The sequence below is a fragment of the Taudactylus pleione genome, unplaced genomic scaffold (assembly GCF_031769625.1).
Source record: "Taudactylus pleione unplaced genomic scaffold, aTauple2 ptg000250l, whole genome shotgun sequence".
Taxonomy (NCBI): domain Eukaryota; kingdom Metazoa; phylum Chordata; class Amphibia; order Anura; family Myobatrachidae; genus Taudactylus; species Taudactylus pleione.
In genome coordinates this window covers 8912966-8985054 of record NW_028284652.1, presented here as the reverse complement: position 1 = coordinate 8985054, position 72089 = coordinate 8912966, and the positions used below count along the sequence as shown (strand labels likewise).

At 43.1% G+C, this 72089-nt stretch overlaps 3 protein-coding genes across 5 annotated transcripts; 1 reads left to right on the top strand and 2 right to left on the bottom strand.

The window, feature by feature from the left end:
* Window positions 1–14138: 14138 nt before the first annotated feature.
* On the top strand, window positions 14139–24972 carry PPP1R14B (protein phosphatase 1 regulatory inhibitor subunit 14B). The gene is made up of 5 exons (XM_088480152.1): window positions 14139–14401; window positions 14648–14875; window positions 24255–24338; window positions 24432–24464; window positions 24682–24972. The coding sequence occupies exons 2-5, from the start codon at window positions 14672–14674 to the stop codon at window positions 24748–24750; spliced, it is 390 nt and encodes a 129-aa protein (XP_088336278.1). The 5' UTR covers window positions 14139–14401; window positions 14648–14671; the 3' UTR covers window positions 24751–24972.
* Window positions 24973–32265: 7293 nt separating this feature from the next.
* On the bottom strand, window positions 32266–67131 carry FKBP2 (FKBP prolyl isomerase 2). Of its 3 annotated transcripts, none has more exons than XM_088480080.1 (6): window positions 67091–67131; window positions 62662–62883; window positions 52262–52374; window positions 36864–36910; window positions 35775–35810; window positions 32266–33612 (listed from the first exon to the last, which is right to left on the bottom strand). In XM_088480080.1, exons 2-6 carry the CDS (start codon window positions 62827–62829, stop codon window positions 33551–33553), a joined length of 426 nt encoding a protein of 141 aa, XP_088336206.1. In that variant the 5' UTR covers window positions 62830–62883; window positions 67091–67131; the 3' UTR covers window positions 32266–33550. The 3 variants fall into 3 exon arrangements, with proteins under 3 accessions (XP_088336206.1, XP_088336204.1, XP_088336205.1); XM_088480078.1 differs by lacking the exon at window positions 67091–67131 and adding an exon at window positions 65956–66063; XM_088480079.1 differs by lacking the exon at window positions 67091–67131 and adding an exon at window positions 63446–63531.
* On the bottom strand, window positions 63667–65871 carry LOC148515386 (uncharacterized). The gene has a single exon (XM_088480077.1). It carries the CDS (start codon window positions 65812–65814, stop codon window positions 63916–63918), a length of 1899 nt encoding a protein of 632 aa, XP_088336203.1. The 5' UTR covers window positions 65815–65871; the 3' UTR covers window positions 63667–63915.
* Window positions 67132–72089: the final 4958 nt, after the last annotated feature.

Here is a 72089-nt window from a genome sequence, read left to right as displayed (position 1 = left end):
GGGGCTCCTTTTTCAACTTTGCCTTAGGCTCCAAATACCCTAGTTCCGCCACTGCCCAGGGTGCCAAATTTTTCAAATAGGGACATAAGATGCACACCCAAAAAAGGAGCGTGGCCTTATGGGTAAGGGCCATGACAAATCTGATTTGTCCCATACAATGATGAAGGGGTACCGATCCCGTTGTACCACAGTTAACCAGGTGTCACTGCCGAATACAGTGTAAATCCAATGGCTGCAGTGATGATACAAAGTAATTATGCTGTATAACTCACCAGCTGTAGATGTAGGAGAGCACTGGTGAAGCTGCACCTGCAGCAGGACTTGTCCATCAGAACAGCTGTGCACAAGCCTGGAGCTGGCAGTGTAGATCACTGACTGAAGGTATAGAAAGAGTGCTCTTTTTAGTGTATATGTAGCAAATAGCAGCAGGGAGATCCGTGTGTGTACCCTGCGCTGGCAGATGGACTAACCAGCAAGGGTACTCAAGATGTGCTGGTAACACCTGGGTCGGGAATCGGAGACCGTGTTCAGGGCTGCCATCAGAAATTGTGGGGCAGATAGCGCCATGTGTACAGTGTCTGACTGCCATTTGAGAGGTGATAGGTTCGACATTATTTTTAAATGTGTGTGTTAAATAAAATAGGATGTAACTGAACGGTGCTTGGGGTGGCAAGATGGAGGGGGAATTGGCCAGGGCAGTGGAGTAACTAGGGCAGGGCCGCCAGGGCTCATGCCCTGGGCACCGTGGGACCAACGCCGCAGGGGGGCCACCATACATACGGTACCAGCCCGCCCTAGCTATCCAGTGTAGTGCCGACCGCAGTGAATGCGGTCAGCACTACACTACACATTTACTCAGGACCAGCGCTAGGCTTCCCTGCGCCCAGTGCGTCCTGTGCTGCACAGCCGAGCCCCTTCCCTCCCCCTGAGCGCTTACCCAAATGCGCCAGGCGGCGGGTGGGAGGCAGGCTCAGGCTCAGGCTAGTGCATTTACACACACATTGCCACCAGCGCAGCTGTGATGTGTGTGTTAATCGGCAGCCAATGAGAGTCAGACAGACTCTCATTGGCTGCTGCTGCTGCGCCCACTGCAAGAGCCGGGCTGGAGCTCACTCATGAGCTCCGCCTTCCAGCACCTGCAGTGGGTAATGGGAGAGATGTCATGACGTCTCTACCATAATGCAGAGCACGCGAGGACTGATGTGGGGAGCAGTGGCCAAAGCCGGAGCATGGATTCAGGTAAGTGTATTTTTTTTTCTTTTATTTACTTGTGTGTATTTGTTGGGGGGGAGGTGGACTACTACTGGGGGGACCTCTACTGGGGGCACCACTGGGGGGACTACTACTAGGGGCATTGCATGGGGGGTGGACTACTACTGGGGGCTCTACAGGGGGGACCTCTACTGGGGGCACCACTAGGGGGGACCTCTACTGGAGGCACTGCATCGGGGGGGAGCCTCTATTGGGGGGACCTCTACTGGGAGCACTACTGGGGGGACTACTACTGGGGGCACTGCATAGGGGGGCTACTGTATAAAGGGCACTGCATAGGGGGCGACTACTACTGGGGGCACTATATAAAGGGCACTGCATAGGGGGCGACTACTACTGGGGGCACTATATAAAGGGCACTTCATAGGGGGGACCACTACTGGGGCACTGCATAGGGGGGTCTACTACTGGGGGTACTATATAAGGGGATCACTACTGGGGGCACAAGGGACACTGCACTGGGGGACCACTACTGGGGGCACTGTATAAGGGGCACTGGGTAGGGGGGATCACTACTGGGGGCCTGCATAAGGGGGACCACTACTGGTGGCACTGTATAAGGGGCCCTACTGGGGGCACTGCATAGGGGGAACCACTACATGGGGCACTGCATAAAGGGGATCACTACTGGGGGCATGCATAAGGGGGACCACTACTGGGGGCACAGTATAAGGGACACTGGATAGGGGGGATCACTACTTGGGCCCTGCATAAGGGGGACTACTACTGGGGGCACTGCATAGAAGGGACCACTACATGGGGCACTGCATAAGGGGGATCACCACTGGGGACATGCATAAGGGGGACCACTACTGGGGACACTGTATAAGGGGAACTAATGGGGGGCTGCATAAGGGGGACCATTACTGGGGGTACTGTATAAGGGGCACTACTGGGGGCCTGCATAAAAAGGACCACTACTGGGGACATTGCATACTGGGGGTACAGTATAAGGGGCACTGCATTAAGGTGCATATGGAATGGAAAGGAATGTTCAGAGTAATGAGAAAGTGGTGTGTGTCATGTTGACACGCCCCATTTTTAAGTTACCACACCCCTTGTGACCATGCCCATTTTTCGGTACGCGCACATAGGGGGGAGGGCTTCATTTTTTAATTTTCCCTTGTCTCCAAATACCCTAGCTATGCCACTGGGCCAGGAAAGACATAGGTGCGGCCAGGAGATGCCAGGGATAAAAGAAGAGGAAGCTACAAGTGAGAATGATTATAAACAGAAAATTTACAGGCCCGAACAGCGTCCCCTGTCCTACGATGCTCGGTACCATGGCACATGTCACACCATCCTAGTTACAGCCATGCTGCCACAGTTAAACTATGTGATGAGGGTGCCAAGATCCAAGAGGGACTCACCACACTCAGGGTGTCTCGTGTCTGTAGGGATAGTGAGGGCTGTGGGAGGCTGCTGCTGTTTGTAAACCATTTGCAGAAAGCCATCGATGGTTGAGCAATGTGCTGTGCATGTGCAGACATAAGACACCGGTGAGCCAATGTTCTTCAACATGGGGCACCGCCAATGATGCTGCATCATTGGTGGGTCGCCATCGTTGGCAAAAAACACTTACCATTAGCCATAGACCATCAATGGTTGTAAATAATAATTTCACACTACAATGGTCAGCAATAAAATTGTTACACAAACAGAGCAAAAGTATTTCATGGTTTAAATAATACCAGCTGTTTCTTATTGCAGATGCTGGTAACTGGGGGTCTGACTTAGAGATTTACCCTAACCCAATGATTAGCACACATATCTGATGGTGAGTGGTCTGCGCTTTTCTGGGAGTGCTTAGGCCAGGGTCTGCAGCCATCTATGCAGGGCAATTATTGCGATTGTTCCGGAGGTGATACAGTAGGAAGGTGCCTGTTTCCTATAGACATCTCCTACTGCATTTGCATTTGCACAGCCACTTGTGTGCAGCTCTGCACTTCCATCCATCTATGAATCAGGCCATGGGAACATTTGTATTAGATAATTACCATAAATTAATAAAAAAAATAGAACTTTCTTATTTTCCATATTCTCCTTTATTTTACCTCTGCAATGTTGTTCTAGCTAGCGCTAAGTTCCGCTCGCGCTGTGACCGCATGTCACTCCCTGATGACGCAGAGGTCCGCCTGCACTGCACATTGCATCCAGCTGGCTAGGAGGTCTGTCCACATGGTTACTGCTCTGAGCTCTCAGTGTGTTTACTCAGCATGCTATCACTCATACTGCACACATGACTTCCCTCCAAACTCAGTATGGGTGCAGCCATGTTGGATTCAGTGACCTAACTCTTCTTTAGCTCTCAGAGTGCTGCTCCCAGATCAGCTGATCGCAGCATCCAATCCCTGGGGATCCACCCCTATAAATTCCATTTCCTGACTGTCCTCCACTGCCAGTACAGCATTGCTTCTGCTCAGGGGCACAACTATGGGAGACAATGGAGGTGCCTGCCGCCGGGCGCCAGCACTGAAGGGGTACCTCCATTGCCCACAATATATTCACCCCACGTAGGGATGTAACTATGTACCCGGAGTGTACCATCATGGCCGCCCAATACATGGCATCTCTTCCCGGCACCATACACTAGTGGAGAGCTCTGTGTCAGACCATCAGCTGCATACTCTATCTATCTATAGCCTGTCCCTGCTCATTGGTGTCGCTGCTCCTCAGCAGATTCTTATGTCAGTGTGACTTGTCCCGTGCCCCCCTGACCCACAACTCTCCGTTGCACTCCTCCCTGGCGGCAGCCCTAGCTTCAGACTTATACAGCAGTCCGGGCGCACCTCCTCACCTACAACTCCCCATCCCACTCCATACATCTATCCTCCATTTGCTACAAGTCACGTTACACATAATGTGTGAACGCAGAGTGACTCAGTAGTGCCGAGTATCTTTTCGTGCAAATATTTCCCTTCAAATGCATCTTATTTGCACAGCAATGTGAACAGGACACACAAGCAGCTTTTGCTAATTAAAATGATATGTGGCATGCCTATATTCTGTGTGCGACTGCGGCTGTATCTGCATGTGAAATGCTACATTACAATGTCAGTGGCTGTGACGGGGGGGCACCAAATTATAACTTGCCTCCGGGCATCTGGGATGAACTTACACCACTGCTTCTGCTTAAGATATAGCTCTGTGCTGAGCTTCCAGGTACTTTGGACCTCATTCAGAGTCGGTCGTTGCGGCCGCACGGTCGTACGCCACCGATGTTTGCTAAACTGCGCATGCATAAAATTCGCAATGCGCGGACGCAAACTAGCTATTACGATCAGAAATTGCTCTCTCCTTCAACTTGGCCAGATCATTAGTTTGAGTGACAGGATGAGGCGTTTGTGGGTGGTAATAGGGGAAGGTGCTTGTGAACGGGAGAGTGGAGATCCGAACGCAGGTGTGCCTGACTATGCAAACGGCATTTTATGGGAGTGCATAATTAACTTAATAGTGTCATGGCACATGTGACATGGGAGGTTTTTACACTGACTTGATCGTAGTGCTTAAGAGAGAGTATGGTCAACCTTAAGGTCTACGACCAACTCCGATGGTTCCCGATGGTCTCGATTAATCCTTATATGCCCGGAGATGACGTGTAATGGGAATGAGAAGGGGGCGTTTTTTTAGTCTTACGGCTGCATCCTCCCCTCGCTCGTCCATCGCTAACGATCCCATCTTAACGACGCAACTTGCGAGTGCTTCATTTGCATATCCGGCCCCTTTTACCTTACGACCGTGCGGCCGCAACGACCGACTCTGAATGAGGTCCTTTGTATCTGAATGATTCCAGTCCGTATCATTCCAGTTCCAAGTCTGGTTTTACCACAGAGACTTGTTCCTAACTCTAACCGTAGGTCCCAGCTGATATCTCCAATCATCGGTCCCAGCCGATATATCCAATCATCGGTCCCAGCCAATATCTCCAATCATCGGCCCCAGACGATATCTCCAATCATTGGTCCCAGCCGATATCTCCAATCATCGGTCCCTACCGATCAAGAGCATCAACTCTTCAACATCGGTCCGTACCGATTAAGTGCATCAACTCTTGAACATCTGATTCACATCCATCAAGTTCTTCAAATCAGCATCATCGGTTCCAATCCGTTTCAGCTCATTCATTCAGTATTATCTCCAGTTCTAATTCCAACTTGCTGTCTAATAAAGTTCTAATTCCAACTTGCTGTCTAATAAAGTTGATCCCTACTGTCCTCACCTTTGGGCTCATCACCGCCAGCAGTTCTACTTCCTCCTATCGTCCATCATCGCAAGAGGATGTCCTGGCGCAAGCCTTCCAGATTTAATCACGCCTCCTTAAGCTCCACTTTAGCCTCCCACGCCTGTTCCAACAAACAACCACCCTCAGGCGTGACAGACGTAGGTTGAGAAAGCTTAGGCTTACTCAGATGGGCGATGCTGCAAACATGATCTGATCTTCAGACACAGGCATCGGATCTGAGATGCTGGCTGGAGGCATATTTTTGTTCAGATGCCTCCTTCAGCATTCGTATATATATGCACTCAGCAGCTGCGTCCAAATACACAGCTCTGTCCATTTCTGTACACTCTGCACAGTTTTATGGATGAAAAAGGAGGCTGTAATGACTTGGCTACAAACAGTGGATTTCTTTGTTAAAATATGTCTTAAATGTTACCAGACTGAAATGTCTAACATCCATGACATTGAGAATCGCACGTGTAGCCAGCAGCATAGACTGTCTATTGTCAGCCACTCTGTGCAGCACTTCTGTTACAATGTTGCCTAAACTCAATCCTCAAAGCCCCCTTAAAGTGATATCCGTACTTGAGCACAGATGTTAAATCAAAATGACTGAGACACTGTCACCTATGCTCAATCACGGATATCCTTAAAACAAGGAATGTCAGGAGCCTTTGAGGACAGAGCTCGGAAAAAAAAAACGCATTTCCAATGCGATCTGGGCGCAATGTTATCACCCAAGATTGCATTGCAGGATTTGATTTTACAGGTGGCATGTATTAATAGGCATCCACAGGGACAGGGGCTCCAAAGGAGCATGCCCATGCGATGTGCTCTGAGTGCTGCCCGGGCAATTGTGCAGTCCCGCTGACCGCACATGCACAGCTGCCATTGCCAGGGAGGTCCGCTGGCCAAAACTGCCATCTTCAGATGGTAGCCAAGCTACATAATGCATCGCATTCCGGAAGTTGGTAAATATGGCAGCATTGCATCCCCCATAGAAACCTATGGGAGTTACAGCTTCTGGCTGGAATGGAGGGATCAAACAGGTATTGGAGATATCTGCTGCGGTCACTCTGTCACACATTCGGGGGACACTAAATATTTGCAGTTACCCCCCAAAAACTGGTGTTTTGGGGGAATAAGCCGCAAATATTTATTGATTAATTGGCTTAAATATCTTCCAGTAGACATGGACAATGTAAAAGAACAGTGTGTGGGAGACCAGTAGAGGGTGAGGCAGTGTTATCTGTACTCACAAAAAGGTTGTTTTGGGAACACAAAATATGACATCATGGCAGGAGTAGTAAAAGGACTAAAAGTACAAACAAGAAACTGCCATAGAGGGAAGTAAACAAGGTTTGTGATACAAAGAGTATGGGCCTGAGGTGTGGTACAGCTAACACATAACAGGAAAGGGCAGATAGCTCGTGAGGATACAGTGACAGTGTCCTGCCCCATGTGTTCTTGTGGTCAGACACGAAGAGAAGATGGAGGATTGAACTTGTGTCAGACAGGAGAATGATATATCTATTGGGTAGGATTAAAAAAATATTATAAAAATACTGGAGAGTAAAAAGAGAAGATCAGACATGCAAGTGGTAAATGTACATGCTTTATATGTATTTTTTGTACTATATTAAACAAATAGTTGAATATGAAGCCAAATATTTTCACTGTAAGGATTTGCACAAGCTACTTCTGCATTGCGAGCTTTGTACCACAACAATATGCTTCATTTTATTAAAAGATCCTAACCTGCTGTAAAAGAATAAAAAGTGGATGTAAAACACATGAAATATTGTAACATACATTACTATACTTTCTATAAATGTACCATTACTACATTGTGAATGTGGATAGGTGATAAAAAGACCACATGGACGGGAAGTGAAGACACACAAGCTAGCATGAAAAGCTACAAAATACACCAATACTTCCTGTATACGTTAAATGCTGACTATAAAAGGGCAAAATGTAAACAAATTAGTGCATGAGACAAACCTGTCTGACGTAAAGGAGATTATCATATCAGTGCAGTTTTCAAGATCCTAACCATTAAAATGGTCAGCACAAAATAAATCTATAAATAAATAAATCGTTTTCGCTTGGGCTCACACACACACAATGACCTACTAATGCTGGGTACACACTAGACGATATGTCCGATCTGGCGGGTCGAACTGACATATCGAGCACAACGTCTAGTGTGTACCCGCTATGTCGCTGGCTATGCGTGCTCCCGCGGATCATCAGCAACATCCTCCGTCAGCCTTACATACAGGGCCAATGGGGGGGCCATTATTATTATTATCATTTATTTATATGGCGCAACAAGTGTTCCGCAGCGCCTTACAAAGTACATAAACAAATTGTTGACAAGCGACTTACAAAACAATACACTACAGGGCATGGATAATATATATTGCTACATTAGTGACCATATCACCCAGATAAGCAACAGAGCATAAGCAACCAAGTGTTAGGTGCCCTAGTGGTGGGTAAGAAGTAGATGAAACTAAAGTAGGGAGAAGCACAAGAGGGTAGCGAGGGTCATGCTGCCGAAGGCAGCATGGGCCCAGCCGTTGCTGCCCGCATCGGCAAATGTGTATGCACTGCCGATGCCGGATCCCCTGCCAGGTCCCGTCGCTGCAGATGTCAGGCTGGGTAAACCTTACTTACATGATCTGCTTTCCAAGAGATCATGGTTGTGGTCCAAATAGGAGGGCCAGGAGGGCATGGTGCAATGAATTGCATCATTGCGGACCCACAACCCATGACACTTTGGCGCTAATCATGGCATCATGTTGCAGAAGGATGTGATTATGTAAATCATACCCAATCACATCATTGTCGCTCTCCCCTTTACTGGAGAACTCTCAAATAATTTCAGCCTCCTGGAACTTCCAGGGGAGTGTGCAAGTATGCACAATGGTGGTCTGGTTGACTTAAATGACTCTAAGGGCTCTTAAATACAGCCATTGAATAACAAATAAAGACAAAGGGGTCCATTTACTAAGCAGTTTTAGGAGACAAAGTGAAAAGTGATAAGGTGCCAGCCAATCAGTTCCCAACTGTCATATCACAGGCTGTGTTTGAAAAATGACAGTTGGGAGCTGATTGGCTGGCACCTTATCAGTTTTCACTCTGTCTCCTAACACTGTTTAGTAAATAGACCCAAAAATCTTGTACTTTGTCCCACCATTGACAAAGCATTAGAAATACATTAACTATCTTCCCTATAGCATAGTGTACTATGTATTGTAAGATTGTCCTTACAAAGAACACACTTCATACTGTAGCAGTTGTCCTTGTCAGATGGCTTTTTTCTAATGAAAATGTTACATCTTCACATTTTTCACACTGCAAGTGGCTCCCTGACACTAATACCCCTTTCACACTACCAGCAAATAACCCGGGTTATTGTACATGAACGCGCAGCAACCCGGGTTTCTGTGCAGTGTGAAAAGGTCCAGCTGAAATAATCCGGCATTTCAACTCGGGTAAAAAAACAGGGTTGAACCCGAGTTCAAAACGGCTCATAGTGCAGTGTGAACAAGTAACCCAGGTCGATGATCTCATCTCCAAGCGCCGAATCAGCAGTGACCAGGTCAGACCGCCAGTCTGAAAGGGGTCTTAGCCAGGTCGCACCCAGGATGGACGTGTGTACAAATCCTGGGTGCAACCCGACATTTGCGGCGTGAAAGAGGTATAACCTAAACATTAGCAGCTCTCTATCACCTGGCCGACTAATTCAGCATCAGGAGCACCTTCACCTTGAATCTCAGAACCTTTATTCATCACATAGACACACACCAATCAGACCCATTTGATGCAGCAGTGTTTTAAAGGTACCCAGCAGGTTTGTTCCAGGGAATGAGTCGTTCTTTATAACAGAACATGGCAAAGAACCCTCTTTGCCACATACCCTTCCCCTTGGCTTCACCATGCTTGGTGAAGCAGACCCTTTAACTGAAAAGCCCCATTTTTGATGTTCCCGTCACCTTCTTCTGTAATCTGTTGAGATGGGGGTTGAGGACGTAAGGGCCTACGGAACCCTATAACTTCACAAGGGCCTGGCAAATGTACAAACCATTTGCCCTTTGGGTGGGCACTTGGTCAAACCCCCTGTCACCTGCATTATAGGAGTGTATGGAGGTTTGGTGTCATAACCCCTCTTTTGTTGCCCCTGTGCCCCCTTTAAGTGCTGCTTCATTTTTAAACCTTGAGTTATAGGAAGAGGTACATAGATCTACTATAGGTACAGTCTGTTGACAGACTGTGCAAGCTTGGCAGTATCTCCTAACCGCCACGCAGATGCCTGGCCAGTAAAACCTCTGGCGTATCCATTAAGTTTTCTCCACTTCCAAATGCCCTAACTTGGGGTGTACAGTACATGGGCCACTGCCAATATCAAAGGACCATGTACCCGTGGCACCATGAACTGTTTAACTCATTTTCCTTGAACCACCGCTACTCTACATTTCTATTCTAAAGTATGGTTCTCTTTTAGCCAGTCCCTCGGCCTTCCACACTTCATATATCTCCACAACATTTTTATAGGCATTCGTCAATGCACAATCCTTTAATTGGTCTCTAGTAAAGTTTTGGAGTGTTACAGTTCTGGACACAGGAGACCAGTCTTCTCCACCAGCTGACCAGGTTTCTTCTTCCTCCTGAGCAGGCCTCCTTCTTCACATCTTCTGGTAGGGGACACTGGTCTGATTGCAGCCAAAGCCTGGTACTTTCTGATTTCTTCACCTGGTTTAGGCTTTTGTAGAAGAACATGGCAAAGAACCCCATTTGCCACAGTATGTAATCAATATTCAAAGTTACTGAACACTAAGGGCTTTATTTAACAATATGTGCCACAGCTGGTGGTACCTTTCATTTTGTATTGGTACTTCTTTTTATGACTTCAATAGTTTTTATTAATTATTGTACACATTAATAGAAAGAAAACATTAACATTCAACACAATAAATATTGGTGGTCTCTCATTTTTATCAATTAAAGCAAGACATGAGCCCATGATAATATTACAATTTGTAAAGAGTTAACTAGCCAGATACACCAGGAGGATGAAGAAACGGGGAAAGAGGAATAACACAATTATATATGGTCAAGACAGATTCTGGTACCACAGAAGCAAATTCTACAGAAACAGCAACCTATAGGTGTAAGAGGAAATAAAACAAACCCACATATTGCAGACACAATCTTGTTTTTTGGGTTCTCAAGACTGTAAAGCTATACGTCTACCAACAGAATGCAGCCCCGCAGACCCTGGTTCCACATTGCTCTTTGCCTATGCTGAGTGCATCCATTTTGTTTCAGTACTTGCAGTGTTACACATGCCACAAATTGTCCACAACACCATACATATTTGGTGACCAGGGAACACATTCAACAGTATTAAATAATGCACATATAATTACACAATACAAAAGTATACAATGACTAGTCAACAACAACATAGAATTGCCGATTGTGCTAATTAAAAGACAGTAAGCATCATTGATAAGTCGCACCTGCGTGAGGCAGGCCAATGCTCAGGATCATGGTTTCAAGAAACAGCGAGATGGGGTGTAGTGGTAGGAATAAAAGAAAAGCGCCCCGGTTCATGAAAGCTTTCATCCTTAAGGGAGAATCAGACACAACACAAATAGGGTGGCACTAAATGGGGGATTAGAGATGGTAGCAGAGGAGTTAGGAAGGTTGATGGGCCTGAATGTAGAGGTAAGATTTTCGGGCATGCTTGAAGTCTTGGAGACTAGTAGGATTGTGCTCCACAGGTTGAGAGCAACAAGGCAAAATCTTGGAGGTTGTGTGCAAAGTGGTAATCGGTATCGTAGTGAAGCAGTGGTCATTGGCAGAGTGGTGGGGGTGGGACGCTGGTTGTGTATAGATCCCCTTCAGTTACTGTACCTGGTCGTAATGTTAAGTGAGGGCGGAAGTGCAGTTCCATGCCCTTAAAGCATTTACAGTAGAAACTTTTAACCTTGCAGGCTTGCTTTCACTCTCCACGCTTTGGACTATTCCCAATCGGTGTCCACGTGGATAGTAAATTATGACATCAGGGTACATTTAATGAAGGGAATCTATCCAGAACTGTGGGACACCGTGCACCTGGAAGTGAGGTTAGTGATGGCGGGGTAAGAGGAATGGCTTAGGGCTTTGTTGGTCAGGGTGAGGAGTTTGAACTTGATTCTATATGAATCAAGGAGCCAATGCAGCGATTGGCAGGGAGAGTCAGCTGAGGTAGAGCAACAAGAGAGAAATATAAGGAAGACAGGAGGAATGAATAAGAGTTCTGGATGCTTCCCAGGTGAGAAAGGGCTGAATCCTGGAGATGTTCCTGAGGTGGAAGTGGCATCAATGTGAAAGGAACCCAACATGGGAAGTGAAGTAGAGGGAATCGATGGTGATTCGGAGACTTGAGAGACAGGGAAGAGAATACTGCCTTCAATGGATAGGGAGAGGAAATGAGATGAGAGGGACTCTGGAAAGAGTGGGGGAGACCATTCTTATCTGTCCAGCGGTATCTCCCTCCTTTATTGGTTGCCATGAGGCCAACACTGGCGATGAAGGGTTTACGTGAAATGGCTATTCATGACATCTGTCTTCTGTTGTTTAGCCAAGTGAAGATCCTGTAAAAACCCTCTAGCTCAGAGGTTCCCAAACTTGGTCCTCAAGTCACCATAACAGCCCAGGTTTTAAGGATATTCATGCTTGACCACAGGTGACTTAATTAGTACCTCAGTCAATTTAATTTACCCACATTTGCTCAACCATAAATATCTCTAAAACACTGAACTGTTGTGATGCCTTGAGGACGGTGTTTAGGAGCCTCTGCTCTAGCTTTATTGTGCCCAATTGCTGTGTATACTGCAGTAGGTAAAACCTCGGTGAACTAAGCTTTTTGCTGCTGATGATTTGAGTCAAGTTGCAATCTCCATAGATGTGTATGGGGATAACCATAAAGTGTGAATCATAGGATAAAGCTTGAGAAATCTATATAACCCTTTGTTAAATAGGGAGAAGTGGCGAAAGAGCCTTTTGCAGGCATTTGCGCCACCCAAATGGCTCTTCACCACGTAGAACCTTACAAGTGTCAGAAAGCTACAGGAAACAGTAGAATTGACACAAGGCAATGTAAATCGAAGCAAACGCTTGTAAGACGAGGTTTATTAAGCAATGAAAAACTTACTGAAGAGGACCAGTGGAGAAGTTACCCACGGCTACCAATCAGCTTTGAAGTAACATTTTTTAAGTACAGTCTATAAAATAATAGGTAGGAGCTGATTGGTTGCCATGTGCAACTTCACTAAGTTTTTCACTGCTTGATAAACCTGTGTGTACAGGTATATACACTAATAGCATCGACATTCAAAATGTGAAAGGGCCAGGTTGAAATAACCCGGTCGAGCGACCTGGCATTTCAACCCTGGTAATGAGCAGGGTTGAACATGGGGTTCAATCCGGCTCGCGATGCAGTGTAAACAGGTAACCCAGGTCGATGCGACCCACGGCCCGTTCACCATACCTCCCAACTGTCCTGCATTCAGCGGGACAGTCCCGTTTTTTTGGGACTGTCCCACCCACGGACCGCTGTGTCCAGCGGTGTGGGGGGGAAGTTGGGGGAAGCATACACTGCTGCTCTGCATAGCAGAGCAGCGGGTATGCAAAGCGAGAATAGATGCTGTGCGCATGCGCACAGAATCTATTCACAGTACGGGGGGAAGCCCGGGGGCAGCCCAGCATCTCGGAGATGCTGGGCACGCCTCTTACTGATGTAAATGGGGGCGTGCTGCTAGGCCACACCCCTTTCATATAGGCCACACCCCTTTTCAGGAACACGCGCACGTGGATGTCCCGATTGGAGATCTTCAATCGTTGGGAGGTATGCGTTCACAAGCATAGGAAGAGACGGCACTTGGAGAAGATCTCATCTCCAAGCGACAGCTCAGCAGTGATCAATGATCCGGCAAAAAGCCGGGTAGAGCTGCCAGTCTGAAGGGGGTCTCAGCCGGGTCGCACCCAGGATGGACCTATGAACAAAATCCCAGGTGCGATACGGCATAGCAATGTGAAAGGGGTATTACCTAACTAACGATATAACATATCATATAAGGGCTAAAACATCAGCAACAGAACAGTCATCAATTGATCAAAAAAACAATTGCTGATCCTTACGACAAAGAGATTCTACTAAAGCCTGATTACCATGGATGCAACAAGCTAGATGCAAAGATGGAACGATGCAATTAGGAGTCAAACACACAGTTTTGGGAACCAATCAATAATTGTATCAATACAGATCCCTGCATCAGACCAACAAAGAGAGAGGCACAGTGTTGGGAGAATGAGTGCAGGGAAAAAGCGGTAGAGGAGAGGTTTGGGTCCATAATACGGGCAATGGGTAGCAATAGTCTGGATAAGTAGAGGACAAAAGAGATGTACACTAATCTAATTGTATGTACACCGACACACGGAGCTGAAAGACAGATCCTTTGTTATAGAGAAGTGTGCACACTGACAGGAGGGAAGAGACGGAAAATACCCAGCAGATCGCAGAAAGAGACAGCTGCACTGGGGAATGACACCAGGAATACACGGGACAGCTGCACCACAAGATACCCGGCCGGAGAGGGAGAGACAGCCCAGAAGGGGGAGCGTCTGTTTAAGAGGCAGGGAGAGGGAGGAACTAGGAGAGACGGACAGAAACAAAGGATATAGAGACAGACAGGAAGAGAAAGAGACGGCAGCTGCTCAGAGAATATTCCACGTGGGGGACAGACAGCGGCTGCAGTGAAAACTATGGAAGAGACAGATGTCTGATAAATAGAGCGTCTCGCTGCGAGAGACCCCGGGAGAGTGCCTCTGACACCTGGAACAGGACTTCTAGTAAGGAGAACTATAGACTGATATTGCCAGAGACGGTTGCAGACACCTTCTGCTGCTCAGGGCAGTCTCGCTATCCCCGGCACCCACGTGTCTCTCCCTCCTAGTTTACACTCTCTTTATCTCAGCGACTGTCACTTATTCATTCTCAAAAGACGGTTCTTAAAAAAGAAATAAAAAAAAATGAGGGCCTGTCTCTTTGTTCTCCCAGCTGTCATTTGACCTCTCTTTCTCTCTCTCTCGCCCTAGCTGTCTCTCAGTAACTGCTGCCCCATGGCCGCACTCAGTAGCCCCGGCTCCAGTCCCCACCCCACCTCCCCGCGTGTGTACTTCCAGTCCCCAGGGGAGACAGCGGGGGAGCCAGAGAGACGACACCCGGGCAAAGTGACAGTCAAGTATGACCGCAAGGAGCTGAGGAAGAGGCTGCGGCTGGAGGAGTGGATCCTGGAGCAGCTGGTGGGGTTATATGACTGCCAGGTGAGGGCAATAAACCGACCCTTGATGGGGCAATAACTTGTGTGTCTCAGTGTAACCCCCCCCTGCTGGGCATAATCTAGACAATTAATATCTTAATTAGCATAATGGCTAATCCTCATTGTACAGTAAATTAGATTATAACTGCCCGTTTCTGTGCCAGTAGATTAACCAAATTGGGTGGGTACTGGGCAGAATTAATATCCCTCATTCCTTCTGGGTGATTTATTCACTTTAATGAAAGAAAGACGCTTAGTGCCTAGTGAGCAGATCCTGTATGATGGCAGAACAGGGCGTGTGAGCTGGCAGTCTCTCTGCTGGTGCCACACTGAGTCCCAGGAACAGCTGGGGGGCACCTGTCATGGACACATCACACAGGAAGAGATTTGGGTGGTGGTGACTGCACACTGCTAATGTTTATATGAAAACATCTACAATTAAAAAAAGTGAAGATTCTCTAATCAATACTTCCAAATTATAAAAACAGAGCATTTATTGGGAATATCATTTAAAAATGTCATGTCTTGCCACTTAAATATTTGATTTCTCAAACACAAGTCTGTCCTAATGTGCTAATTAATGTATTATGTTTTACAATGGTTAATTTGACCATACTGCTTGCAATCTAATTAGTTTCTGTGTCACTGGGCAATAGTAACTTCTTAGTAATAATAATACATTAGTTATGTAAAATATACATTCTATTCTAACTGGTAGAGAGAAGTATGTGTATAGTGAGTGTTTCCAGTAGGTGAAAACAGAAGTGTGATGTACATTTAGTAAGTGTACGGCATTGTGCCATGGTCTACCTGGCATCTGGCGGCTAACTTGAGTGGTATTTACCATAGATGTGTACAGAACTGTCACATTTCTAGCTAAGAATTGTATTTCTTCTAAGTTGTGTATAAACGTTTCCACCACTAGTGTTCATTCGTGTCTGTCTCCAGAGTGTACAGAATTCTTGTTTATGTTATGTAATAATCACTTTGGCTTTTAATATATACTATATTTCTGGTGTACATGGTTACAGGATTAGGATAGGCAATTCAGAGAATAAAGGTTCTCTGTTGGTACTACTGAAGATTTATCTATACTACCATTTTTTAAATAGTAGTAAGTAAACATGCAAGCAAAAAGGAATTGGAACCAAACAGGAGATAAGGTCAGACAGGAAATGACACCGTGCAGCACAGACCCCATAAGCTGTGGTTAGTAGGAAGAGTTCAGCTGGTAAGTGTAATTACAATAGCTGCTGCAGCGTCTACAATCACACCTGGAAGTCACAGCAAATATGTAATAATTTACTATTGGTGTTCGGGACTGAATGTTTGTGTGTGTGATGTTTAGTGCACATGGTGTTCACTGCATGCATAATACAGTGGGAACTAATGCAAGTGTCTGAATGTATACTATTATGGTATCTGAATGAACCTAAGTCAACCACCATGAAATTCCTCATGTGCGATGTAGGTGCAGCACCAGCCTCGTGGCATATTTCTGCTGCTGAGCTTTCTGTAGCAGTCACAGATGAGTAGATATGTTAGTGTATGTATATGGTGGTGACCATGTTTGTGTGTCATCAGGGCAATGCATTTAGGTGTTTCTGGATGTATAACTTCATGGAACAGCACATACGGTATTTTAATGAACAAACCGTTACACACCTTGCGTTTTCTCACCCTCAGAATGTACGTCACCCACATCACTTTGAGCCTCTTTACATTTCATACAGACAAACATCTGCAACTTCCCAAAATGTCATCAATTGTTGTAGAGGTTGAATTCCACTGTATTGTCTTTGCTTGAGCATCACAAAAGCTGTTCAGATGTAGCTTAATTCACACTGCCATATATTGTTACAGTGAATGTATGATGCAGCAGCTTTCTTATAATGGGGTTTATGCCCATAGGTGCATTGTCTTGTGATGTGCTCATCTGACTACCTGACATTGAATGGAACATAGGTGTGGAGGAAACTATACAATCTGGATTCATATTGTCTTTATATAGTGTGCTGCTGCCTTCCCCCATAGAGATCAGATATACTATCATCAATCCCTGTCTGAGGTGTATATCTTATCTCTTCTATGTCATGTGTATGGAGCATAGCTTAGATGGAGGTGCAGTATGGATGGGAGTGGGTTCATCTCTGTGCATGAGTCCTTTGTACTCACCATGTTCATTAAGATACAGGAAAGTCAGAGCACCTGTTCCATTCACTCCTCAAAACTGGGTACACACAGACCAGATGAAGAGTTAGAACCACTTGTAACAGAAGAGTATAATGTTTATGATTGTACCGATTATTTCAGTCTTGTGTGTTTGTGTGAGCAAGATTAAAATAGGTAGGTAGCCCAACATGTAGCAAGTTCAAGCATTCACAGTACAAAGTTGTGATGTAAAGTTCCTGTCAATCTGGAGCAGGCAGACTGGTGTTCTCTGCATGTTATGACACAAAATTCCTGCATCCAACTTAATCTTCAGTTCCTGCTCCGACTTTTGTGTCATCAGATATGAACAAGGTAGGGATAGTCAACTTGCAGCCAATAAGGCCATTGTCATGCTCACAGCAGTACAAATTGTTTCAGAAAACTTTGCAGATCTTGTCAGAAGCAGTGACCTGTCTACTCGTGCAATTGTCACCACCATCCTTGTATACTTCTCCAATTGCATATCCTGAGTGAGAACAGAGGCAGCGTCTTCAGAGCCTGTTGTGTTGTGACTGAGAACCCCGTGCTTCAAACCATCTCCACAAAAAACATTACGCTCTTACGAATGAGACTTTTTTTTTTTTTTTTTTTTTGTAGCTGAAAAAGGGTGACATTTAAGCTCTTCAGTATGACACAACACTAAGGAGACTGGTCAAATGAGAAGACCTACAGGGGGTGATTCAGATGTTTTGTGGGCGGCGTTAATTAATGGGCACCCAGTGTTGCCAATCGATTGTTCTGGGCGCCCATTAATTATTGCGGTCATCGCGCACAATTAGACCGGGTTTTAGTCATGTAGTACTGCTAAACCAGTCTAAAGTCCTGGTTGGGGCCCTAACCATGGATTTATCACACATTGTTGCTCGCACCCTTCTATTGTGCCCAAAAGGAGCAACAATTGGATTGCTTCATCGGGCACCCAAAACAAATAGCCGCCCCAAAACACAATTGAAACTCCCCCAGTTAAAAAGTGGTGGCAGGATGGTGCCTAACTAATATTAGACTCCAGTCAAATGAATACACAAGACAGTGGTGTCAATTGCACCTTTATGTAAAACCATAGTTCCACATCACACACTACAACGTTTGCATGTCAGTCAGATAATCACTCCAAGGCAGTTTTCTTTCGGCACGACTTCTAGTACAAAACAGATTTAAGCCTTTTTTTTTTTTTTATTCGGGTGCCACAAGGGTTCAGTAACACAATGGAGGCATCTATTTTGGCTGCAATAATATTATTGAGAATCATTTGTATGGGGATAATTAAAATTTTTTGGGGGCAATTAATGGGCAGCCTACTGAGCAATTCAATTGTTTTGGGAGCCAATTGTTGCACCCAAAAGTACCGGTTTTAACCACTTAAGGGCCGTATTCAATTAGTTTCGCACCCGCAATACTTTTTCGCATGCCGTACTTTTCGCCGACTTCGCTTGTTTTAACCGCGGAAACTTATTGTGCGCGCCCTCGCTATTCGCTGTATTCTATTCCAAAGGACGCGAAAACGCATCCTGGTGAAACTCTTAACAAGCGAAAAGTGTTGGCAGAATTGCGGAAATAAGCCTGACACTCCCCAAAAGATGAACTAACATTGGGGATCAATGTAGATGTACTGAAGCTATTTGGGGTACATAAGTGCTGTCAATTTCTCCCAAATAGCGGCTTAGCACAAGTGGTGAAGAATAGCATTAAGCAGGTTTTTTTGGGTGAAAATAAGTATTCCTGGCAAATTTGGGGTACTTGAAAATGGGTGCTAGCATAGTTAAAAATCGCTCAAGTCAAGTTTTAAGTGCTGCAAAAAACGCACCTTAAACACCTGCAATAAAAAAAAACACCTCACCCATACTATCAGACCCCCCAAAAGCCTATTTCGTTAGATTTTGCGTTTGTACCCCCACTTTGCACTTTTTTGCCCCCATTTTAAAAGTGCTTTTTTTGGGTGTTCCCCCTTTTCTTTTCTTTTTTTTTTTTTTTATTTAAATGCAGTTATCCTTTTGCAGGTCTGTCCAAAGGGTGCAGAGTAGTTTCCGCACCTTTGCACCCCAAAACCACAATTCAGCACTTTTTTCCACCGGCTATTCAGAGGCAAAACTTTTTCGCTGGGTACATTGTATTGACTTTCCGCACCGGCTAAAAGACGTAAGCATTGAATACGGTGGCAACTTTCCGCCTGCCAAAATGACGTCACTCGCGATACTTTACGGCGGATTCAGACTTTTCGCCTGGAATTGAATACAGGCCTAAAGCGGCTAAACCCATGTAAAGTCCTGGCTAGGGCACCCAAAGCACGGGCTTTTCGCACATGTATGCTCACCACCTCAGGAGGGTGCAAGCAGAATTGTCAGTGCCAGTAGCTCTTGTGCCCGTATGGAGCAATTATTGATTACTCTGTCAGGTGCCCATTAGTTAAGCCGTTCTAATAAACAATTGATTTTCCCCCTATTAATTCACATGGAACCAGTGTCTCATGAATGTCAGGCCTCATGAATATTAATCAGTGTCAAATTATGTCAGTATTTCCTAATGAGTTGAAAACATGCAGAATGGAAGCTACCATGTGTGTGAAGGTGACTGGATGTAACTTATCTACCTGAAGTAAAGCAATCTCTTCACACGTCACCTGTTACATTTACATGTGTAACAAGTTATAACCACATTTTGTTCTGCATTCACTTTTTCACAAGTCTGTATGTGGTCTGTCATCTACTGCACATCTATAAATATACATTCTAATTAACGAGATTGTTAACATCTCATGTACTGGCAGGAACATGTTCATCGTGTTTCTCAGAAACATTGGTATCCTGTAAGGCTTCGCTGGGTCTTCATTGCTGGCAATAGGGACCATACTGCTAACACCATCTATAAATTGAGTAAATGGAACAGTGACAAACAGCGAGTACTAAAAGGGCTGTCTCGTTCCTAAATGGAGCCCATTGACTGTGAATGATCACAGAAGATTAGTTTCACGACAGCTTCAGCCCACAGAAATAATTTGTTTATATTCAGCTTAAGGCGTCATACCAAGAAGAACATGACCGATTTTAGTAGCACTACAACTAATTTTCTCAAGAATAGCCTGTGTACCTGATTGTACATTGCAATTAGACTCTTATTTAAACTGTTCAAAGAAGAGTATTCAAAACTGCATAGAGTACTGCACAGGTACACTATAAAGGTGTGTGTGTGTGTGTGTGTGTGTGTATATATATATATATATATATATATATATATATATATATATATATATATATATATATATATATATATATATATATATATTAGTCTATTTTATCAATAAATATTTGCGGCTTATTCCCCGAAGACACCAGTTTTCTGGTGGGGTAACCGCAAATATTTAGTATCTTAACGTATGACAGGGACCGCTGCTGATATTTTCGATACTTACTGTGATCCCTCCATACCTGCTGGCACCGAAACCCACGTAGGTTTCTATGGGTATGCAATGCTGCTATATTTACCAACTTCCAGATTGCGATGCACTCTGGAGACTGGCTACCACCATCTGAAGATGGCGGTAGCCTATGGGCTGCACATTGCAAAAACTACCGGAAGAGGGTTCCATAGGAACTCTCCCCTCAGCAATGGCCTTGTCGCATGCGTGGTTAGTAGACCACGCAAGTGCTGGAGTCCTGGCAGAGGTGGGAAGAGACCACTAACTCAGTCACTTCGCTCCCTGCACATCACAGGGACGGGCTTCTTTCGGAGCCCCTGTCCCTGCGGGTGCATTTTGTTAAATACCAGCACTATGAACGCATCCTGCAATGCAATGATGGGCGCTAATATCACGCCCAGGTCATATTGCAAATTTGATCAATAATAAATGGGCGCCAGTGCTGTAGGTGCCCATTATTTTTGCTCTTGCCCTTCTGAGGTGGCAAGCAGAAATCTGCAAAAAGCCAGGCTTTTGGGTGCCCAAACTACTGTTGGGCAGCGTGCCCATTACTTTGCCTCCCCCTATTTACAACATTGGATTAACCCTTTTCTTCATTATCCAGGAAGAATTGACAGGAAAATTCCCACCATACCTTTTCTATCACACACATTAGGTTTTTCCCTAGTAGCTGTCAGTGGCTTGTGTCCTGATTCAGAGTTCTACACTTGTGCACACAGACCCAGCTGCTGTGTGTGTATATTTGCTAATGCTGCAGGAGGCGTTCAAAGGAAAAAGATGGCTCCAGCCAGCATCTCTGATATGATGCATCAACATCGCAACTATCGGTCACAGAGTTTGCTGCATCAGCCATCTGAGTAAGCTTACTCAGAATGGCCGGCTCTTGCCCCCAATCTGCAGACACTGGGCTTGGCCCTGTTTTCTGGGTACATTGGCAGTGCCAAACGGCTGTAGCATGTCAATCGTGCTGCGGCTTAGGAGGAACAGTGACTGCTGCCGTAGTCAGTGATCGGCACATGCGCAGTACAGATCATGCACAAGCGGAAATCATTAAACATAGGCGTCTTATGCAAACCATCCGAATCGGGCCCTTAGTTCATTCCTCTACTGGCTTAGTGTCCAATTATACCAATGTGTTCTGGTGCAGTACTGTGAGCCTTATAGGTAGAGCCCTAATTTGGGATATTAAACCTTGAGAACTGGGTTCCACTTTTAGATGCTGTGGGTGTCCATACAAACCATTTTGACCAACACATTAGTTACCTGGTATTTCCCCTTTAATCGGTGTCCTAACACCACAAATGTTGGCTACACAGTATAAAACAAGATAAAGATGTGTCCTCATACATCTAGCCTCAATACGCCTTGCAGCGTGTCTTGCTTGGCGTGAGTGAGCTGCTAGGTCGGGCATGGTGTTTTTTTTTTTTTTTTTTGCCAAAAATGAGTCGGTCGCAATGCTATGCTACTAGGACGCACCAGCAGACTGTGCTGATTAATTTAATATGTGACACTTGTATATCTGTGTGTACCTGAATCTGTATATGAATCACAACGGAACTTGGAATGAGAAAAGCTGCCACCGCTACATTGTAGCATTTCATATACAGAATCAGAGACCGTCACACACAGATATACAAGTGTCACATATCATATTAATCAGCACAGTCTGCTGGTGCGTCCTAATCGCATCACATTGTGACTTGGATGTATTTTTGGCAAAAAGGACGCCCGCACCAGCAAGGTCTCACGGGACCTGGCGTGCTGAGAGGAGCGGACACATCTATATAATGCCAATTTGTTCAAATGGGACAGATCTGTGTTTTGGCCCAATGACCACAAACCAGGGGCCATTTGCACTGCTTATCAGTGCTTTGTAAATAAACCCCTAATTGTATGTAGCAAAAGTCCTCAGCCAGTCAGTTGCATAATTTTGCCAGATAGTCTGATCTGACAGGACTGTGGTTTTCTAGGGAAGAACCATGATCTGGACACACAACTGTAATGTCCGCAAAGCTCTACTGCAATGAGTGGCCAGCATTAGGCTATGTTCTTGCTGCAGTTTACATAGGTTTGTAGTTTGGTTCCTTTTCTATGATGTGCAAGCTGTACAATGATCTTATACATTCCAATTTATAGATGGACCAAGAATAAACTGCAGGTTGGAGTCATGTCTGCACAATGGTCTGGTTAGACTTACAGTATGTATATATCAATAGGATGAATAATCCGTAGGCTAAACTTTTCACCGTGGATTATTATAATACACCATTTTATAGGGGATGCGGTCAATATCCCGGCACATGGAATACCGGCGCCGTCAGAATCCCGAAGCTAAGTAGCAGGGTTAGGGGGAGGGTTAGGCACGAAGGGGGGAGGGTTAGGTTTAGGGTGCGGGAACAGGGAGGTTAAGTTTAGGCACTAGGGGGGAGCTTAGGTCCTAACCTTGTCAGGATACCGAGCACCGGCATCTCATAACCAACCCCATTTATAGGTGTGTGTGTGGTGTAAAAGTGCATATATTTATTGTACTACAGCTATTATACTATAATTTTGGGGATTTTGTTGAAAGTACATTTATTATGTATAAATGTTGGGAGGTATGCCATGACTTTTTTGAAATTGTGTATATTTATGCCCAGATGGACATTAATTTCCTATTTTTAAAAATTCTTTAGGCTTTTTAATCCACAAACCACATCTAAGAGGCTGGTAATGAGGCTGTCCTCACTTTAACCTGGTTGTGTTTGGATCCTGTTGGAGTAAATAGAGGGGTTTGAGGAACGTTACAGAAACATATATGTGAAGCATAATTGCACTTCAAATTCAGTAAAGGTGCCCACACTCTAGGCTATATTTTCACAGGATCAGCCCGATTCCGACACATTGGGACGACAGATTGTGAAAAAATATGTCCTAACCGTGAGTTTCCACTCATGATTACGATACGGATGCGCGCTCCCGCTGGTCGTACATCGCATCTTCAGATCTTACCTGCTGCAGGCAAGACCTGAATATCTCAGTCACAATGCATTGGAATAGTATAGGATGCACGATAGATCGTGAGTCAATTTGGATAGTTTTTACACCAAATCGTGCCCACGACTGCCAGCGGAGAAATCGGACACGATATCGCATCGTCACCAGATCGCCTAGTGTATGGGCACCTTAAAACAAAAGTCTCTAGATGCAGACATAAGTAGCAATAGTAGTCGTAAACATCTGACAAATCTGACCGTGTGTATGCTCCATTAGTGCTACAATTGTGCCCCACCCTAAATACTGATCTGTGCTGGAGCCGTGGCCTCTTCGACAGACGTCCAACCATGTGCTGCTGTCACCACACACCTGCCATTACCAACCTTTACTCTTCAGTACTCCACAGTTCTCAGGGCTAAAACAAGTGCAGCTGTTCCAGTGCTATTAGTGAGGAATAGGTGGAGGGCCCCATAGCACTACATTGTTATCTATTGGGAAGACTTCCTTTGGGGAAGACTGTTTGCATAATATTCTCTTTATGTCCTGACAATCATCACTGTGAAATGAAAGTTCCTCCTAGATCTAATCATTTTTATATTACTATTTGCTTTACCAGTAACCTAGTTACAACTGCGATGTACACATCACGCCAGGCGTTTATAGTGTGCCCTAACAAGACCATTGTAGTCTTGCAGGAAAGGCTTTATTGTCTCTTGAAGTGGAGACACATTGGATGTCTGTGGGTGTTGCTGATTTTATACCCCCAATATATCTGTCTGTGCAGGAAGAAGAAATCCCAGAACTGGAAATTGATGTGGATGAGTTATTAGACATGGAGACTGATCAGCAGAGAGGAGAGCGAATGAAAGTGAGTATGGAAGCGGTATTTATGTGGTTCCTAGTTTATGTGAATTCTCAGCTGTCTGACATCCTTGTGCCTCTTGTCACTTCTATTTTACAGGAACTTCTTAATGACTGTTACAAACCAACAGAGGCGAGTGTCCTTCTTCCTTATTTAACAAACATATTGGTTTAATAAGTTATTGACTGTAACTGATGAATATATATTAGAGAATGATAGTAGAATATTGAATAATAGAATAAATAACAAAGTTTGTCTTCATATATATGTACCGGATTAGTAGAAACTTAGACATAATGTATAATGAGTAATAGAAAATAATTGCTAATTGCAATTCTTAATTAAACAGGCCTTTATAGCTGGGTTACTTGAGAAGATTCAGGGAATGCAGAAGCTGAGTACCCCTCAGAAAAAGTGATCCACTTGCAAGTGGGAGATGGAAGACAGCGCCTCCACATCATCCTGGTAGAAGTGCAGTATTGCAGGCTGTCAGGGTCACAGGCACCCCCTGTTCAGATGGAACATGAGTGGCTGCTAGCAGTCCACTTGGAGATGTAATGCAGGGGAACCTTTTTGTTTTTTTATATGATGTTTTTGTAGAAATCTTTTATTAATTAAATAAAAATGTAATTAAGTGTTATGTGAATATGCATCTGTATTTACTGTTTTCAGTCAGTCTTACATGATTACTATTCTATACGAAACTGGTTTACCCGTGGCTGATTTTCTTCCCCAGGACAAATCCAATCTTTTCTATGGCAGTGAACCTTTTGCTGTCTCTTGGGGCAACTGCCTGGTGATAGCACCCTAGAGAGCAGACGACACTATGGATAGTAAACATGACAAGTTTGGTACATGACACAATTGCTTAAATGCGGCGCTGGGTGTAATCACCAGGGTGGAGCCCTAGTGATTATAAGATTGAGTGAGATAACAAATATAACTGTTCTAAATCCTTAAATGGTCTATGTCACCTATATCTTTCCAAGCCTTATTTGGGGTAAAATTCATCAGTCCAGGTTGATCAGAGTTTGTTTAATTAAAAAAAGCTGGGCCAGGAAAAATAGTGTAGTCCTTTTTAACATTGGAGTGTGCAGGACACAACACAATGGGTGCTGCAATGGTCCCTCCAAGTCGTGGACTACTCACTTAGGCACCCTGGGCGGCGAGTATTGTATGTCCTGGAGAGGGTAATCCATGACCCAGCGGGAGGTGAAGACCTCTTTGAGGTGCTGGCTTGTGCACATGCCTATGCCTCTTAGGCAAATTTCAACAAGTGCCAGTTGTGAAATATGTAGTAACTCTTCCTAGGTACTTAATTCTGATGGTGGCTAGAGAAGCCCTCAAAACATTGCACATACAGAACATCTCCAGAATCAGTATTTCATGTAGAGAAGACACTTTCCCGTTTCTCAGTAGCCCCTTACTAGAAAAATTTGGAGGTCTACCATTACTTGGGGTTAACCCACACGTGGCTTTCTCAAATCACAAGTGCCAGCTGGTGGTTTATCCATTGCTAGGCTGGCCACTTCAGCATTGGCGAGCAAATGAGTGCACAATTTCTTCCCACTCTTTCCTGGTGGTGAACTGGGTCTCCTGTTACGTACCGTCTATGCTGATCGTCTGCTCCTTTTAGGGCTGAATGACATTGTACACAGCATGGAAACTTGCAAGAGAGTCCTTTTTACATTTGTGGGTGTGTATTTCAAAAACAGTAATAAAAACTTAAATATTTGTTGTACTACGCCCCATAGTAATGAAACGAGGCATCTGCTAGAGTTGGGTACGGGATGCCGGCATCCCGACAGGGGTAGGATACTGACACCTGTCAGTAGGTATCCTAACCCTTCCCTTAACACTCCCTATCCCTCCACTACTTACATTTGCGATGCTGGCTTCGTGATTCTAATGGGTTTTGGGATTCCAGCACCAGGACTGTGACTACATCCCGTCTGCTAGGTAAAGTATATTTTAAATAGTCCTCAACCAGAGACCCATTAAAAAAAAAAGTTAAATTCTATCAAGGACCATGTGTCAAATTTTCAGCATCATCCACTGATAGAACCTTCTAAATGTCAGACTGTATTACTACACATAACCACAGTGGGCCTGATTTAGTTATGTACGCAAACCAGATGGTTTGCGTACATCTCAGATTGCTGGGTGTCTGAGCATGTGCAGTATGGGTGATCTCACTGTCTCCCCCCATCAGCATGACTGACATGCTGCAGCGTGAGGGGGGGGGCGGACACAAGTACTATTCTCTAAAACGGAGGGGCGTGCCAGCCTGGGTCTGCGTCATCAGACTTCCTGGACCCGGCTGTCCAGTTCCAATGGCCAGGCTGCGCAGCCCGGCCTTAGCTGGTCTTGGATCACAGATGTCTGCAGGAGGTGTTTGAATTTAGTTGGATGGTACTGCACAGCTGCTTCCCTGTGGCTGTGCAATACCATCCATCCCTGTGTAGTTACCTAACCATGTGTTACCCCTACACTGTAGACATCGATCTGCAATAGTACAGTACAGCTCAAAGAAGGTACAATATGGAGTTTTAAAACTAATTCCTGTATGACTAATTTAGAAATTAGCATGTAATCCTTTCATTATGCGTGACATGAATAATATGATCTATCAGCTGGTGACTATTGGGTCATTCACATGACTATTATTCAGTATTACACGGGGAGCTGGTGATATCTTTTGCTATAAGATTACATCTACAAATCATGTGACTTGGTCCTAGAACTGGAGATTTGTATAGTCCTATATGTATTGAATTTGTGCTGCGTCTTTTTCACATGAACGTGTTTTTCTGTGTTACTGCTCTCAAATTAAGGAAAAACATTTTATTTTTTTAAATCAAGTTTATTACATGCAGCCTATACAAAGATCGTGTAAGTGGTCTGAATACAGCAGAGAAAGGAATTACTACTGCAGGCAAGTGGCTGATGTACGTGGGGTATAACAAACCATGCTCCTGTGCTCTGTTTTCACTCAGGTACCTGATCACATCGGAACCATTAACCGACTACATGGTGACAGATTTGCAGTAATAGCTGATGGTAGGCAGCCCAATCATAAGGCATACCTAGGAATCTGGTATAATTATCCCTTTATAATATGGCTTTGGTTTTCCTGCATTACTATATAATGGTGGTTGTCAACAGCCCAACATGGATGAACTCATGTCTGCAGCGGTATGAACATGTGACAAAGGTGCTCTTGTAAATTAATGTGGAGAATGATGTGTCCGCCTTATTTGGGCAGAAATTACCCCCACTTGTGATTACACAAGTCCCACCCCTCAGGAAAATCTTCCTGCACAATATGAACAGAAATGTTTTAGATGCTTATTTTTGTTACCAAAGAAACAAACCGGGGCCCAAGGTATGGACATTACTACTTGTGCTGATTGTGGACTTCAGTTGTTGCAGAACTGGCGATTCTCATATTCCTCCTACCTTGCAGCCTTCTCTCCAGACAACAAGTGCTACTGTTTATCTAAACTAAGGAAAGAACTATTCAGGGTGATGATTCCTTGTTGAAAAAATAACTTCTCCCTTTATGGGAGCTGGAGGCTCAAATATTAGTTTCCATTTATTAGACCTAAAGGCTCATATTCACAAGTGCCTGATAGTAAACATTTAATAAGAAAACCTCCCAAATAGTGACAAACATGCTGTCTGTACTGAATATACTTCCAAATGGCACATGTAACCTGAACATGGCCTGCTCAAATGTTTCTTTTCTGAGAATATTTGGCAACTTGGCCACATGTAAACTGGGCTTGACATTCTTTTATAGTATATACTAAGCAGGACCAGGCCGCCTTAGTGCCAGGAGTCCTCATTACAGTAGCTGCCATAACATTTAATAGTAGGTTTTCAATTCTTTTATGGTACATTACATTTTTATTATTTGTGAATATCATAAGTAATCTGATTTTGCTACATATTCAGAACCATGGTTCTAATAGAACTACTCACTAGCATATCATTAGTAACCTAATGTTGGAGGAGGTTATTTACAGCCAATTTGTGCTTTCAACATTTCTATGAGTATATGAACATGTTTTAGGGATTGTTCTTTATATGTTAACTGGTAAGACATACTATAAATCCTTTATTATTGATTGCAATACATCCAATTAATGACATGTATGGTGGAGTGTAGCTGGTCAGCATTTGGCTTCATTACTGGTATTAAAGATTTTTCTGTCCTAATTCTGGGATATATTTATCAGGTAATAAGAACCTGGACCTTTACCAGAATTATAGATAAATTAATGGCTTTCTTTACTGGATAAAAAAAAAACATGTTCCTTATATCTGAGGTTAACTTGTTTGTGGGGATTGTAGAACTGTGGAAATCCTACAGCTTTACTAGGTGCAACCACAGAGGCAGCTCAATAATCAGCACATCCTCAACATCAGGATGATTAATAAGCCATTACTGAGACCCATATCTGGTACATTATTGATTCTCTGGTCTTAATTCACCAGAAGCATCTCCTTTTTATTTCCAATCACCACTGAGTATAGTATAAACATACCTCGTAATGCTTTAATAGATCAGTAATTTAATAATAAGCTGCGTTCACCATGCTGTGAAAATAGCACTGACACAGAAAAAGCACCTTTCTATAAATAGACTTATGGTATTGGGAATGGAGTTTAACACTAAAGCTGCATACACACAAAGATTTTCTGTCCACCCAGCCAACTAGTTGATTGGTTGGAATGAAAATCAGGTAATGTAATAGTGTAACTGATGATCAGCAATTTGCTCCTAAATGTCCGAAACAGATGAAAATGATCGTCAGACAAGTTTGAACAAATTGTTTAGATCAAACATTTAACAAACAACAGTTTTGTCCATTTTCCAGCGTTTGGGAGCAAATTTCTGATTGTCATTTGCTTTCATACGTTACCAGGATTTCACTCCAACCAATCAACAAGATTGGACAGAAAATCTTTACCAGTGTATGCAGCTTAAGTGATTACTTCAAGACATAGGGATATATTTACTACAGTGCACTTTGTGAAAGCTGCTGATCATTGTTGGCTTTAAAATGGCAATAGGGATTGAAACAAGCCTGGTTTAGCAATTAATCCTATCGCCATTTTAACACCCATCAATCAAAGCAGCGGATGATCGGTGACTAAGCCGCATACACACTAGACAATAAGTTAGACGATTTTAACAATATCGTTCACGTCCAGTGTGTACGTGGTGAACGACCACTGACACGCGCTCCCGCGGGTCACTGAAGATGTCGTTCATCGCCTGAACATGCAAATCAACCTGATGACATCGTCAGGTTGTGCATGTTCAGGAATGAGGGTGGGTGCCGTCCCTGAACGATATCGTTAAAGATATCGTTCATTGTGTGCGCACAATGTCGTTAACGACATTGAGCCCGGCCCTGCAGTGGAAACACTAGACTACACTGATCATGTAGCATATCGTCTAGTGTATGCAGCATTAGAAAAAACACCAGAAAATGAATCCTTGAGATCAAAATAATTGAATTATAGTGCTAACTCTGCATAGTACAGTACCAGTGGTACTACGACGAGGGTGCACACATTGTATTTTACTCATAGGTAGATTTACTAAGGAGTGGATTGTCAAATCCACCAATCACACACAGCTTTAATCAATAGTTTTAAAATAGGCCTGGTTTACTATTTATTCCTATTACCATTTTAAAACTATCGATTAAAGCTGTGGGTGATTGGCAGCTTTAACAAACCACCTTAGTAAATATACAGTGCCTTACAAAAGCATTCACCCCCCTTGGCTTTTTACCTTTTTTGTTACATTACAACCTGTAATTTTTTTTTTTTTTAATCTGAATTTTATGTGATGGATCTGCACAACTTAAGCTGGCCACACACTAATACCCCTTTTACACCAGAGCAAAAACCTGGGTTTTTGCTGGGTCTACCCGGGTCGCAGCTCAGTGTAAAAGGGTCCCTGAAAAATAACCTGGGTCAAGTGACCCTGCAATCCAACCCAGGTAGCTACCAGGGTTGGACCCAGGATGGACCCAGGTAATGGTGCAGTGTAAACGGTGCAGCCCAGGTTATCTGACCTGGATCATGCCTAAAATGAGCGGACTGGTGGTTGTCGAGCATTCACCTCCCACTTTTTATGACCTCACAGGTTTAGCAGGGCTGACCTGGGAGTAACCCAGATCAAAGGTGCAGTGTAAATGGGTCTGACCAGGGTTGAAACCATGTCCAAAAACCCAGGTCGGACCTGGGTTTTTGGTGGAAAAGAGGTATAAACCAACTTACATCCAACTAGTTGATTGGTTGGAATGAAAATCTGGTAAGGGATAAAAGCAAATGACAATCAGCAATTTGCTCCCAAACACCAGAAAATGGACTAAAAACTTGTTTGAACAAATTGCTTTGATCAAACATTTAACAAACTTGTCTGACGACCATTTTATCTGTTTTCTGGCATTTAGGAGCAAATTGCTGATCATCAGTTACTCCCATACGTTATCAGATTTTCATTCCAACCAATGAACTAGTTGGCTGGTTGGATGAAAGTTGGTCTACTGTGTGGCCAGCTTTAGTCTAATTTGGTGAAGTGAAATGAGAAAAATATATATGACAAAATCTTTACATATGCACATGCCAATTTTATTTATAATCACCCCCTTTGCAACCAATTACCTTCAGAAGTCACATAATTGGTGAAATGAAGTCCACCTGTGTGAAATCTAAGTGTCACATGATCTGTCAGTATAAACACACCTTTTCTGAAAGGCCCCAGAGGCTGCAACACCACTAAGCAAGAGGCATCACACCATGAAGACCAAGGAGCTCTCCAAACAAGTCAGGGACAAAGTTGTTAAGAAGTACAATTCTGGGTGGGTTATAAAAAAAAACAAAAAAACATAAATCTTTGATAATCCCACAGAGCACCATCAAATGGCAAGAACATGGTACCACAACAAACCTGCCAAGAGAGGGCCGCCCACCAAAACTCACAGACCGGGCAAGGAGGGCATTAATCAGAGAGGCAGCACAGAGACCAAAGGTAACCCTGAAGGAGCTGCAGAATTCCACAGCAGAGACTGGTCTATCTGTGCATGTGACCACAATAAGCCGTACACTCCATAGAGCTGAGCTTTATGGAAGAGTGGGCAGAAAAAAGCCATTACTTATTTTTATCACTAAGACGACACGATTTGAGTTTGCCCAAAGGCATGTGGGCGACTCACCAAATGTATAGAGGAAGGTGCTCTGGTCAGATGAGACTAAAATTGAACTTATCGGCCACCAAGGAAAACGCTATGTCTGGTGCAAACCCAACATATCCCATCACCCCAAGACCACCATCCCCACAGTGAAACATGGTGGTGGCAGCATCATGCTGTGGGGATGTTTTTCATCAGCATAGACTGAGAAACTGATTTGAGTCAAGGGAAAGATGGATGGTGCTAAATACAGGGTTATTATTGAGCAAAACCTGTTTCAGTCTGCCTGTGATTTGAGACTGGGACAGAGAATCACCTTCCAGCAGGACAATGAGCCAAGGCATACTGCTAAAGCAACACTCAAGTGGTTTAATGGGAAACATTTAAATGTGTTGGAATGGCCTAGTCAAAGCCCAGATGTCAATTCAATTGAGAATCTGTGGAAACCATCCAACATGAAGGAGCTGGAGCAGTTTTGCCTTGAGGAATGGGCAAAACTCCCAGGGGCAAGATGTGGCAAGATCATAGAGACTTATCCAAAGTGACTGGCAGCTGTAATTGCCGCAAAAGGTGGCTCAACAAAGTACTGACTTTAGGGAGGTGAATTGCTATGCACGCTGAAGTTTTCTGTTATGTTGTCCTAACTGTTGTTTGATTCACAATATAAAAAAACACCACTTCAGTTGTAGGCATGTTCTGTGAATGAAATGATGCACACCTTCAAGCAATCCATTTTAATTCCAGGTTGTGAGGCAACAAAATATGAAAAATGCAAAGGGGGTGAATACTTTTGCATGGCACTGTATAGCCTAATTGAGAAGATCTCCAGTCCACAATAAAGCTGCAGTATCTTCTTGCAACCTGCAGGTGATACAGGCTTCTCATCAATATATGCAGGAGTAGGCAGTGTGTGGCAATCGAGCTGCTGTGACGCTACACATCCCAGCATGCCATGCCAGTTCTAGCATCCTTATCAGTAAAAGCTGTGGAAGGCATGCTGGAATGTGTAGTTCCACAACAGCTAGAATGCTGCATGTGGTCTACCCCTGAGATAGCACCTGGCGATAAGAAAGACTCTTTGCTACATCACTCGTGGTAACAGTGACATCTTACATGGTATCACTGTACACAAAGGAATAAGTGAAGATATGCAGTTCTATTCTGTGACATAAACTGCCCTGAATTATATTTAGTTATATACTGGCAGGATTTGAATCATTCCAGCTAGGCTTAAATCCCCTTAGGTGTAGCACCAAGTGCAGGTTAGCATTTAGGCAGGTGCGTCATGGCACTAAAAGGTAATCATGTTACTAATACACCCACCTTTCACCACTGCCCCATTGAGCACCTTTTCATACATGTAGAAGTTACAAATCAGTGTACTACTCTGACAAATCACTTACTCTCTGTCATTGGCAGGATAATGCCAATATGTTGTCTTTCGTAGTGGTTGGGATTGTGCTGGACCATAAGTTAGAAATGATAAGGATACAATGCACAGCTGCAGTATACATGAGACTAGTTATAGGATCCATCCTATCTCCTATGCATACAGAGACACTGCACTTCACTACTAAATCTGCACAGACACACAGGAAAACAACTCGTAGTTACAGTACAGAACACATTTTGCACCTAAATGAAATGTCAGCAAAAGGGGACCTTTCACATAAATTGTTCCCATTTAGAGGACAGTATTTCAGCATGAATAGCTGGTATTAAAGCAAATACAGTTTACTTCTCTACATCATCAGCAAGTTACACATTTTCAGGACAAACTGCTCTCTAAAAGGTACCGGATTCTGCTATGAATTTCAGCATTGTAACCTGCTAGAAACTAAACCCAGGTTTATTATTTGCTCATTTGCAAAATGATCCTTGCCGAGAACATTATGTAAATGAATGAAGCCACAATTATCGTGTGTGTGTTTATTCATCACAGTGTGAGACGCTGCCTTCCCCCGGAATCTGGACCCCATCCATATAAATGAGACTCAGCCCCTTCTACAAATCCGATCTTCTTTCAATTTTTATCAACTCCACCTCGAAGATAAGAGTGGCTCCTCCTAAAAAGAATGGGAAAGAACACATATTAGCAGAAAGTCACCATAACGGCCTTGGTAATAAAGCTTGTTTAGCTAGTAGAAAAACTGATGGGAGAGGAGTGATTTTCACTGCATCTATCTAATAGCTAAATATTTAAATAAAAATATGACCCTGTTGGAAATTGCAGATAATTCTGAGTGAGGGAGGGATGGATGGAGCATGTCATGTAAAGCAATGTCAAATTATTCCCATTATACTTGGAAAGCTAATGTGATGTAATACAAAGATGAAAAGGAAGTTTATGACTGCAGGGCACTGCTTGAGATTGGTGTATAAGATGTAATAACTTAGTTCATATTGATAAAAGCATCAAGAAAACTTAGTGTACAGAATATAAATATGTATTCTATATTTTCATTAATAACCAAAGCTTTTTATTCTTAATGACAACTGCAATTTAACCAAAGAACTTGGCAACTCTCAACTGTACTCTCATAGGTCCATATTCAATTAGCCCCATTATGCCAGAGAGGGTCAATAGGGGTGATAGCCTTGGGTTTTAACGCCCGGGGATATTTAATTAAAGTCCCATTTTCACTCGAGCAGCTTGTTAATGCCAGTTAAACGTTTTAATGGGTGTTAGCACATCGAATACGTGATAAGTTCATGGATCTATGAGCGAAGTGCCTCACTTCACCTTCTTACTGGCTAGTTATCTGGGATTTCCTTTAGGTCTTATCAGACCCCATAAAAATTCTCCAATAAGTGCAGCCTGCCTTTGAGGGCTTTGAATAGCCCTGAGGGAATCAATAAGCACACGGTAAATTACCATGACTAATTAAATTCCCCCATTAAGCAGTCATATACTAGTGTTATGCACGATTTCAGTGTTACTCGTACACACAGGGCCTTATGTAGGGTCAGACTTACTTGTACAGGAGAAAAAACAAAAGCCTTACACATCCATATGCAGCTTTCATCACATCTTGCACTTACGACTCCTCACACGAATGGGTTAGAATGGGGGTAAAAAACATAAGCCCACTATAGCAAGGTGCGATTGTGTAAATGCTACTTTACCGAACCTGAACCATGGCCTCCTGTCAGGAAGCCTACATCTGGAACTGGTGATGATTGGCTAAGTGCATATTGATCCCCCCACCGTACATAATGTATTAGGGAGGGTGGTGCAATCTAGTCACATTGCGGGGAATTCAATTGTTTTTGCGCGTCCGTTCATGCCTTATCCCCCGTCTAAACTGACAGAGCAATATTCAATCGTTTTGTGGAGGGTTTTTTTAGTAAGTCACGCTAAAATAGACCAGGTTTAGGCGCATAAACCTGACTAAATTCCTGGTTAGCCCCAAACCCAGGACTTTTCGGCGATTTCTGCTCGCCACCACAGAACCAATTGAATAGCTGTCGTCAAATGCGCAATAGTGCTGCGGGTGGTGAAAAGAATTGAATTCCCTCCATTATTTGATACTTGTATTCAGTCAATGGCAGGAAATAAAAATCCCATTTGATTATTACACAAGATGACGTTGTGTGTATTTAAACTTAATAAGTACATATATGTAAAATATTGCATTTGAAAATACCATTGTAGAAGTATCAGTTCATGCCTACAGAAGTAAGCCAACATACAGTATGTCCTCCAGCATCACCCATTTCTAGGTGCCACAGTGACTATTTGCTAAATCGTTTTTCAACCACTGTGCCGTGGCACACTAGTATGCCGCGAGCAGTTGTCAAGTGTGCCGCGACGGTCAGCTCAGCGCACTTGTACTGTAGTGTGTTTTTTTCATGTGGAGGCCAATGTAGTGTGTTTTATTCCTATGGAGGCCAATATGTGTGTATTTTATGTGGGAGCCAAAGGTTATGTTTTTTCATTGACCACGCACACCGCATAGCCGGATAGTGTGCCTTGGCAATTTTAAATTCTTGTGTAGTGTGCCTCAAGTTGAAAAGATTGAAAGTCACTGCTCTAAATGAACAGCACCTATCAGTGTTCACTGCCAGACCCAGGACATATGCTAAAACCATGACATGTAAATGAGGACCAAGAGTTTTAGTAATCTTCTCGTAAACAAAATTGTTGAGATTGTGATCAGGATATTTCCTCAGGATGTTGTCAAGTATAGACCTAGAAATCATTGTTTCCATGTAGAGTTCACCCTACCTGGAATCTTTGGTTGTGCTCCCCTATCACCATACCCTGGAGGTAAAGAGAAACAAAATTAGTACTTTTAAAAAAATCTAGGCCCTGATTCAGACCCACTCGCGAGCGGCTGTCCGCTCGCAAGTGGGTCGATGTTCTGCACTGAGCATGCGCACGACGGAGGGAGCTCCGTCGTGCGCATGCGTCAGACGCGACGAGCGAAGGACTTTCCTTTGCTCGTTGTGTCTGATCAAAGGGGGCGTGCTGTCGATGTTGATTGACAGCACGCCCCCTTTGGTGGGCGTGCCGGGGGCGTGCCTCCCTGACGGGGGCGTTCCTAAGGGAACGCCTCCCGTCAGAAGCCGGCCCACTGACATCACTAGTGATGTCAGTGGGAGTGATTTTGGCTCTGATAGAGCCAAAATCACTCCGGGCCTTGCGGTTGAAAACCTCAACCGCAGGCTCCGGCTCGCAGTTTCGATGGTCAAGACCATCGCGGCCATCAAACTGCACGCTCGTATAGGCTGTGGGTGGTGACCCACAGCTATACGAGCGTCCAGGAGGACGCTCCATAGTTATGGAGGCCGGCCCTCATTCAGAGCGTGCGCTCTGCTCAGAGCGTACGGCTCTGAATGAGGGCCCTAGTCATTTCATGCTTACTTATGCTGGGCATACACTGCCAGATAAAATGTCTGTCAGACCGACAGACATTTTATCTGGCCGGCTGCCAGCCGCAGATGTCCACGGCATACACTGTGAGAGAAATCTCAGTGTATAGCCCGACATCAGCGCTCCGCCCCCGGGGGAGGAGACATTTCCCTGTTCCTTCCTTAGGAAGGAACACAGGAAATGTCTGTCAGTCGGCAGCGCTGAGGATACACTGCCCAATGCGGCCGCCAGTTTACCGGGTAATATCGCATCGGACGGGCATACTGGACAATCAAGCATGCCCGACCAAGCAATATTTAACCCTCGGTCGCCCCCCCCCCCCCCACGCTACAATTATCGCGGCGATCCGCCGATATCGGGCGGATCGTCCCGATAATTGCAGCGTATATGGCCAGCATTAGCAAACCATCCTTCCTCCATCTGCTTCAACAAGAGCCTTACCCAATTCTGAAGGAATAACCAGCTTCCTTTTTTCCCCCTCGCACATTCTGGAAGAGAAGACACAATGAAATAGTGGACAATTAGAACCATGAATACATTTCCCACGTTAAAGGGCAAGAAAAAAAAAATGAAAAATTAAATATATGTAGTATAAAAAAATTTTTAACTTCTGTATAGGAGCCCTGCTCAAATGTGTATTCCTTGTGGAGTTTACAAGTGGACACACACACGCACAACTGACCTGAACATTTTTACAATAGGTACTGACACCTCATTGTGAGTGAGCTACAGCATTGCCCTATGACATCTAGACATGGTTTGGGGATTTATAAAAGATAATTGACAAGCAAGATTACAAAACCAGAATATAGTTGCACATTTAGCGCATACTGGGGACAATACTATGAATTAGCTATTCCTATTAGCATCATATCATCCTGAAAATTAGACGATAATTGAGAATACTACTGCTGAAAAGCCGCACACTCAGAATCAGCCTGAACAGTATTATAAACACAGGAGTAAATGTCATATATATGGAGTGCTATGAACAGCAAAATCATGGATACACATACTCCCTCACTAAAATAAGGGGCTTCATGCCATTCCCTCAGCCTTCTGTGCTCAGCACACAAAAGGCTACTATGAGAGCCTCATTCAGTGCAGGTGACAGAACTGTCTAGTGCCAGTTAGTCCAGACTGCACAGACAGGAACACAGCCATAAATTAGCCTACTTATTACAGACAGCATGGAAAATTGTAAGCCAGATAAATGGAGTTCAGACGGGTGCTAATTATAAAGCATTTAGGATTTTCTCCTCCCCATAGTGAGAAGACAGGAGCACAGGCACTTAGACAGGCAAATGAATGCAGATTATTTCCCATCTGTTAGAATAAAATAATACATATTAATCCACTACTAAATTTGTCTGCTAGCTTCTCCTTGACGTTGAAAATATCATCAAGTTAGACTTGTTACAAATTCCAAACACATTACACAAAATATCAAGTAATGGATTTTCCATTTAATTTGCATTAAATTAAAAATGCTTGAACAAAATGTCTGACAAAGACCCAAAGCTCTATACAATGTACAGTATAGTAGAAACACAAAAGGGTCATATTTGTAGGATGTCCCACCCGCCTAACTTTAAAATTTTATATTTTTAATAGGTATGCATTAAAATATCTCACTGTATTAAATTTATTAAGATGGTGAAATTTAAAAAGATTTGTGCAAAAGAGATGAAAATGAATATGTACAATAAAATATGCAAAACTAAACTTGTCAATTTGTCACTTTCAATACGATCAGTGTTTAGTAACACAGTGGTTATTACTTAAGCTGCATACACACACACAACGATTTAGTTAATGAACGATTTTAGTAAACGATTTTTTCCCTTGAAAAAATTAACTAAAATAGTTTACTAAAGTTGTTCATTTACTAAATGTAATGAACGATTTTTATGAACTACAAACGATTTTTGCATATTAACTTAATGAAAATCGTTGAGTTGTCAAGTCTGACTGAACTACAAACTACAAACGTGAACGCGCATGAACAATAATCATTCATCGTTTGACTCAGAAAGTGAACGATTCTTTCAAACGATTATCGTTAAACGATATCGTTTAACGATAATCATTAAAAAAATCGTTGTGTGTGTGTATGCACCTTTATAGTTTATTCTGTTATTTATGTTGCAAATAATTATTTCTTAAGGCTAAATACCTTCATCAGCTTCCAGAAGGAAGCAGCAAATTGTATCAAACAATGCAGTGACTAATGTGTATAGTCAGTATTCCAAACTGATAGTGTCTTCTCTTCCTATGCTTAGATGTCTTATCCTTATGTATTGTTATGCAATGCTTATAGTAAATATTTCTAAGCTATGCAGTATGTACCATGAAAAAGGTTTTATTTTAACTTAGACATCAATAACCGATATCTGTAACCGATTGTTAATGTCATATAACTAAATTCAATGTTAATATGTTGCTAAATGGATATAAACCCCAGCCATTGAAAAGTTAAAATGATATATGCGCTATACATAGTGCTGAGACTAATTGCTATTGCCTAAGATTATTGAAAGCTATGTTAAATATATGAGACCTATGCTCCAGCTACTGATGTATAAAATGATACATGTGCTATACGCAGTGCTGGGAATGATTGCAATTGCCTAAAGGTTCAGCTGCATTATTGTATACATGAATACCCAGAGCTGCAAAGGTTAACATTTTTACCTATAAATCCTTTTTCATGGTATGTGATTCACACACATATGATATAATGGTAACTACTAATATATATCACATGTAGTGGAGACCCATTATTACTAGGTGTGTTGACCAACTATATAATACCATAATATACCTGCTGTGTGGGATTAAACCTTATAGCTAAGAGACTACAACATATATTTGTGAATACTGCATAGCTAAGAAATATTTACTATAAACATTGCATGGTAATACATAAGGATAAGACATCTAAGCATAAGAAGAGAAGACACTATCAGTTTGGTATACTGACTATACACATTATTAGTCACTGCATTGTTTGATACAATTTGCTGCTTCCTGAAGGCATTTAGCCTTAAGAAATAATTATTTGCAACATAAAATAACAGAATAAACTATAATAAGTAATGAACCACTGTGTTACTAAACACTGATCATATTGAAAGAATGACAAATTGACAACGGTTTCGTTTTGCATATTTTATTGTACACATTAATTTTCATCTCTTTTGCACAATTCTTTTTATATTTCACCATCTTAACAAATTTAATACAGTGAGATATTTTAATGTATACCTATTAAAAATATTACATTTTAAATTACCAACGTGGGTCCCAGTGCACCCATTAAAACTACTTACTTTACTTCTTTGTATATGTGATTTCTATAATGTTTTAGTGGGTAGCACCTCAGCAAGCTTTATATTTAATCTGTAGATACAGATGAACTGAGTAACAGCTAATTGGAGAGGAGAAAAAAAAAAAAAAAAACTTAACTATAAATTACATAATAGATGGCTGGTGCAGGATTGGTGCTCTATTTGTAACTACTAGAGGACAAGGGTGGCCTATGTGTACAGCCACCATCTCACCAAGCTAATAAGCCCCAGTTACGCCATTTGTGATTCAACCACAAAGTTTAGTAACCAAGAGTCTGCATCTATTCTAGGATGACCAAATTAGACACTGGATCTGGTCTTTCCATTGGTGTGGTAAGCTAGGGGACATTTATGTAACAGGCATTTGTTGAAGAGACACCCATCTACTCTGATGTGGAACTGTAGCCTATTATTCTGCAATGGCGCCTAAATCTATTCATATACAATACTTACATTTTAAAGTTTAAAAACAGAAAAACAAACCTGTAGAGTTTATGCTTTTTCCAAAATAACGTTCAATAAAATAAATCATGTAATTATATAAGTATGTTCAGTTTGCCAGAGTATGCTGGGACCCGTAGAGACCTAGGTGACCAAGGCCCAATCTAGTAAATACCTGGCTCAGTCACTAGCAAACCTACGTGCTGGTTACTTACACAAAAATATAGTCTATGTGTAGGGCTGCTTTCCAATGTCTCCAATTGTAGAATTATGCTCATACACAAATTCCACTAATTAATGCTTTAATAAAAGTACACCCATTGCCTATACAAAGTGGGTACGCAATGTGGCTGTGTTTGCGTAATGTTAATGGCTAATGCCAGGATCTGTGAGATAAACTGCTCCTCCCACTGTTTTTCGGTCTACAGCCACAACCATTATTGGTATCAGCACCTGCACTAGCCCTGTGCTGTGTGCAAGAGATCCATCTCAGTCTGACACAAGTTTCCCTTCTCTGAACGCAGGACTCGGAAACGCTCGGACCTCTAGCTACACGACCACAACACAGAACAGTTCTGTGCAATCACATTGTCGCCACCCAGTTCCTGCCCAGAGACAGGTCCCGCCAAGATCCGTCCAACTCAGAATGGGACAGAGATGCACATAAACGCGTACATTTTCTCCTGCGTATGCATATGATAAAGTTTGCCATTTGCAGCTGAACAAAGATCAGTCTGACGCAGAATCAGCCCTAGTAACTGCAGTCATTATGTGGGAACCAGAATTACAGAGTCTGCAGCCATTTGTTCCTAGTGAGACGGTTTTACAAGCGACCTGATCTGAGGACAGGGAACAGGTGCCCTTTGAACATCTTAGACATGGAAGTCTATTTCTTTGCGAATTAAAAAAAAAAAAAATGCGTTGCAAAACAGGACAGAAATATAATGAACAGCTAAATCTGAAGTTGCTTGTTCAATACGGCGAACTCCACATACAATATACAGTAAAAAATATATTCTGGTAACATACTTTCTTTTGCCCAGAGCTGCATACACCACAAGTATTCTGCTTTAAGCTTTACCTTGTTATTATGCAGGGGGTTTATCAGAGTCTAGTAAGAGAACTATGTGGGTTATCTGGGCAGGAATGCAGCAGTGAGCCAAGAGAAGCTAGTGGGAGATATAAACAGAATGGCACATCTTTGGGTTATGCTAGCTTCTGTTTAATATTGCTGTCACGATTGTTATTTTATACAGAGTTTTCAGTCAAAACTAATGTTAAAAGAACACAAAAAAACAGCAATATACTAAGCAAACTACAGATGCATACATTAACAGATAACCTGTCGTGCTTACAGCCATATAAAAAACATGAATAGTATTTTTTTATAATTAATAAACTTCTGTCATATTAAGCAACACACTGCACCAGACTGGAAGCGCTGGACAGATACCTGGTAGCAATATTCTATTACTAAGCAATACAGTAATATTCTATTACTAAGCAACACGCTGCACCAGGCTGGAAATGCTGGGAAGATACCTAGTAGCAATATTCTATTACTAAGCAACACACTGACCCAGGCTGGAAGTGCTGGGAAGATACCTAGTAGCAATGTTCTATTACTAAACAATACAGTGACCCAGGCTGGAAGCACTGGACAGATACCTAGTAGCAATATTCTATTACTAAGCAATACACTGACCCAGGCTGGAAGCGCTGGGCAGATACCTGGTAGCAATATTTTATTACTAAGCAATACAGTAATATTCTACTACTAAGCAATACAATGACCCAGGCTGAAAGTGCTGGGAAGATACCTAGTAGCAATATTCTACTACTAAGCAACACGCTGCACCAGGCTGGCCGTGTTGGGAAGACACCTAGTAGCAATATTCTACTACAAAGCAACACGCTGCACCAGGCTGGAAATGCTGGGAAGATACCTAGTAGCAATATTCTATTACTAAGCAACACACTGCACCAGGCTGGAAGCGCTGGGCAGATACCTGGTAGCAATATTCTATTACTAAGCAATACACTGACCCAGGCTGGCCGTGTTGGGAAGACACCTAGTAGCAATATTCTATTACTAAACAATACAGTGACCCAGGCTGGACGCGCTGGGCAGATACCTAGTAGCAATATTCTATTACTAAGCAACACACTGACCCAGGCTGGAAGTGCTGGGAAGATACCTAGTAGCAATATTCTACTACTAAGCAACACGCTGCACCAGGCTGGAAGTGCTGGGCAGATACCTAGTAGCAATATTCTACTACTAAGCAACACGCTGCACCAGGCTGGAAGCGCTGGGCAGATACCTGGTAGCAATATTCTATTACTAAGCAATACACTGACCCAGGCTGGAAGTGCTGGGCAGATACCTAGTAGCAATATTCTACTACTAAGCAACACGCTGCACCAGGCTGGAAGTGCTGGGAAGATACCTAGTAGCAATATTCTACTACTAAGCAACACACTGACCCAGGCTGGAAGCGCTGGGCATATACCTGGTAGCAATATTCTATTACTAAGCAACACACTGCACCAAGCTGGCCGTGTTGGGAAGATCATAAGAGACAAATGGAAAAGAGATTATACCCGCACACATCTCTTAATTGTGTGATGTAACCCCATACTTAATATTTAAATAATATGTATTTTATTTATTGGGGAGTGCTGCCAGAAGACAAATGGTACTAAGTACCTAATGACAAATATACAGGAGAGAAAGAAAAAAAGTTTGTCTATATATCGGCGCACATAGTTTAAATTCTTTATTAAAAGTCATACACTTTATTTGATATGCATTAAAAAATGTTATTCCCAATCCCAGAGGGGGAATGATATTCAGCGAAATAATAGTTTAAAAATAAAGAAATAGATTGTGTGTATAGAAACAGAAATGTGCAATAAAAATAATTTCCTGCCGCTGTGTGTCCTGTTTTATTAATCCATATTATAATGTGTTTACTGCAGGGAGATAAATCTATTGCAATCTCTCAGCAGTATATGGGTGACAATTAAAGGTTCCAATATATCATTGGTTTGTCACTTCATAAATTTATACTATTAATATCATAAATTTATCAATTCTCTGGGTGATCAGAGGTTATTCAGACCTTATGCACACTATATGTAATGTACTCTTATATTATTGTCAATCAAATATCATGAAATTGGTCTGATTATTATCAGGGATTATATCCCATCCTGATTCCCCATCGAATTATTACATGGTATTATACCAGCATTAAAGATATTTTACTCCTGTTACTGCTTGAGAGAATTATTAAAACGCTAAACCTCCATATGTACTGAGTAGCGGTATGGATGAGATTGATTTCAATAAGATTTATTGGCAGCCGTGTTGCTGTTCTTATTAGTTATTATTTAGCAAGAAATCAAACCATCTATCTGTCACTATACTGAGTAGCGGTATGGCTGTGATTGCTTTCAGTAAGGTTTATTGGCAACAGTGTTGCTATTCTTAGCCGTTACTGACTAACAGTAGATCAAGCCATCCATCTATTATTGTTAGTGTACGGAGTTATGGAATCTCCCATCCCGCTTTCCCACATAAAATAAACATTAAACACATACAGACATTTGTTATTAACAGAATTGTAGGAACACACAGCGAACGTGCCGAAGCGCGTTTTGCTGTGAATGCTTTTACAAGGCAAGCCGATTGCCACTACAGCTCTAAAATTTATTCATCCTGGAGGACCAATCACGCTTCATTTAAGAGTCACGTGTTCAGTGTGGCCAATCCAGCGCTTCCTTTCATTTCCCTTAGACGCTCTCTATTTTCACCAATAACTGTTGATCTTAGACTCTCCACATCACGATACCAGCCACACCCCCGAGTTAACATTTAGATCTTCAAGTTTAGTAAGTATGTCCATTGTATCTCTTACATAAGATGGTAATGTAAGTACGAACTGGCGTAAATATTGGTCAACATATATGCTGGCTTTTTCTGATAAATTTCCCACTCCTGATATAATAGGTCTTCAGGGAGGTGTCTTCTCATCCTTATGTATTTTAGGTAGGAGATACAAGGTGGATATTCTTGGTTTTTCTACTTTCAAGAATTCAAAATCATTTTTGTTAATGGTCCCAACATTATAGGCCGCAGTAATAACTCCTGTGTATTGTTTCAAGTAATTCTGGGTTGGATTGAAAATAAGACGTTTATAGCAACTGGTATCACTTAATTGCTTGTCCAGTTCGTCAATGTACATTCGTCTAGGCCACAGAACGACATTGCCCCCTTTGTCGAACGGTTTGATTACTACCTCTTGCCATTTGGAGATCTGATCTAGTGCCCTTCTTTCACCTTTCGAGATATTATCTATGAAAGGTGTATGGCGAGTAAACAATTTGTCCAGATCTTTAGACACTAGGTCTTGATATACTTGTACTACTTGGCATATCTTGCTATCTGGAAAAAAGGTTGATTTTTTCTTAATTTTTGAGCTATCAAATGGTTGCTTCATGTTTAAATCTCCAGGGATTTCATCCCTTTCCAGTTCTTCCAATATTTGTAATGTTGGTAAATCATCTGTTTGGAGGGTACTGCTATCATAGGTGGATATTTGTAGTTGTTCTTGTTTAGTTGTTTGATTGAGGAAAAATTTCTTCAGGAGGATTTTTCTGGTGAAAAGATGTAAATCTTTCTCACACTCGAATCTGTCTGGTTCTTGAGTTGGTGAGAATGATAGCCCTTTGCTTAAGATAGATTGTTGATCTTTACTGAGTTGTATATCAGTCAAATTTATGATTCTCAATGAGTCATTATAGGTATTGGGACTAGATATTACAGTATTGATCATTTGCGATATCTCCTCTGTTCCCGTGGTTCGTCTCTCCAATCTAATAAATCTCTCTTTCTTCTTCCTCCCTTGGCCCCTTCTAATCTTCCACCTATTGTTTCTGAGGTGGGTTTGGTTATCTTTGAAGTTTGTCCTAAAAAATCTCTCCGATAACTATTTGGAGCTATATTAATAGACTCCTCAGAAGGGGAGAATCCTATCTCCGATGTGGTATAATTTAGGGAATTGAGATTTCTTTTACGTTGTAATTGAAGATTCCATTTGTAGACTCTATTATTCAGATAGTCATCTCGATCTCTCTGTAGTTTTCTATGTTTTCTCTCAATGATGTCATCCTCATATTTCTCTATTTCCCTTTTCATTATTATGATTCTCTTATATATATTATTTTATAAAGTCACATTGAATGTAAACTTTTATGGCAATATATGTTCACTAATTAATTGATCACTGATATTAGATCGCGACTATTGACGTAGACCATATTGTATATATTATGATTTTGATATAGATCAGGCTGTAATATGACCGGATCGATAGGTATGTATAAATAGAAGACATGTATAACAAGGGCAATACGTCATTACAGTAGTCTAAATCCACATTATATATAATTGATTCCATACATTAATAAACATTGGTCCCATTCATATAAATGAAATATAAGATTAGAATGGACAGCGGTATGATTGGTCCAAAGAAACACACCCTCTATCCCCAATATCTAAGATCAACAGTTATTGGTGAAAATAGAGAGCGTCTAAGGGAAATGAAAGGAAGCGCTGGATTGGCCACACTGAACACGTGACTCTTAAATGAAGCGTGATTGGTCCTCCAGGATGAATAAATTTTAGAGCTGTAGTGGCAATCGGCTTGCCTTGTAAAAGCATTCGCAGCAAAACGCGCTTCGGCACGTTCGCTGTGTGTTCCTACAATTCTGTTAATAACAAATGTCTGTATGTGTTTAATGTTTATTTTATGTGGGAAAGCGGGATGGGAGATTCCATAACTCCGTACACTAACAATAATAGATGGATGGCTTGATCTACTGTTAGTCAGTAACGGCTAAGAATAGCAACACTGTTGCCAATAAACCTTACTGAAAGCAATCACAGCCATACCGCTACTCAGTATAGTGACAGATAGATGGTTTGATTTCTTGCTAAATAATAACTAATAAGAACAGCAACACGGCTGCCAATAAATCTTATTGAAATCAATCTCATCCATACCGCTACTCAGTACATATGGAGGTTTAGCGTTTTAATAATTCTCTCAAGCAGTAACAGGAGTAAAATATCTTTAATGCTGGTATAATACCATGTAATAATTCGTTGGGGAATCAGGATGGGATATAATCCCTGATAATAATCAGACCAATTTCATGATATTTGATTGACAATAATATAAGAGTACATTACATATAGTGTGCATAAGGTCTGAATAACCTCTGATCACCCAGAGAATTGATAAATTTATGATATTAATAGTATAAATTTATGAAGTGACAAACCAATGATATATTGGAACCTTTAATTGTCACCCATATACTGCTGAGAGATTGCAATAGATTTATCTCCCTGCAGTAAACACATTATAATATGGATTAATAAAACAGGACACACAGCGGCAGGAAATTATTTTTATTGCACATTTCTGTTTCTATACACACAATCTATTTCTTTATTTTTAAACTATTATTTCGCTGAATATCATTCCCCCTCTGGGATTGGGAATAACATTTTTTAATGCATATCAAATAAAGTGTATGACTTTTAATAAAGAATTTAAACTATGTGCGCCGATATATAGACAAACTTTTTTCTCTCTCTCCTGTATATGTGTTGGGAAGATACCTAGTAGCAATATTCTATTACTAAACAATACAGTGACCCAGGCTGGACGCGTCGGGAAGATACCTAGTAGCAATATTCTACTACTAAGCAACACACTGCACCAGGCTGGAAGCGCTGGGCAGATACCTAGTAGCAATATTCTATTACTAATGCTGGACATACACTATACAATTATCTGTCAGATATCTGTCCAAACTGGCTGGTTGGAAGGAAAATCTGGTAGTGTATGGGAACAAGTGACAGTCGATCATATGGTTTTAAAACACTGGAAAACGCACAAAAAAAAATTGTTCAAATTGGTTAAATTTGCTCCCATACATTACCAGGTTTTCATTCCAACCAGCCAGATTGGACAGATAATTGTATAGTGCATGCCCAGCATAAGCAATACACTGACCCAAGCTGGAAGAGCTGGGCAGATACCTAGTAGCAATATTCTATTACTAAGCAATACAATGACCCAGGCTGGATGCGTTGGGCAGATACCTGGTAGCAATATTCTATTACTAAGCAACACACTGACCCAAGCTGGAAGAGCTGGGCAGATACCTAGTAGCAATATTCTATTACTAAGCAATACAATGACCCAGGCTGGATGCGTTGGGCAGATACCTAGTAGCAATATTCTATTACTAAACAATACAATAACCCAGGCTGGAAGCGCTGGGCAGATACCTGGTAGCAATATTCTATTACTAAGCAACACGCTGCACCAGGCTGGACGCGTTGGGTAGATACCTAGTAGCAATATTCTATTACTAAGCAATACAATGACCCAGGCTGGATGCGTTGGGCAGATACCTAGTAGCAATATTCTATTACTAAGCAACACGCTGCACCAGGCTGGACGCGTTGGGTAGATACCTAGTAGCAATATTCTATTACTAAGCAACATGTTGCGCACCAGGCTGGACACGTTGGGTAGATACCTAGTAGCAATATTCTATTACTAAGCAATACACTGACCCAGGCTGGAAGCACTAGGCAGATATCTAGTAGTAATATTGTATTACAGGGTACTAAGCAATACACTGCACCAGGCTGGGTAGATACCTGGTATCAATATTCTATTATTCATTGCGCAATCACTAGACCAGGGGTTCCCAACCACGGTCCTGAAGGCACACTAACAGTCCATGTTTTAAGGATAGCCATACTTGAGCACTGGTGTCTTAATTAGTACCTCAGTTATTTTGATTTAACTATCTGTGCTCAAGCATGGATATCACTAAAACCTGGACTGCTAGTGTACCTTGATGACTGAGGTTGAGAAACACAGCACTAGAGTCGTGTGCAATTGGGCTCTATAATCGGCTAAATTCTCACCTCAATCTTTTCTAAATTCTACTTGTTTCTAAATCAAATAACATGCCAATATGATCAGAGTGGTGTAGAATGGTGCTGGACAGCCTTGTGTTTGCCATTAATTATGGCTAAATAAAAAAATAGATCTCAACGACTCTGATAGAGGGCAATTGTTGGGGCACATTTGGAAGGAGTGTTCAGTGACTGCTTCATTTGATAATCTTTCACAAGCAAGGAAAGAAGGTTATTAGCAGAGGCACCAGTGGGTGGCAGCACATACTCCACAATGCGATATCCATGCATTAAATTGAAACCCAGGCAAGCAACTGCAGGTCAGCTGACAACAAGTTTCAACATATAGCACAAGCAGACAGTGTCATTAAAAAAATAGTCCAATGGGAACTCCACAGAGCAGTATGTCACAGTTGAGTTGCAGTGCATAAACCGCTAAATCACACATGGCAATGTGTATGAATTTAGCTCCATGAGCACAGGCAATGGACTACTAAGGGCCAGATTGAATTACAAGCTCTGGGTTTAACACTTGGAGCTATTCAATTAGTCCATTTCCCCACGCAATAAATCCGCAAGTACTGCGCGTTATCCCATAAATTCTACACCAAGTTCTGCGTTAAGTGCACCCGCTGTTGCTTAACTTGTGGAGATGCGGCAGTCAATTGAATAGCCCCAAGTAATAGAGCAAGGTGAAAGGTTAGATGAATTATCAAGAGACTCTTGAGGAAGAATGGTTACATGGCACATACTAATGCACAAATAACCCAGGAGAGTGCAACTAGTTTAGTTTCGTACTATAGACGGGGAAGCAGCTTGGGAGCAGGAAGATTCTGTGCCTTGTGGGTTGTGTCATGTCCTGGTAAGTTTTTTTTCTCCTCTATCTGTTAAGATGTATGTCGCCCAGATTTAGCACGCGTGCTGATTAGCTAGGAGCAGTCATTCTGAATGTGGCACCTTGAAAGTGGTGGAATGCTTGGGCATAGATTTGTAAATATATGCAAACTATATACACCATTTACTTAGATATAGGTTTAAACTGGATCTTTCTGCTGTCTTGCAGATGAGTGCAGACAAACCCTATTTGTTCACTTGGCCAAATGTGAATTAGGTCCCTTCCCTTATTTGCACCTGTTGTTGTTTATGAAACAAACAGGTAAGTTGCCCTTCATTTGCTTTTTTCACAATATAAAAAAAATTAGCAGGCATAGACGTGATTGGTTGAAATATTAAAATAAGTGGAAATGAGTGTTCATTACAAAAATAGTAGTAGATAAAACATGCTGGCAAAATGTACCACTACATAGTCTATTTCAATAAATACCAAAAAAAAAAAAAAACACATTTCAAAAACAAAAATGCATACAACCATAAATTCAATTGCCATAGGCCCAAATAGAACTGGCATTTATGAGTAAAAAGCCACAACGGACTGATAAACAGTCATAAAAACAAGTGCATGGATTTATATAAACACAAAAATTCAGATATAAAAATCTAAGTATATTATGTTTTGTAACAAAATGAAGTAGACTAACTAGAAATAAAAATACAATAAATGGGGTAGAACAATGGAGTCCCAATATTATTTATCTCAAAAGAATCCATTTCATCAATCCAAAAAGACTCCTAATTGCTAGTGTTGGATTTGGCATGGTATGGAGATAGTCATTCCATTAGGGGGCTGTCGGTCTACGGCTTTGTCAGAAAGTCACAATGTGCTGTTCAGTGAAAATGGTTTTGGAATAATGTCAAATAATTCAATTAACTATTTTACACAAAAATATGTAGGTTAAGCGGTCTATGTATTACAGAAAGATAAGGTGCGCCTCTCAACCAGTCAATACAAAAATCTTCCAAACAAGCAGGATCTGTTACCTGCTAAATAAAAGAAATCTGGATATATGATGTAGGAGCGCTTGTTTCTGAAGAAAAACACAATTAATAATATAAAATATATTTAATATACCAATCAATAAATAGTTACAATATAATATCAATGACAGTACTTTGAAATAAACTTCCCAACTGTTTATGTTAATACAAGGTGTTATCTTCCTATGCACTAAAATGTGCAAGGATTTTTGGTGACTGTATAATATAAGTTCTGAAGAAACCGGGACCTTTATACCCGGAGAAACGCGACAAAGAACTCTCTGTAAAGCTCTGTCAGATTGTCTGTGCATTGGATTATTACTGCAGATATTCACTGGATTGCTGTTACAAATTCAACCTTACGGGACTGTGTTCATTACTCTCACACATCCCCAACAGGGAGCCCGCTGTGACGTCACTATCTGGCTCATAACTTGGCCAGTTAGATCGATAGGTGACCGTCGAACCAAGATAGATCACTTGGTAGTGACTTACTTGTAGTCCACGCTCCTGCTGACAAGCGGTGGAGCGCTACTTTCTTCACAGATCATACCAGCATCTGTGTGCGGGCCACCGTTAACCGAGGACTGAGACTGTAATTATTAACCACCTACACATGCAGAAGTTGCACTCCTGCTCTCGGGTGGTGGAGTGCTATACCCCACAGATAGTGTCTGGGGTTAGCGTGTGAATCAGACAGGCACTGTACCTTATCTTTGCATGGCTCCCTGTAGTGGTAACAAATTAACTTTTTTGGCAAACTTTGCAGCATTTGCACAGTAGAAGATACAATTGTTTACTTCTATCTGGGAATAGCAGGACATCCCCTTATATTTTGGATTAACTTGCACTGATACAGTCACCAAAAATCCTTGCTCATTTTAGTGCATAGGAAGATAACACCTTGTATTAACATAAAGAGCTGGAAAGTTTATTTCAAAGCACTGTCATTGATATTATATTGTAACAATTTGATTGGTATATTAAATATATTTTATATTATTGTTTTTCTTCACAAACAAGCGCTACTACTTCATATGTCTATGTACTAAGCCTTGGAGAGATAAAGTGGATGGAGACAAAGTACCAACCAGTCAGCTCCTAACTAATTTTTTAAACACAGCCTGTAAAGTGAGTTAGGAGCTGATTGGTTGGTACTTCATCTCCGTCCACTTTCTCTCTCTCCAAGGCTTAGTACATAGACCCCCTAATCTGGAACCATTTTTCCCCACAATGATCTTTACTGTAAAACAGAATGTTCTATGCTCTGACTGCCATGGTTGTTGTCACAATGTCCATTTTAAACTTTTATGGGGGCATATGAGCATTTACATCTATACTGTGCATATAGTCACAGACCAAAGTACAGGAGGCCATTTCAAATAGTAAATAAATAATAAATTGCTACTGCTGCACACTATGCTACATCACAAATGTACATGATGCTTCTTGTTACACACGTGCAACATTGTTAGATAATCTGCAGGATGCTGTACCGAAAACAAGACTGTCCCCATATACACCTGGTAAAACACAAATGGTGGGTTTGGTCAGCACAACCCCGTTTTACTTAAGGTAAGGCACTGCCCTAAGGAGGTTATTCAGTTAGCAGCAATCGCTGTAAGGTGCTTGTGGTTTAAAGTGTGGCTCACAAGACTGCCCTTATCATGATGTATCCTCTGTACCTGAGAGGGGAGTGCATTTACCTGCAATATAATGGTGTGTTTAGCATATATGCTAGTGTAGGACTTGCAGAGAATTGGGGTACCTTGATGATGGGCTGCAAGCTTAAATGTTTTGATCAAAATATGAACACATCTCCATACTTTTATTTATTCAATACACACAGGTTTGCATTGCTAGTGATGGCACTCTCTGTTTTGTATACATATACGGCAATAATATTGCCACACACATCGTACCATGTACAATATGGGTGAAAAAGTGCCGTCATGGTGTTCCAAGTTTCTGATAAAATAAGCGGTGATATGCTCAGCCACACATCACTGCTAATTATACTGTCTTCTAACACTGCTGTGACCAGATATAAAACCAGAAGTGCATTTGTAACATACCTAGTATAATAAGAAAAATGTATACATACAATGTACATCATTGTCATAAAGGAATACTATATAGTGAATTAATAACAGACATACCCTAATAGACCCTGGTCCCAGCCTTTAATGACTTGTCCAGCGCCCAGTGTAAAGGTGAATGGTTGATTTCTGGGTATGCTGCTATCAAATTCTGTGCCGTCCTCCAGCTTCCCCTATGGAAAACAAGAGCCAGTGATATTGATGAATTGGAACATTGAACATATTTTACTTTATTATTGCTTTGGGAAAATTATACAACTGCAAATAGTACAAGCTGTTCAATGTAGAACAACTTAACAGAATATTCACTAGAAATAATGTCCAAGAGCTGCAAAGTCTGCTCGTTCTATTTACTAACACAGCACAGACCTATACCCCTTTTTCACTGAGCTGTAACACGGGTAGACCCGGCAATAAACTGGGTTATTGCGGCAGTGGAAGAGGGTCCCAAAAATATAACCTGTGTAAAGTGACTTGGGTAGCGACCAGGTATGGACATGGGAAGGACCCGGGTTAAAGGGCAGTGTAAACGGGTAACCAGAGTCTGATGACTCAGGTCCTGGTTACAGCGTTGGGAGATCTGCATTTCCCGGTGCTTGAAGATGAGGTCATCTCCAAGCGCTGGCAGAAGATTACCCGAGGACACAGGTACAGTGTGAAATAACCTGGTTCGGCGCTGCGGTGTGAAAGGGATCTGTCCTGGGTCTGACCCGGTTTGGAACAGTGGAAAAGGGATACTATTTATCCCCAATCCTTTATCTGCCCTATAAGCCACCCTGCTTTAAACAGACATTTCATGTATCAGGGCTAAGAGAGAGTGTAATTGTTTCTTATAACACTAGCTCTACTCATATATCACCTACCTAGCAGTTCATTTAGTAACAAACCAAACAACAACCACCCAAAATAAACATGGGGGGGGTCCAATATGGCTGTATCTTGCTAGTGTACAGTAAGGGATTGCCATTTCTGGTATACAGCAGACAGTACACGGGAAATGAAAAGTTTAAGCACAATAATGGGAAGGTGGGATGAACCAAAGCTCGTGTTTTCCAACTGGCTATTGTAACATGAGTGTGTGCAGCTTTCAGTCCATACAGTGTGTCAGAGACACTTTAATAGTGGCAGATTGCAAACCATTGTGACCTGGGACTCATACATACACAGTGCAATGTATCAACGCATTGAAAACTACAATTTTACACTTGGTTCTGATTGGCAAACCCCATGTGTTGTCTGTATGACGCCAATACAAATGGCTGCCCTGAAGAATCAATAAAAATATGTTTAGACAAATAGAAGTACAACATTAAATATAGCCTATAGATGCATAGAGAGCACATATGCGAGTTATCCGTATCATAAGCACTACACACCAGGCCCACGGGATGCCCAAAGATACAGGTCAGTCACAATCAGAAAAAGGTCAAATCAATGACAAACTTTTTATCATTGTGTAAAAAATTACAAGCCATGAGTTTGCTACAAAACGCATGCAGTGTGTGTATTTTAAAACCGCCAGACATTGGATGTGACCTTATGTAAACTGCAGATGTATACATAATGCTGTGTCACATTTAAAATTACTTAATACACTAAACTTTGATGCATCCCCACTATGTCTACATGTCACTGGGTTCTCACCAGTGGAGGATTTTATCTAGAGGCTGCAGCCCCCCAGTAATATCAGACACCCCAGTGACGGGCTGCGGCTGTCTGGCAGCGGCTTCCCATTAGAAGCGCTCCCAGCTAATCACACACAGGACAGGTGTTTTCTCCCTCTGGGACTACCATTAGCAGGGAGAGTGTTTCCAATGGGAAGCCATGCCTGTGCTAGAACGTCAGCCCTAGCTGCAGCTGTTCCTAGAAGCCTGGGCTGCTTGTTAGTTTGTGGACATGTGCGGAATCACACACGTCAGCCTAGCACTAGCAGAGCAGACCCCCCAGGTAAAGACAGGTAGGTGCCGCCCCTTGTACTCACACAGGGTATGCAGTCAGGATGTCACCATTCACGATGTTGACATGATTAAAGTCGAAACCTACAGAATGTCAACATTTCCATGAGGATTAGGGTTAGGGAAAAGATAATAGGAAAAACAGTATGCTGACATAACATCAGTGTCGGCATGCTAAACAGACAGTACAACTATATTGAAGTTGTGAATGTTTAAAAAAAAAAAAAAAAAAATGTATATCCTGAACCCCTCACTCAGTGATATAGAGTATGGCAATTATTTTCTAGGTTTGTTTTTATTGCCTATTACAACAATTACAATCTTTCAGTGAGGCTGAAGAGTAGAACAATAAATTGCAGCTATACTGTTAGAGATGATCTAGTACCACAGACATGGAAGACCCAAAATGTACTGTATTTATTTGTAGGCAGTGGGAAACATAATCAGTATATAGATAAAGACACAAAGGGTAGAAGAGGTGGGTAATAGACATATAGACATTTATCATTAAATATTTGTGGCTTATTACCGAATATATCCGAAAATATTTAGTATCCCTTGAATGTATTATGGAGCCACAACCTCCAAAAGGTTTCTATGGGGGGGATGCAATGCTGTCAGACTTTCCAAGTTCCAGAACGCGAAGCATTCCGGAGCTTGGCTCCCATAGCTTATGCCATCTAAAGGTGGCGTAAGCCCCTGTATCCTATGGGCTACACATCGCAATACTAGCAGGGAGAGGACCCATAGGACACGGTCACTTCAATCCCAGCACATCGCAAGAACGGGCTTCTTATGGAACCCCTGCCCCTGCAGGTGCATTCAGGCGCTATTATTGCATCCTGCAATGCGGCCATGGGCGCTAATATCGCGTCCAGATCGCATTGAAAATCCAATCATTAATAAATGGGAGAAAAAGGGCCTCGATTGTGACCGCTTACATTCTACTAGACAGAAATCACTCACACCCTCTACCAGTAACTGTGGTTAGGAGAAGGTGGTAGAGGCCTTATAAACGGCCAAAAAGAAAGTGTCTGATCACTATGGGCAAAACCACCTTTATCATAGTCACCTATAATGTAAGAGCAGTACTGCAACAAGACAAATATGCTCTAGTCCAGTGGTTCTCAAACTCGGTCCTCAGGACCCCACACAGGTCACTTTTTCCAGGTCACCCAGCAGGTGCACAGGTGTAGTCATTACTCACTGACACATTTTAAAAGATCCACAGGTGGAGCTAATTATTTCACTTGTGATTCTGTGAAAACATGCACTGTTTGGGGTCCTGAGGACCAAGTTTGAGAACCTGTGCTCTAACGCAAAGATCGTTCACCCAGAAATAAAAGGAAACACTAGATTCTCATGTAATGATAACACTTCCGAGCAAATTCTTCCAGCAAAACATGAAACCTTATGCTAGAGGGATTTGATTTTTTTTATTGTTTTTAAATGGACGAGTCTTTAAAAATTTCACTTTCCCAGATTGATTCCATTACTTATGCTGGGCATACACACTATACAATTACCTGTCAGATATCTGTCCAATCTGGCTGGTTGGAATGAAAACCTGGTAATGTATGGGAGCAAATTACAGTCGATCATATGGTTTTTAAACACTGGAAAACAGACAAAAATGACTGTTCAAATGGGTTAAATGTGTTTTAACCAATTTGTCTAAATGACCATATTTGTTAGTTTTCCAGTGTTTGTGAGCAAATGGACGACTATCATTTTCTCCTATACATTACCAGGTTTTCATTCCAACCAGCCAGATTGGACAGATAATTGTATAGTGTATGCCCAGCATAAGAGATGTAATTAACCAACACAAGGGGAGATATATCAAAGCTTCTAAATAGTGGACAAGTGGAGTAGGGACCCATAGCAACCAATCAGCTTCTCGCTAACATTTTTCAAGTAAATTCTATAAAAAGGATAGGTAGAAGCTGATTGGTTGTTTTGGGAAACTTCTCAACGCTAGAAGCTTTGAGACATCTTCCCCACAGTTTGCCACCTGCTTACACATATTGGGAATAATGCAGAGTGTAACACAACTTGGCCCTGATTTCTCCTGTATGTAAAGACCTTAATATGTATATTCATCAGTATGCAGCAATGTACACATTTTCAAGACTGGACTGCCCCCTATGCATATGCGGAGTGTGAAAGCAGTCATCATCAAGGTGCACTCATACCAGTTTATACTCGCTTCAAATAAATACGCATTTACTTTTCCGGCTAACCCAGCAGAGCCCGCCATTGAATCAACCTCTAAACATTGCCTATGTGAGAACACCCCGTTACATCCCAGAAGCAGTCGTCATAAGCGTGCACTCACACCAGTTTCTACAGGTGCAAAAGACATGAAAAAACCTGACCTACAAGGATTATGGTTAGTGATTACAAAATATAAAATTTCTATATTATGTACATCTATGGTGACATGTCCCGCAACATTGCTCAAGTTAAGAATAAAACAGAAATCTTCTTATTTTGAACATACTATTATGCAAAACCACACACTTATGCTTTGGAAGACTGGTGTAGCAGGAAGCGCAGCAAGCCCCACTCAGTATTCATATGATACGCAGCCCAAGACTGAATGGCTTTTACCAAGTGTGTGGCCATAGGCTGTTATACGAACCTTTCTGGTGCTTCTAAGACCATTCTAAGTAAGGAGCACTACCAGATGGCTGTACAGCACTCCCATGGTACTTCTCTTATATCAACCAAACAGGCCAGGATTGTGTCTCCACGTGTATGGTGTACACCGGAGGGCACATTTTTTACTTTTAAATACGTAGATTATCTTTATTATCTGGTGCTTCTAGTACGGTCTGTATTTCAGCAGTTTGTTGCATCAACTGAGTGTGCTAGAAGCACCAGAGCAGAGTGTGATAGCCCAGGCAGAAAAAAGGAACTGCATGGGTTGTGACCAGTGCAGGGTGCTAGAATGAAGACTATAATATATACGGGTCCCGTCTCAAACTGCTCAGGAGAATGAACAGAGTGTAAGAGGACCTGGGAGGTTGATGAATGGGATAAGTATGGTGGGAGGTGGGAGTGCAGGGGAAGGTGGTGCAGGGTATGAAAGCGGGGCAAAGCCTGAGGCAGACTGTAAGCAATTAATATTTCTATACAAGCTGTTGTAGGACCGAAATTGTTGATCTGTTTCACAAACAACGTCTAAGACAGTGTTCTCCCCTGAAATTTTTTCCAGCAGGGTGGCATTAAGAAGTAGCCGGGTGGGGGCCTTCGTAATAATAAAAAAGGTTTTAAATCCTGACCTTATAATGATTTAAACTTGAGATAACATTTTATATATTAATTCTCCTCCTCTTCTTAGAGGCCCAGTGGTCTGCAGCTTTTTCATAATCAAAGTCTGTAGGATATGGTCCCTCTAGTGAAATCAGCATCAGGTTATTTAATGTGCTCTGCTTCATGCCATTCCTTAAAACAGACTAATTCGTTTTAAGGGGCCTATCCATTACCCAACATTGTGAACAATCCGACCAAAACCTCCTGCACTGTTCACAAAGTCGGGTAATGGATAGTAGGCAAAGACCAGCGATGCGCGTGCATGCTGGGTCCTTGCCGTCCCTAACTGTCTATTGAACATGATGCTCGTCAGGTTTGGCATGTTCAGGGATAGGAGGTCGGGCTCGTTCACTGAATGACATTCAGTGAACGCCGTTCAGTGCAGGTACCACACCTCGGCGACATGAAGGTCTGAACGCTGGACGTTCAGACTTTCATGTTGCGTAGTGGATACCCCCCTTTAGAGTACTAACCCACTGGCTGGCTCCACAGATACTGTCCTACACTCTTTAATGTGTTCAGGTGACTGTTTCTGCCCGAACAGTGCGCCCTTGCTTTTATACAGGGGGAGGGATCTCTGCCCTCCAGCCTGATGAAGCCCGGCGCTGCGACAGGCTCGAGCTACAACACCTGGCACTCTGCCCCACCCCAATGAGCAATGCGCTACGTTACATTACCTGGAACCCTCACTAACTTGTCCTTATTGCCGGCAGACACAGGTGCCAGATGGACTGGGAGCCTCCGATGGGAAGAACATGTCATGTCGGCACTGCTCAGCATCACATCCAGCATCAGTGTCCGTAACAACAAGGACACATTGATGGTGACTGGGCAACAGGGGACGTGGCGCATTGAGGCGGCGGGGAGTGCCAGGCAGTAAGTTATACGGGGAACCAGCGCACTGTGGCAGGGGGGAGTGCTGGGCAGTAGGCTGTTTCTTGCCGGGCGGTGCGCCCTCAAAAAACAGCTTGTGGAGAACACGAAGATAATGGCAGCATGGGACTCCTAGGGGAAATCATCAGCTAAAGGCACCAGTAGGTGGAAGCTCATCTCCAGGCTTGTGCTATCGGTGCTTTCATTTGAAGTTTAAAACAACACAGAAAAGCAACTGCAGATCAAGTGCCTTGTGAATTCCAAAACTGGACTGACAATAAGGATAGAATGAATGATGCCACAACCATCCCGCACAATTCCATATATACAGGTCCATCCGTAGTGTCCCAAAGCCCTAATAAGTGACTAAATATAGTCTTTCCCTCCCTCTCCCTGCTACCTGCAGAGCATCCCGCTTGCAAATATTGCCCTCCTTGTTCCCAGATCTAAAATCAACACACTCCATTTGCTATAACCTCCCTCTGCTGGCCACATGGACCCTGGGCTGGATTTACAGCACACGACTTTGTCCTGGAGTTTAGAGCCAGATTGCTACAAGGCAAATACATAAACATTAAACAGGATCCGGTGCCAAATTGAGCATGTAGCATTATTTAGTCACACATATTGGGAGAATAATTCACAGGTGTTCTCATACATCTAACCTCCTTGCGCGTTAGACAGCCCTTCTAATCGCACCATGACTCGGTAGTGCCGAGCGTCTTTTATCTGCATGCGAAACGCTATGTTGCAGTGTTACAGCCACTGACACTAACGTAGAATATCACATGCAGATACACCCGCAGACGCACACAGAATATAGGCATGCTGCATATCATTTTAATCAGAAGGTGCGTGTGCTAGCTATTCTCATCACTGTGTGAATAAGACGCATTTGAAAGTAAAATGTTGCATGAAAAACGCTTGGCGCTAACGTGGCACATGGAGCTCCCGCATTATGTGTGGCGCGACTTGTAGAGCATGGAGGATAGATGTATGTGGGCACATCTGTATGTCAATATGCTCTATGTCACTGTGCTGCCAGTCACTTTGTCACAGCGCTGGGGGTAATTCAAACTAGGACCCTATGTGTAGTTTGTATGTTCTCGTCATGTTTGCATGAGTTTCCTAACACTTCATACAGAATAATTGTCTTCTGACAAAATGAACCATATATGATTTGGATGCTTACATTTTCTCTGTAATGGCTCCATAAATGTAGGTGCTACACAGTATAAATACATGTATATATTGTTGCGGGATACGTTCAATATCTCGGCACATGGGACTCTGGTGGTCAGATTGCCGGCGCCAGAATCCCGACACTTGTCAGGATACAGGCGCCGGCATTACGACTGCCGGAATCCCGAAGGCAAGTAGCGGTGTTAGGCACTAGGGGTGGTGGTTAGCTTCAGGTACCACAGAGGGAGGGAGGGTTAGGGTACCGGCTGACAGGTGTCTGTATCCTAACCCTGTCGGTATGCCGGCATCAGGATTTTGAACGCCGGGATCACGACCACCGGTATTCCTTACCCATCCCATTGCTGCTACCAACACCCTTTCATCAAGCTAAGAATTAAAAGTTCAGATTACAGAGTTTATTAATGGACACAAGAAGCAGAACACAGATAATGGAGCTCATCTCTTTGCATAGAGCTGCCACAGACACCATAATGAAGTATAGCAAGGTTTGGGACATGCATTCTTCAGTAAAAAAAATAAATAAAAGTGATGAATAAATCATCTGTAATACACACCCAGAGCAGGGCTCTAGATTATGCATTATTGGTGGCTAATGCAATCTTGTTATAGAATAAGAGATTAGGTACTTTCGGTGTCCAGTCTGCCGTATAGATATTATTTCCCTTTTGAATTCAAAGCAATTTTTTTGTCCTGAATGAATGAAGTTATGTTCAAGAAACTGCATCAAATCAGCTAGCAGGACTCGGAAGGGAAGCAATCTGAATTGGAAGAATAGTTGAGGAAGTACAACCATCTCTACACAATGGATCTTCCCAAGCCATAAAATTGCTAGATAACTCCAATTATTAGGATTAGATAACAGGTTCTTACACAAAAGTATATAGTTCTACCTTTTTTTGGGGTCTAGAAAGTACACAAGTCCAATTTCCAGGTAGATGGAAGGTAGTGCTGGAAATTAAAATTTATTTTTGGCTTGTGGAGTTTTGCATTTTGCAGTACAAGGTTCCTGAATTTTTAGGATGGACTTCAAAGCCAAACAGGTGTCCAACTTTAGACAATGCTGGGCAGAGACTGAAGAGGAATAGCAATGAATCCTAATTTATTTCCCCATCTGACATCTAAGGTTATAGAATTACTATCCAGCGGTTTGTCAAAGCAGTTTTGACCTATGGATTTAATGCAGTAACAGAAATAACTAGCCTGGTTCAGCATTTATTTCTGTTGCCTAATTAAATCCATCGGTCAAAGCCTGCAATCATCAGTGGGTTTAACAAGCCAGGGCTAGTAAATCTAGTCCCTAGATTATTTTGGATTGCCAATACCAACAGTTCCATTTTTAAGGCCAGGGCCCCTGCAGATGTGCATTCCTACAGAACTTACATTACTCCATCAGAATGCTCATTTAACTTCGTAAGGCCAAAGGCAGTGAAGCCCACCCTTAAGATGTTTAATTCTGCAGGAAGTATCACAGTTGGATGAGGACTGGCTCTTCCAGTGCAAGCAGCACACTAACCTCACCTCCAGCCTTTAATTCCCAAGGCCAGCATAACAAACAAGCCCTTAATGAAATCTTTATAGGTGACCTGCACCCATGAGGGGTCGGCCCCTGGTGTAAAGTTGGAAGCAAAAAAGAAAGAGGCATGTTCTAATTTGTATCGACAATGGCAAGGCCTATTCAATGGCAAGCTGGTAAAATACTGGGAACTCTATATGGATGCGATACAAAACGTTGACCGTAACTTTTTTTTTTTTTCAAAAAAGGTTGACTGGTTCTGAATGTCGACATTCAAACAGTCAACATGGCTTTAAGGTCGACCATCATTCTGTAAACATGTACTTAGGTTCACAGGGTTAACTAGTCGACATGGTATTATTGATATTTTACCCTAACCCCAAAAATCATGTAGAAACCATAAGTCAACATTTTAGTGTTGACATGTTAAATGTCGACCTTTTGAATGTGTTTCGACAATTTAACCCTGTCAACCTAAATACATGTCTACAGAATGGCGGTCGTCCAAATGACGATGTCGACATTCAGAATGCGTCAACTGGTATCCCTCTATATCATAGTCTGACTATGCACTAGCCACTGTTCCAAAACTGCCACCATAATAGTTTTTAGTGTTGATGCTTACTGCACAAATCTTCCTACAGATGTAAGTGTGCGTACACACGGTACGACAGGGGGGGGGACGATCAGATAATGATAGTTATTGAACATCCAACACATGCTGCAAGCCCTTTACAACTAACGACCTGCGATTAACGAACACGGTTCCCTATAGTAAATAGGCTAACCTGGTCGATATTGACCAGGTATGCCTGCTTGCACGGACTACAGACAATGGTCAATAACGACCGTATATGGCCGCGCATCGAGCATCGTTAGCAGGGGCCAGAAGCTGTCAGATTTAAACGATAGGATCGTTATTGTACAAATCTGACAGCTTATCCGTCCATGTTTATGCACCATAACCTGTCTAAACAAACTGAAGTCATTTCTCCATAACAGGAATCGGTCGGTATTATGATCGCATCCCCAGACCACCCCACATACCCCTTCAATGCCTCTCAGACTATTCTACATGCCCTTCAGTCCTCCCCACATGCCCCTTCAATGCCCATCAGACCACCACACATGCTCCTTAGCCTCCCCACGGGTCCTCAGACCAACACACAAAACACATGCCCCTTCAGTGCCCCAAATGTTAACTGGAATGACCTCTATGCAGCTCTCCAGCAGAAAGGTAGAGAAAAATACTGTCCACAAGAGGGCATGTTGCCCGCAGTCACAGGGATGTTACATGACATGTCAGGTGCAAATGACCTGATAAGTAGCTATAGGTCATCTGAACCATACAAAATGCAGATGCCTCCCATATAAAGACCAATTTCTGCCAAGAAGATTACAATGATGTGCCAGTTATTTGATGCAGGTGTACAACGCTTACCCTCCCCTACCACAAAGATAGCTTTCCTTTTATGTAGAATTGCAAGCATCCAGAGCAAGACCTATTCCCTCTGTGCTGTGCACCAAATAAATCTTGTGGTGAAGATCTAAGCTTATTTCTATACAGAGACAGTTCTGCACCCTCCTGGTGTACTCACTGTGTAATGCATGGTAAGGGTGTCTCCTTTCCTAGATTTTATAGGACAGTTCTCCACTCTCTTCTTCACTCCAATTTGTAATTTCTTACCTCCCTCTTTAGCAAAAGCTGAGGGAAGCAAGGAAACAACAAGGAGACACCACAAAGGCGTGAGTAACAGAGTGTTCATGGCGATGGCAAGATGGGCACCCAAACAGTTAACAGTCACAAGTAATTATATGTTCTGCAAAGATAAATAAAACAAGTGTAAATTAAGGAGTCTTCAGTCTAAAAATGAACATAAGATTTAAGGACAGGACAAACAGGCACAAGAATATGATCAATAATATATTTGAATGCAAATGGATAAGAGGGCACAATACAACATAGAACTATATTATGGACACAGACACCCTGCACAGGAAATAATGATCAAGCTGCATACATAGGTGCACATCTTTGCAGATGTTCCTATTCATTAAAAGACTATTTGTTCCAAAGACTGATAAAGTAATAGGAAGATATACTAAGGGTCTAAACTAGGGGTGGGCAATAAGCGGCCCCCCAGCTGTTGTAGAACTACACATCAGTATCTCTACAAATCATACAATGAGTGGAATCTACCAGAGTAATATCAGCATTATTGTCCGCTAATATAAAACAGCAAACAATGCCATCTAAGAGACCGCTAGATAAATAATAGGTTAGTGGGGACTTATTTTACAAAATAGATGATAGGATGTACTACGCAGGGCATTCTGATTATAGGTCATGGTCGGCAATGTTATATTGTTAATAACACTTACCTTGATTGCTGGCTCTGTTCAGAGAGATTAACAGGTAGAATTCATTTTTGCCACAAAAGGCAGCAGCACCATTATATTATATGTATCAAAATGACTCCCACCCTGTCCCATTTAATGAACAGCTCCTCACAGCCCTGACATACCCCTTCCTACAGGGGGGAACCCTTTATAGGAATAGTTCCTCAAACACATTATATAAAATGATCAGCATGCAGTATACAGCACCTCCATGTAGCACCTGGATTTAGCACCTTAAAGAGAAATAGGAAAGCAGCACCAGTAATCAGCTAAGTGCAGTGAATCAGAGTGCACCCAAAAGTGTTTTATTCCCCCCAAAAGGTGACAAATTAACAAATAGTTACCCAAAACACCCTCCCCCCTTTCCCTTTAACAACAGATGCACACAATACACACACATAACAGTTTAGTGTCGCCCCTATTTACTCAGGTATATCACCACTTTTTCCTACTCAAGGCTCCCCTTTATCTGACACCCCAGGTTTAGCACTACGAGGAGTCCACTTTGTGTTATCAGTCATAAAATATGGACCTCTGTGTCTCCTAGGCTCTCTGGGAACCCATACATCCTCCTCTAACGGCCATGCAGAACCCTGCTTTCTTGCCTCTTGTTCCCTCATTAGCCATACCTCACCCCCTGAAACTCTTGACCCTCCATCACCTCTCCTCCCATCATCTCTCCTTGCCCATTCTCTTAACACCCACACATCTTGCTGCTTCTGTCCCTCTGCTCTTGCCTCCTCTCGACAACCCCAAACTTGTGTTCCCTTGCCCCTTCTGTGGCCAGACCCCGCCCGACAAGAGCCTTCCCATCCTTGCCACCAATTCACCCACTCTTGAAGTTGAGGGGTATCTCCCATTCTTCCTCCCTTCTTTGTGAGGGGCTCAGGGATATCCCCTATGTCTACACCACTATCTTCATTACCTTCAACAGTCGCCTCCCCCACACGAAGTGTGCTGTTCAAGGAATAACCACAGTCTGTGGTCCTCACCTCAGCAACAGTATCCCTCTCAACATGTGGAGTACCTTCAGTCTCTCCTAAATAGAGATGAAGGCACCAACACCAAGTGCCACCTTCCTCTACCTTCCCACTGCCTTCTTGACTGGATTGACCCAATGGTGCCAGCTTTTGATGTGCAGGGGAAGAGCAAGTCTGTGCAACAAAATTGGTGTACTGGTCATTTATAGGGCAAAAATGCTTTTCCTCCATCTCCCCATTCCAATCTCTTTCACCACTACAAGTCTCTCTGCCCATGCTATAATTCACGCCCTGCTCCATCTCATTACTTTCACCAGACCCACTTCCCGGACTCCTAAATTCCTCCCTATAACTCACATAGCATTCCGAACACCCCTTATGATTTTTCCTACTTTCAGGAACCTCAAGGAGATCATTCTTCTTAGGGAAAACCACCTCTTTTGACCCTCTGGTATCTGTGACTACCTGTACGCCCTTGCACCCATTAGCCCCTTCCCTCTTCTCTACCACCCTCAGTTCCTCTTTAGAATTCGCTCTGTTTGTTACCTCAGTACTAGAACTGCTCAGACTACATTGAGAGTTTCCTTTACTACTCCCATCTTCTCCGGTTTCCTGCGATACATCCTCATCCTCTTCTAAACTGTGCCCCCTGTACAGATCTTGGAACCTATCCTTCATTCCCTGATGCCCACCTCCCTGGCTCGTGTCTACGCAGCCACCACTAACCCGGCCCCTCTTCTTCTCTTTAGATGTTCTACTCTTCCTTTGCCTTTTCTGTAGTATCTGCAGGTCACATTGCCCCCCCATCCTCTCCTGACCCAGTTTATCTCTCTCAGCGTACATTGGTTTCTGGTGTTTTTCCCTGACACCGCTCTCATGCTGCTGCTGGTCACTAATAATCTCCAGTAGGCCTGGCCCTTCCGTATGGCAATGATTGTTCTCCTGAGAGATTATTTTCGCATTACAATGACTGTCATTACTCCTATCCCCCCACTTATAGTCACTGGCCAGGTCCTGGGAAAGCTTCTCTCCATCACACCCACTGTGTCCACTTGTCACCTCCCGGGGGCAACTCTCACAATGGCCCTTTCCCCAACATTTCTCTTCCTCTATGTGGTCCCTGGCCAGGCCCTGAGCAGCCCCGTCCTCTAGATTCGCCCCGGCGGGGAGAGGCTCTGTGCAGCCCCGTGTGATCTCCTGAGGCCCCCGCTCCCATCTCCTCCGTTCATCGCTCATCACCACTTCCTCCTGTAGGGCTCCGTTCCCGTCATCAGCCCCTTCCCTGCGGTCTGCATCCTCCTCCTGAGTCTCCCTCTCCTCCCCGCTGTCCTGGAACAACTCCTGGGAGCCACCGTCCACGCCGCGCCCCATGATCAACTGCTGCGGGCCCCTAATAACATCCCAGGTCACCCTGGCTACACCCCGGTGTCTCCTCCTCTCCCTCCCCCGTGTCCCAGCACCCCGCTCTTCCCCCGGTCTCCTCATCCCCCTTCCCGGGACTCCTGCCCTCACCTCTCCCCTGATCTGTCTGCACGCCGCAGCTTCACACCGACTCAACCCCTCTTCCGCATCCGCGTACGTCACCGCTCTGCCTGTCCAATAGGAGCACAGGGAACGGTCACCGGTGATAGCGAACTGACCAATCCCTGGCTACCCCTCTCAGTGATCAGGGGCCAGGTAGGGACATAGTGATAGGGACGAGACGCTGGGAGCAGGGCGGGGGTGACGGGTGACTCTGCTCAGTCGGTTGAGAGAGACAAGTGTTGGGTAGACAGAAATGAGATTAATAGGTGATAAATGATACATCCGCGCCTAAATGGCTCAGGGGTTCGGTGAGGAGAAGCAGCTGAGGGCGCATATCGGGGGAGCAGAGTCACAAGCACCCCTGACAGATGCTGGCTCAGTGGTACAGTCCGGTGTCTAGACCACTAAAGCCAGCAAAATAATAGCAGGCGCAGCAGAGCCCGTCAGAGAGCGGCGGCACAGTCACACTGCATGGAGATAGTGACTATAAATACACTACTCGTACACAGAGTACAAATCAATACTTCTGTGATTGGCGGATGGCCAGGCCTACGCACCAATAATAGCTACATATGCAAATAAGCCTTCATTACTGCATAATGAATGCACCCCCATTTATTATCCTATATTCACATCTGGCAAATGTGTGAGATGCACCACTTATTAAATAGATAGGAACTGATGCAGAGTTGGCCACAAAGTCAGTTTTGCATAGGTATTTCGCACTGCGCGCCAGAGTCGGGTTAATACTTTATGGGGCCTTGGTAAGTTACTGGTCTGGGGCCTCCCACCTGTCCTTGCACACAAAAAAAATCGCATAAACTGGAAGGTAAAGATTAAAAAATAAATTAACCTCAACTACACATGAAATGAAGTGGTAAGGGTTAATTTACCGCCTTACAAGTGCCACCATAATACTTGTGCAGTTCATATGGGGAAGCTTCACTGTCAAACACTTGCAAATGCTGTCAAGGTCTTTGCCAGCAGCATTATAAGGAAACATCATTGCTTTTAGCAGAAGAAAAAGGAAGGTGAGGAGTGAAGAAGGGACAAGTGGAAGAAGAAAGGGAGTGGCTGGAGGAGGAGCAGGGCAAGAGGAAAATTACAGTTATGGTAGACTTACCTAGATAACTCCTTGTCTTTGAGGTCCACAGGGATACCATGAGGATGTTGTGGTTGGAAAGATCCAGACACCAAACAGTTAAAGCTTCAGCTCCCAGGATGCCTCGGGTCCTCCTCCATATATACCCTACCCCCCCCCTCCCCCCTAGCCACAGGAATTCAGTTTTGTTAACAAGCCTCAAGGCAGGAGACAGAAGAGCAATCATACACCAGAAACACTCTTACACAAGATGAGGGACTCTGACCGAAAGAAAAAATTACCCATGCAACCAGGTGCATCAGGGTGGGTGCCCTGTGGACCCTATGAACTTCAAAGAAAAGGAGTTATCTAGGTAAGTCTACCATAACTAATTTTCTTCAGGATCCACAGGGATACCATGAGAATGTCCTAAAGCAGTTCCCCTAGGATGGGGGACGCTCCTGAGCAGAAAGGAGAACTCTTCGCCCAAAGGAAGCATCCTGAGAGGCAAAAGTATCAAAAGCATAGAACCTAAGAAAAGTGGGGACAGAAGACCACATGGCTGCCTTACACAACTGTTCAGCAGAGGCACCACGACTAAATGTCCACGATGGCCCTACAGACCGAGTAGAATGTGCTTTCACCAAGCTTGGTACAGGGAGATCAGCCTGTGTGTACACCTGAGAGATAGTCATGCGTAGCCATCTCACCAGAGTCTGCTTGCTAGCTGGCCATCCTCATTTTGAAAACCATATAATACAAAAAGAGCATCAGATTTTCTAACAGAGTTTGTACACTCCACATAAATACGGAGAGCACGAACTACATCCAGGGAGGCTACACCAACAGAAAGATCTGGAGCCTGAAAAGCTGGAACTACAATCTCTTAATTCACATGAAAACATGACACATCCTTAGGAAGGTAACCCTCCCTTGTACGAAAAACAGCTTTATCCTAGGGAAAAATAAAAAATGTGGAGTGACAGGATAGCAACTCTGCGTGCAGAAGAGATAGCAAGGAGAAAAAGTGTCTTCGCTGTCAACCATTTCAAATGTACAGAGTCCAGGGGGTTCAAATGGGGGAGCTTGTAGCCCCTTAAGAACCAAATACAAATCCCTCGGTGCTACCGGTGGAACAAAAGGAGGCTGAACTCGCAGGACTCCTTGAAAAAAAATTCTAATATCTGATAATGAGGCAATCTTCCTCTGGAACCAGATTGACAGTGCAGAAACCTGCACTTTCAAAGTGGCCAGGCAGAGACCATGCTCTAAACCCACCTGGAGAAAAGCCAGTACCCATGAAATCCTGAACACCTTAGGATCATACTTTCTGTGGGCACGCCACTGAGCAAAAGAATGCCAAATCCTGTAATAGATGCAGGCAGAGGCAGGCTTTTGTGCCCTAAGCATCGTCTGAATTACAGAACTGGAAAAACCGTTTGCTCTTAAGATTGAAGATTCAAGAGCCACGCCGTCAAAAACAGACGAGTTAAATCGGGATGCCGGCAGGGACTCTGCGTTAGCAGATCCTGCCATAGAGGAAGAGGATACAGACTGTCTATGGATAGATTCTGTATGTCGGTGAGCTAGTGACGTCTAGGCCAAGCCGGAGCAACCAGTATTACTGTTCCCCCTTCCTGCTTGATTTTCCTGAGAACTCTTGGAAGGAGGGAAGAGATACGCCAGCTTGAAGTCCCATCTTACTGCCAGTGCGTCCACAAAGGCTGCTGATGTATCTCTGGACCCGTACCTGGGACCTTGTGGTTGTGACGTGATGCCATGAGATCTACTTCTGGTAGACCCCATTTTTTTACCAGAAGCTGAAATTGGTAATGTTGCTGAAGGACAGCAAACCGTAAGAATTCTTGGTGGGATGGCATAATAGTAACATGAAGATATGCATCCTGAATGTCCAGGGAAACCATATAATTCCCAGGCTCCATTGCCAAAATAATTGACCAGAGAGTTTCCATACGAAACTAGGGTACATGGATAAACTTGTTGAGGGTTTTTAGATTCAGAATACAGCGACAAGCCCCATTCGGGTTCTGAACCAAGAATAGATTGGAATAATAACCTCTTCCCTGTTGTGACACCGGAACTGGGATTATTACACCCGCTTGCAGCAGGGAGTGAATGGCTTCCTGAAGGGCCAAAGCCTTGACCGCATCTGATAGAGGATCTGTGCAAATAAAATGGTGGGCATACCCCTGGGAAACCATTAATTGCACCCAGGCATCTGTTGTTGTCTGACGCCAGTAATCTGCAAACAGAAGCAGTCGGTCTCCCACCTTGGGATCCCCCAGGACGAGGCCCGCCCCATCAGGCCGAAGGTTTGTCGTCCAGTTTAGAAGTTGGACGTCTATCTCTGTGGATCCCTATGGACCTTGAAGAAGAAAAGTGCTTTGTGAAGGGCACGGGAAAGGTGGGTGGTGGGGGCACAGGAAAAAGATTGATCGTGGGGGATAATGATAGATTTATATGGGGGAACAGATATAATAGGCCCAGTAATGGAAAACAAAAGCAAAGGAAAGAAGAAACACAAAGGGTTGTGTAGATAGAATTGCATGTATGCTGAGTAATTACGTCTGTCTTCAGACATATCTTTTGTAAAAGGAATAAGGCTGGTGCAAGTATGCGCTGATAAATATAGCAGCTATGAAACCAAGTGTGCGCATAGGGGCAGTCCAGCTGCAAAGATGAGTACAGCTCAGCATGCAAATATACTTATTTAGTTCCGTGCACTCTATGCAGGAGCAATTACATCCGACTTGTGTTCAACCCTGCATCACCCCCTCTATGTAGGAATGGCCATCAGTGAGTTAACCATCGATGGTACCATTGGTGGTTAACCTCGATGGTACGAAACCATCCACGGGGAACCATCAATGGTTTGCCCACCAATAATCATACCTGCTCTATTACTCACCTGGCAGCGGGTCAGTCCGAGGTGGGTGCGGGGTTTTGTGGGTTGCACCAGGGGGCAGAGCTAGGCTTCGTATCCCGGCGCCAGGGAAAAAGAAAAATGAAACATTGCGGGGCTCTGCGCTACTGATGGTGAAGAACCATTGGCTCATACTTATATCTCTCTAACTCTCCAGCGTGTACAATACCCGTCTCTGCCTTCCACTCCCCTTTTGTATCCAACCACACCCTCTATAATGCTAGTTGTTGCAAGCAGTACCCTCTCTATGTAATTTAATCTATAGATTTAAATCTATACTAATATAAGAAAATTGTGTCTGTTTGTTCCAAGTTGGTGCAAAAACGACTGAACCGATTTTCAGTAAAACTCCATCATTTTGTGGTGGAAACTCCTAGAAATATCCTGCACTTTGGACCTCATTCAGAGCCGCTCGCAAAATGCGAGCGCTCGCTCTAAATGAGGGCGGCCACATCTAAAAAATGATCCGGCCTCCTGGCCGCTCGCTAGTCTGTGGGTTACCACCCACAGCCTTAACGAGCAACCAGGATGATGGTCGCGATGGTCTTGACCATCGCGACCAACGGGGTTTGTGACGAGACCCTTGTGGTAGGGTCTCGTCTTCTGCAAGCCCCAGGGAGCTTTCGGCTCTAATAGACCCGGAAGCTTTCCCAGTGACATCACTGGTGATGTCAGTGGGGCGGCCCACAAATGGCAAGCGTTCGCTTGGGAACGCCTCCATTTGTGAAACCACCCCCCCGCCACGCCTGCAAAACGGGACGAGCTGTCGATCAACATCGACAGCCGCCCCTTTTGTAGTGAGCTCTGGAGCGAGAGAATTTCTCACTCCGGGGCTTGCGCACGCGCAGTGCGTCCGCTGCGTGTGCGCACAGCCAAATATCGACCCGCTTGCGAGCGGGTCTGAATGAGACCCTTTGTTTCATGTTGATCCGGCAATTTAAAGCTTTGCAATAACAGCATTTATTGACATAAAAGCAAGCGCTTGGGGTGGCACCATGCCGGCGGCCGGGAAGGGGTGGGGGGAGAGGTGTTTTGGGCACACGTTCACTGGAATAGAATAGGCTACATACCAGTCTGTGCACAGGGCACACAGTGATATTGGTGTAAGTGGTGGGTGAAGGCGCTGCTGCCACCAGTCTATAGCGCTGCTGGTAACATGGGTCACTCCCATGAAAGAGCCCTTATGCAACCCAATACCACTATAACACTTCATATAGAGAAAATGTTGGCAAGAAGCGATTTCAGCTGTGGGCAACAGCTAGTTATTATATATATATATATATATATATATATCTGTAAAGTTGTCTTTTATGTCTTTTACTCTGAAGACCCTTGTACTTTTTAATGTTTCTTCACTGTGTACGGTGCTCTCATATTTATCTCATATCTGTCTATCTATCTCATATATATCTATCTACCCATATCTATCTGTCTATCTATCTGTCCATCTATCTCATATCTATCTATCTTTATCTCTGAATCAGTTTTCTTTGTTTACATCCTGTAGTGCACGCAGGCTCAGGTTGTATTTGTTTTGCTGGCTGTGCAGCAGAATTGCCGACGGATCAATGTGAGGTGAACTGAGGACACTCTGAGAAGTCGGATGAGGACATGAATAGAGAGAGACAGAGGGAATGAGCTAGGGAACAGTACTAGAGATGTACAGACAGGAACATAGACTGGAGAATTGAAGGAACAGTGATGAATGGAAGGGGACACAATGCAAAGTCAGTATTGGGAGAAAGAAGAGAATGTAAAGAGAGTACAACAATAAAAAGGATAGATACAAGCTTAATAGTAATGTGGGTAATTTTATTGGGCCTGATTCACTACGGATCGCTATTGCGATCGCAGCTGTGATTACGCACGCAGTTCAACTGCAATAGTTTTCTAATCCATTGCGATCGCAATGCCGCCGCAAGTGTGCGTGAGGCTGCGATGGTACTCTATTGTACCGATGGTTTCGCAGTCTTGCTAAACATTACGGATGTGTGTAAGGTAAGGTGGGCATCCTTATATTGTGCTGCAGCGGCATAGCGATTGCAATGGATTAGCATACTATCGCAGTTGGACTGCATGCGTTATCGCTATTACAAT

Excerpts from the sequence above, each read along its gene's own strand:
- PPP1R14B (XM_088480152.1), top strand. The coding sequence starts at position 14,672 with ATGGCCGCACTCAGTAGCCCCGGCTCCAGTCCCCACCCCACCTCCCCG. Across the intron at positions 14,876-24,254 it reads TGGGGTTATATGACTGCCAG|GAAGAAGAAATCCCAGAACT; the intron begins GTGAGGGCAATA and ends CTGTCTGTGCAG. Across the intron at positions 24,465-24,681 it reads ACTGTTACAAACCAACAGAG|GCCTTTATAGCTGGGTTACT; the intron begins GCGAGTGTCCTT and ends TTAATTAAACAG.
- FKBP2 (XM_088480080.1), bottom strand. The coding sequence starts at position 62,829 with ATGAACACTCTGTTACTCACGCCTTTGTGGTGTCTCCTTGTTGTTTCC. Across the intron at positions 36,911-52,261 it reads TGGGACCAGGGTCTATTAGG|AATGTGCGAGGGGGAAAAAA; the intron begins GTATGTCTGTTA and ends CTTCTCTTCCAG. Across the intron at positions 33,613-35,774 it reads AGCACAACCAAAGATTCCAG|GAGGAGCCACTCTTATCTTC; the intron begins GTAGGGTGAACT and ends CATTCTTTTTAG.
- LOC148515386 (XM_088480077.1), bottom strand. The coding sequence starts at position 65,814 with ATGGGGCGCGGCGTGGACGGTGGCTCCCAGGAGTTGTTCCAGGACAGC.